This window comes from Protopterus annectens, chromosome 2.part2 (assembly GCF_019279795.1).
Source record: "Protopterus annectens isolate FY-2018-M chromosome 2.part2, PAN1.0, whole genome shotgun sequence".
Lineage (NCBI taxonomy): Eukaryota > Metazoa > Chordata > Ceratodontiformes > Protopteridae > Protopterus > Protopterus annectens.
This window is the reverse complement of record NC_056730.1, coordinates 97087410-97159498: the sequence shown is the minus strand read 5'-3', so window position 1 is coordinate 97159498 and position 72089 is coordinate 97087410.

Below are 72089 nucleotides of genomic sequence, written 5' to 3'. Positions count from 1 at the left end.
TTGTAGATGTCATATCCTTCAGAAAAGGCATACAGGCACAAATTCTGCTATTCTAGTAACTTCCTAAATTTATTAGAGCAATACTTAAAACGTTTCCCTGTTTTTGGGCCTTTGTCCCCCCATTATTTTAAGCTTTATCCAGATTCCTTGCACAAAAAGCTTGAGAGTTATGATGGGGATTCTGAAAATGTAACTACTTTTTTTGTTTCAGTGAGTCCATTGTAGCAAAGTCTTAAAGAATGTGACATTCTGTTTAAATGGAGATTAGAAGAAGCAACTGTGTAAAAGATCAAACTGCCAAGTGTTAGTACATGCATAGAAGCCAAAAGCTGGACTTATGCATTAAAAAAACTGTTATGCATAATACGTACGACTAATAGTTTTCTATCATAATGGCTACCCTGTCCTGTAATGTAAATGGCCTTACAACTATAGACAAAAAGCAAATAGTATTAAATTATATTAAGAAATGTAGGGTTCAACTAGCAATGCTGCAGGAGCCACATTTGGATGGAAATGAGCATGCAGGATGGGCATTCAGTGGAATATTAGGGACAAAAGAAAAGGGGAGTAATAATCATGATTGCTAGAGGAGCTGTAATATTGTTAGAAGAGAGAAAAGGACAATAATGGTAGACTTATTGTAGCCAGAAGCCACTGCCAAGGAGGAGGATTATGCATGAATTTGATTATATTCTGCCAAAAACTGCTATAATGGAGCTTAAACATCTTTGGGAGAAATATTCAACTTTTAACAGCTTAATATAACAAAAGAGGGTAGATTTCTGAAGAAATATATAAGAATGTTTGGTGTGGAAGATGTAGAAAACCAGAATCTTCATATTGCTTCTCAAAGTACAATAGTTGGGCTAGTCTGGATAGAATTTATATTTCATAGAAGCATGTATATTTAATTGAAAGCTTTGACACACCTCCAATAACTGTTTCAGATAATACACCAACAAAACTAAGATAAAGATGGAGAGTAAAGAATAAAAATGCAACATTGGCACTTTTCTACATACTTGAATAAAAAGAGAGAGACTTAAATAAAGGTTAGTAGAACCTATCTGAAAATTATAAGGGAAGACAGAAATTTCTTCAGAAGTGATAGTGAGTGGGATAAAATGAAAATGCAGTTTAAAAATAGGGTATCAGTGAAAAGAAAGAGATATGGGAAAAAAGTAATAGGAATTATTTAGAGCAGCTAGCAAAGGTAAAAAAATGAAGACTATGGAGAATCTGATAGAAAAGAAAAGGAACAAATACAGAGTTCTAAAGGGAAAATAAGATTTTAGAGAAGATGCAAGAATTTTAAAAAGTTGCAGGTATTACAAATATTTAAATAAAGTATGAAAAATACAGAAATCAAGAAAGAGCACATATGATAATATTTACCAAAGACTTTATGTTAAGGTTAGAGGAAGATTAGGCTGAACAATTATTAGCAAAAATAAGAAGAGATGAGATAAATTGGTGATGTATAATCAATAACAGGGAAAGCTCAACAAATAGACACAATTCCAGTGGAAGACTGGAAGTGATGAAGGCCTTGAAGGTTTTGTTTAACAGTATTTTACAAGGGGAAGAAGCACCAGTATCTTGGGGGAAAATGCTGTAATTGTTGTGTTGGCTAAATTACCCAAAGAAGGTCAAGACCCATCAGACCTAGTTTCATATACACAAATTTCAATTTTAAATCATGATTATAAAGTGCTTATTTCTATAATGGCCAATATCAAATGTGCACCAAAATCAATAGATAGGGATGATTGTGGTTCTTCTCTGATAAGTTGTTTCTCAACAGATGAACCAGGCATGGGTGTTTATTTCCTCTTTGTTAATTGCCTTATATTTATAGCCATTGGTAAAGAAAATAAGGGACTCAGAAATTCAAGGGTATAATTGGTATAGTAATCAAGAAAAGGTGGCTTTACTTGTAGATTATATTATTTTGTTCCCAATAAATCCAGAAAGGGGCATTTCAGTATTGTGGAACATTTTGAGACAGTCTCATGTCTTTTCATGATATAAAATTAATGAAGGTAAAACAAATACTATAGCACTATATTGTGTGACTACACATGAATTGGTTCATCAATGGCCATATTTATTGGGGTATGATAAGATGAAGTATTTGTTTATATGTATTAAAATTATTCTGTTATGGCAGCTACAGAAAAGTGGGAAGATACTAAACAAAATATCATTCAACACTAAGAACATGGAAGTTCTTGGTTATAGAGTTGGATAGTAAGATGCATGCAGTGAAAATGTTTTAGTCCCTTTAGTTTTATTCAGAGGTAAGGCACACTTTTTTCAACCAAAGGACAGGTTTTGGGCAATAATTAATAAAGAATTGATGGAATTTGTTTTGGATAAGAAGAAGGAAAGAGTTAAGTGGGATAAGTTGATCATCTACATAAATAAGGGTGGTTCAGCATTATCTGATTTGAAGGGATACTTTAGAGCTATGCAGTTAAGGTTCATATACATAATGTAAGCAGAAGAGTTATAAATCAAAATCAAAAGTGATGATGATGAAACAGGAAGGAAGTTTGAGAAATAAGACAGAGTAGGATTTTGAATGCAGATCCATAAGGAGAAGAGTGACAACCATACAGACTATTATATTCATAAATTTGCAGAAAATATTTAAGAACTAAGACAACATGTAAATAGAGAAAGGAGATTTTGCCAATATATATGACAGCAAATAGGGGTGTAGAATGTAGGCTGGAGTGGGTGGGAATTTACTCGAGAAAACTGACAAGGTGGTCAGAGCAAATAGCTAGAGAGGGACAGGTAAAAGAGTGGCCAAGAATTTTGGACTGCAGGTTAGAGACTATCTTCCCTACCAGGGATTAATATCAGAATATTGGCAAAGAAAAATAGCTTGGGGAGTATGAAGTGAAAGACCAACTCTGGTAGAGTTTTAAGTTGAGTCTAGAACAGAAGCTGTTGTTAAAAAAGAGATAATTAGAAGGGCATATAAAATGTCACATGATAACTATAAGTGTTAATCAGGAAAGATTGGAAAGACAAATAATGAAGGCAATAGGAGATAATCTGCATGGTTTCCAAGTTTGCAAAAAAATCTAGAAGGCTTAAGGCATTTGCTGAGAAGTATTTATCAAAAGCACACTTCAGAAAAGTTTTCCTCAGATAGACAATAAACGCTGGAGGTGTAATGGAAAAGAGAGAGAGAGAGAGAGAGAGATACATAAGTAGGAATGTATTTATTAGGAGTGTAACAAGTTGGTAGATTTTAAAAATCTCCCAAAGAATACTATGCCAGAAATATTTGGAGAGCAAATGACTGTAACTTAGCAAATTATTATTTTTGAGCCAAGGCACAGGATCTAAATTGGCTATACACAGTAATGCCTTACCAAGTTTACTACTATTCACTGCCAAAAGGAACTGCTCCCCCCAAAAATGCTATCCATCACTCCATCTTGCACGTTATGGTTAACCTGCTTTGTTTACTTGTGCTTACTGTTCTGCCCTTCCTTACTTTCCTGTATACATTATTCCCCCCCATTTATTCTAAACAGGGTTACCACTGTGCTGTGCACACCGACATTAGACTTCCTGTTGACCACTGTATGCAGCTATGCCAGGTGTTAGTTGCAGCTATACATCACTGCATTGCATGTGCGAGTGTGCACTAGTGTCATTGCATTGTTCACATGAGTGTGCTCTAGCATCACTGCATTGTGCGCATGAGTATGCAGTGTCATCTCTGCATTGTGCAATTGAGTGCTCATCAACCCAGGCATACCAGTATGCCTCATCTGAATTGTACTGTAACACTGCTTCTGCTTTATAGTAACATGGCAATATTTATTCTACTTCCACTGGACCTCTTTTCTTATATGTTTTTTGTTCAGTATGCAGCACTATCCCTTGCCTATTACTTGTCCAGTTAAATCTGTGGTAATTCACACAATAAATATTTTCACTGCACAGGTGAGCATCCTTTGTCTGGGAATCCTAGCCATTATTTTTTCAGATGTTGCATTCAGTACTTTTAGTGACTTGAACAGTCATTTCAAGAAACTGTTCCCAACTCATTTTCAGGACATAAATTACATTTTCAAGAAATTCCTGTATATTCTTCCAGTTATTTGTCAAAGGTATTTTACGCCTTGTCTGTTATATCATAGAACATTTCTTATTGAATAAATAAATTACTCAAATTAACTAATTAAATTAAAAAAATAAAGAATAAATAATACATAAAAAATAAACAAATAAAGCACAAAGACATAGCTTTCTTAACTTTGAAACACTGTTTAGTCCGAAAATTACCAAATCTCTTTAAGTGAAATGCATACCTATTAACTTTAACTAGTCAGATATGTACCTGTCCTGTACTGGAAAATGGCTGTGACTTTCTCCCTAAAGGACTAGTCCTTGCATTCATAGACCAATGACCACTAGGGCCTTTATAAACCTAGTCAAGCAACCCAGTCTAATTTCATCCCCTTGTAATATGTGTTTAAATGGGGGGGGGTCCTAAAAAGTTATGTTGGAGTGTATATTAATTAAGGAATGTTTACTGTTGGCCTTATCTATAGGAAACATGGGGGCCAACCTGGGAGGTGAATTTACAATTTCCCATCCGGTGTTAGAGAATGTTTACTGTTGACCTCTCTCTCTATAAGACACATGGGGGCCAGCCCCGGGATGAATTTCCCATCCAATTGTCAAGGTTATGTTTGAATAAGATTAGAGATGGACTCTGCTTCACATGAATGGGCAACCTATTCCAGAGCATGGGGATCCTTTGAGGCATATATCTGTCTCTCCAGCATGTTTTATTTATGCCGCAAGCAAAGTTTAAATCCCTGGATCTGGTATATATGTATGACCTTCCCCTGACAAAAATACATTGGGATGGTTACAGTATCTGTAGGGTACCAATAGCTTTGTTTATCATTTCCATGATAATTCATTCAATTTCTTTTTACATTACACTAGTTAGACTAATAGGTCTGTAGTTTCTAAGGTCAACTGATGATCCATCCTTGTGAAGTGATATAACTGCTACAGTCCTCCATTCTCTTAATATATAGCTTGTTTTGAAGCTATAGTTGAAAGTGACTCAACTGGTCCTGATCGGTCAAGTTTCAGGCTATTTACGAGACAGCCCAGAATATTTTCAGGCCCCACTGAAGCTGTGTTTTTGGACATAGCAAGTGCCAACATAGCCTGCTCCCTGCTAATATCTGGGGGCTAGTAAGGATTTCCTGGGAGGAGGAGTGGGGAGTGAAATTTGAGTCAAATTGATTGGCCAGCAGGTTTGCTACATAACTCTATTCAGTCAAGGTGGTACCATTTGCTACCAATTCAACACACTGGTGTGTGTTACCTTTGAGGTTTCAGACATAGCTGTAGAAAGCCTTGTAGTTGTCTTCAGACTCTTTAGCCTGAGAAGTTATCTTGACCTCATAATTGACCTTGTTGGATTTAGTCATCTTAGTTTCTTGTTTAGTTTAATAACTGAGCTCTTGTAATTATGAAAGTTGCTCTTTCTGATTCTGGCCATGGTTTTTTTTTTATATTCCCTGTTAAGTTTGGGAGTCCACCAGTCTAGTTTGTTTTTTGGATTTGTTTTAAGTTGGATTCTGGTAGGTACAGCAGTCTCTATGCAGCCATTTATGTTTGTATAGTGCTTCTATGAATAATACTGCATAGACTGTTGTGAAAGCAGGGTTTGGAGGGGCATTGAGTTTTGACAAACCAACCCTTAATAGGACGTACTCCACTAAGAGTACACTCAGAGGTGAGATATCTAGATACATAGATGGATAGTAGTTTGAACTTTGACTGCTGTGTGTCCACAGTAGTGATGAAGTCCTTCTATGTGGCACAACTTCAAAGTAAAAAAGTATGGCATCCGGGTCAAAGGAAATTATAGCCTGGATGTACTCAGTACTCATTAGACCAATAATCAAGTACAATGTGCTATATGGCATGTACTTGAGTAGGCACTTACATCAACTGGAGTGACCCCAGAGATTGCTTACAAAGAAAATAAAAATCCCTACCACTTTACTCTGTCTCCTATAGACTATTAAGGGGTGACCTATGGCTGATCTGCAAGGCACTCACAAATCCAGCCCTGATGGGGCTGCTACACATCTGCAAGTCAAACAGCATGAGGGTCACCTGATCCAGAGCTCTAAACTTAGTCAGCAGCTCAAACAAAATACACTGGAGAAACAGATGAGTGTCCCAGGGATTGCCCCATCTTTGGAACAAGCTTGCTATTTACATTAAGAAGAGCTCTTCCCTGGTCCTCTTGAAATGCAGTTTGGATCAATGGATGGGAATCACAAATTCACACCTGGGTAGTGCGCATGTCCCTTACCAACAGAGGCAATCTGTAAGATACTCAAGGCATAGACACAAATCCATACCATCCTCTTTCCACCAGGGGCCATATATTGGGTAAAATCAGGTTATACTGGCTAGGTATGTAAGGGATTTTAAGCTGTTAGCCTATTAATCTCTTATGAACCTAGGAACCTGTGTAATTTGCTTTAGAGTAGTTCTTAAATGTAATAGTTTTTGCTGAGTTTTCCAAGTTGATTTTTATTTTGAAGGAGACAGCTTTGTGATCTGACCTCACCAGTGAGGATGTGACATGGGGAGGATGTGCAGCACTCTTCCATATTGGTGAGGACAAAGTCCAGTATATTTGAACCTCTGGTTAGAGTGTGTACTAACTGATTAATGTCATTTGTCTTGATAAAGTCCAGGAAATGTTATGCCTGCAAGTTGGAGGCAGTATATGTTTCCCAGTCTACAGTGGACTAATTAAAGTCTCTCATGAAATGTTTGGTCGAATGGAGAGTGCTTCTAGTAGAAATAGATAAGAGTTGTGGGATTCTTGTGACAGAGATAGTGACCTATAGCTTGCTAACATATGGTAAGGGACTCTATCAAGAGTGATTTCACATGGATGAACTCCAGGGTATCATCCTGTTTAACCAATTTTGAGGCACATTTGTTGCTAATGTAGATCAAGCCACCTCAACCTGAGTGCCTGTCTGTGCAGCTCATGGTCTAAATGTGTCGAAGGCACTGTAGCCTTGCACTGCCAGAGTGCTTTCTGTGGCTCTAAACAATGTCTCAGTAATGGCACACATCTATACTTTTCAGGGTGAGGACAGTTTATGAAGTGTGGAGTTTCTTGTTAAGGCTCCTAACATTAAGAAGTAACACATCTCGGTTCCTTAGGGTTTTATCTGTTGTGTTTTTCACTTTGACATTGTCTAAAAAAGGCTCTAAGGGGTGGATAAAGGTTTTAGCCAAAATCTGGAAGCTCAGGGGGGACAAGTGTAGGCCATCCTTGGCAAAGCAATATGCTCTGTTGTCCATGTCCACTCAGGCTGACAGATACCGAATCCTCCCTGGACTGACACAAGAAACTAAGCCAGTTGTTAAAAGTCAATCAGTTTTTTGTTCGTACTGTGGTATCATTCTTGGTGAAGGTAGAATGTCGTTCAGTGTAAGGCACGTACCAGTCTGAGACATAGTCAGAGAGGTTCATAATGTCTCTCTCATCATATAGTCCAGAGAGGTACATCTCAGATCATTTACACCCACAAGGACTATGATAGGAAGTGTAAGGCATGTACCAGTCTGAGACATAGTCAAAGAGGTTCATAATGTCTCTCTCATCATATAGTCCAGAGAGGTATATCTCAGGTCATTTACACCCACAAGGACTATGATAGGAAGTGTAAGGCACGTACCAGTCCGAGACATAGTCAGAGAGGTTCATAATGTCTCTCTCATCATATACTGCAGAGAGGTACATCTCAGGTCATTTACACCCACAAGGACTATGATAGGAAGTGTAAGGAATGTACCAGTCCGAGACATAGTCAGAGAGGTTCATAATGTCTCTGTCATCATATAGTCCAGAGAGATACATCTCAGGTCATTTACACCCACAAGGACTATGATAGGAATATGCTGGTACCTGTGATTCAAAGACTTCAGGACATGTGTAACTTGGTAGAGCCTGACTCAGGATAAGCAAATGAGTGTAATCATCTCTTTGTCCGGTCTGGTGAGTGGGGCATCTGTGTTTTGTACAATGAAGTCCACTATGACAAAAGACCTGGGTAAATTGTTTGTTTGCCTTATGGACTTTGTTCTCAGGGGTCCATTGGGTGTAGTTTTAGTTGTGGTGTTTGCTACTGCTTTTGGTGTGTTTTTTTACAGATTTCTGAGGATAGGCATTGCTGTTTGCAAGCTTTGGACGTCTTTGAAGTGGACATTATCCATGGTGGATGTAGTGTGTGTGTGTGTGTGTGTGTGTGTGTGTGTGTGTGTGTGTGTGTGTGTGTGTGTGTGTGTGTGTGTGTGTGTGTGTGTGTGTCCTTGTTGACAACTTTGTTTGTAAGCAAAATTTTTGCCAAGAGAAGAAGTTGTGTATGTACATCTCTCACATACTGTGTTGATTTCTTTAAGGATTAAAAACTTGTCGAGTACATGAGACAATTGCTAGATTGTCTCAGGATGCCCATATCTACTAAGCTGACTATGCAGACATTTGGAAATTGCATATCCGTGTTGTCCAAACCTATATTAGAATGGGCTGTAAGGGTTTAAGGACTAGGTTTTACAAAGGGCTCCTAGAGTAGTCTCTAGGCTTAGGGACAAGAGTTGAATAGTGCTAGAATATGGTATTAGATTGTGTTAAAATTTGGAATTACTGCTATCTGATGTGTAAGCTAGCTGCTCAGAGCTTACCACTGTGCAATCTACTAGTTTTATATGTTAACTTACCTGTCCATGTTCTTCCATCTGTGCAAGGCACTGTCAACCACTGCAGTGGTTGTATCATACCTCTCAGCACAAACAATCTGGACAAAGCCAGACTGACAGAACGAGGCCCTCTCATTCCCATCTCTATTGAAATGGGTAAAGGGAATTGGTGAAAACCCATAGTTGTAGCACTGCCTGCCCCCATGGAAGTACTAGCCATTTCAATACACACTGCCTTGGGTCTAGCATTGACCTGTGTAGCTGCATCCCCAGTATATTTTTAAAAACATAATAAAAGGGCAGGGAATGCGAGCATCTCGTTTAAATGTGTCAGATGCAGGTTATGAAAATGAGCTCACTATTTTAAAAGAAAGATTACTGGAATGGGGTTACAATAACATGGAGGTTAGTGAAGGGTTGTATATGATCAACCAGTTGAGACAAGAGAGAGCTAGCCCATATTTTTCTCATCCTAGAGAACATTACGTAGCTAGATCCATTGAGGTCCCCTCCTCAGAGATTAAGATCCCAATGTACTTCACCACAGATAGTAGAATGCTTTTTGATGTTATTAACAAATATTGGGGTATCCTCACCATGGACTCTGACATTTTAGAGATCGTGGTTGAGAGACCCAAATTTAAGTTAAAAAACAAACACAATTTGAAGAGAATTCTGTGCCATTTCAATGACAGGCCTCAATACAGGGGATACACAGGTCTTGGGCATGTTCCCTTGTGGGACAATGTAACTATTGTGAGAATACAGATTCGAATGGGATATTTGTACCTCCGGATACAGGAAAAGAGTTTAGATTTTCCATCATGGCCAACTGCAATACATCACATGTAGTATACTTAGCTGTTTGCAACCTATGCGGATCATTTTATGCTGGCAAAACAGATTGCTTAAAAACAGGATAAGGGAACATTTCTATGCCATTAGAGTGAAATCAAGTACCAATGCACTAGTGAAGCATGTCATGCCTAGTGGAGATGATCATCACTTTAGATTTATGGCTATTGATGTTATATTGCCCATGGCCCATGAGGGAGACATAAGGAATGGCACAAAGAAGAGGGAGACATGTTGGATCTTGTGGCCGAGAGCAGATAGGGGCAGAGGTCTCAATGAGAGCACTTCTTTGAGACTTATTTTGAAGTCCAGGAGATTAGTTGCCAATTAAACCCCAGTGTTGGTTTAGTAGTTTCATTATTCTGTACCTAGGGTGTTTTTTACGTACACATATGTTTTTATGGACTTTTTATTATTCATGTTTATTAGAGCATTATATAATTGATGTATAAATATTCACATACTTGTTTTTTAGAGTATTATATAATTAAAGTATATGCATTTATATGAAAAAGTTTTATATTAATGGTTTCTTTTAGAAGAAATATTAGTTTTAATGCATCTAGAGGATCATAGTACTGTTTTTTATTACTGTGGCTTTAAAAGCATGTGTTTAATTGATTTTGTTGATTGGATATTTTATACCATAAAAATAGGTACTGTGTCTATATGTATTTTAATGGTCTGATCAAGTGGATAGTGAAAGCGCTTACCGTTGTGCACAATAAATGAGTTTCATTCTGTATAAGTTGTGAATACTCGCGTTATTTTGAGTTCGTGGTTGTCTTTGCTGCTTGTTCCTGTTTTATTCATACATTTTTGATTATTTTAGTGGCAAGGCATTTACTCTGTGGACTGCTACATATTTCGTTTTGTTATTTCTGTTCTATTTTGTGACTGCTTGCTAATTACTCAGCAACAGCTAATTAATTTCTGTAATAATTGGCCTGAGGGAGGGAAGCCCATTACGCTCCCCTACCCTAACCCCAATTCCCATACACCCCACATTACTCTACCATTATACTTCCTACCTACACCCTCGACACCCATTACCTAAGTCTACTCAGACACTAATGATATCATAGAAACTCTCCTGTTTTTTCATCTGTTTAGGTTTATAGGTTCATAGGTTCATAGGTTCATACTAGGCTATCTGCCCTAGGGCATTTATAAGCCTAGCCAGAGTGTGTTTGGCTTTCGCCACCCATTTTAAATTAATTTTGCTATGCCCTTTTTTGAGGTTAGTATACTGTGCCTCTGTCTAACAGTGACACAGAAGTGATACCCGGGGTAAACCTACGATCCCCCATCCACTCATCAAGATTCCTCTTGAAGAGAGTCAATGAGGGACTCTGCCTAACCTGGACTGGGATTTTATTCCAGAGTGAAGGGAGCCTCTGGGTTATGAATCTGTCCCTCCAGCATGTCCTATTTATTTCAGTGCTGAGGTTCAAGTCTCTCGAGCGCATAGCTCGATGGAATTTGGATTTTCTGAGGTGCAGCATGTCCATTAATTCCGGGTTGGACATGGCTTTATATGTCAGGCACAGATCGCCTCTGAGCAGGCGGTATGCCACTGAGTAGAGCTGGAGTTTCTTTAACCAGGCAGCATATGGCATCTGTTTGAGCCCTTTGATCCTCTTGGTGAGGTACTTTTGGGGTCTTTCCAGTTCCTGCAGGTGTCTGGTAAGGTACATCCCAAAAGGGGCATTGTACTCAATTATGGGCCTAGTGAGGAATGAGTTAAGAGGCACAATGACCTCCCCTGATCTAGATGTGAATCCCTTCAAGATTAGGTGGGCTATATAAAATGTTTTTCTAACCACTTTGGTCACGTGATTGTCAAATGAGAGATTGCTATCAACTTGGGTCCCCAGGTCCCTAATTACTTCTTCCATACTTAATGGATTACCACTTATGTGGTAATTTGTGGGCACTTTGTTTTTGCCAAAGGGGATGACTATACACTTTTTGGCGTTTAGCTTGAGGCCATGGCTCTGGCACCAGTTGTCTGTTTCTATGAGGCCCTTTTGGAGGATGCTTGTGTCGGCTGGAGAGTCGATTATGGCGCTCAGTTTGCAGTCATCTGCACCTGGAATTAATGGACATGCTGCACCTCAGAAAATCCAAATCCCATCGAGCTACGCGCTCAAGAGACTTGAACCTCAGCACTGAAATAAATAGGACATGCTGGAGGGACAGATTCATAACCCAGAGGCTCCCTTCACTCTGGAATAAAATCCCAGTCCAGGTTAGGCAGAGTCCCTCATTGACTCTCTTCAAGAGGAATCTTGATGAGTGGATGGGAGATCGTAGGTTTACCCCGGGTATCACTTCTGTGTCACTGTTAGACAGAGGCACAGTATACTAACCTCGAAAAAGGGCATAGCAAAATAAATTTAAAATGGGTGGCGAAAGCCAAACACATTCTGGCTAGGCTTCTAAATGCCCTAGGGCAGATAGTCTAGTATGAACCTATGAACCTATATAGAGGAACTGCTTATCCCTGCTTTACACTATCTCTCTCTCTGCCACTAGGTGGCAACATTTTACCATATCAGCTAGTCTTACCACCTATCTCCTGACTTCTCCCATTATACCATACGCTGGCAGAATCCTTTAAGTCATATTCCCCATTCTACAGCTACTTCACACCCACCTCCCTCCCTGTGAAACTACCTACGTGTATAACTACTAAAATAGTTTCCTCTAAGTTAAAGTACTACTTACCTACTTGCTTTGGTTAATATCTCTGCAGTTACTGATACTTTTCCTGTTGTAGTCAGTTTTGCTGCGCCCTCCTCCTCCCAAGTATCCTTCCCACCCACTTTCCACCCCTCTAGCTTTACCACATCCTCCCTGCCTAACCCCTCCCCTTTAACAAGAATTCCCACCTGAAAAGTTTACTACTAGCTGACGGGGTCTGAGGCGCCATTTTTAAATCCTGTCCACACTCTCCCGTGCATCGGTCCTGTGGTTAGGCTGCTCAACTCACTAATGGTAGGTGTTTACCAGAGTCAACAGACAGCTTAAGTGTTTTAAAGCTTATTACCTCATTATTGCTTGCTCAGATACATGGGTTCTAGTTCTGCAATGGTCTAGGACAGCTTAAAGTGGTGTATATGCTTGCTTACACATTAAAACTGCTCGGATACATGGTTGCTGTTTTTTATAATGGTCTAGTGTTAACCATAACACTACGGGTATATGTATGCTGAAACAGATTGAAATATAGCCCATTGCCGCTATCCTATCTGCCTCTTAAAAAGGATAGCTGAGTTAGTTGTACTGTTGTGTTTCTTTTTTCATTGAACTCAGCCTGCTGGCAAGACGACCGGCAAAGGACGCCATCAAGGGCATTTGTAGATAGCTAGTTAGGATCGTTGTGCTGTGTATCAGCTTACTATTGGGACTAGAGGAGTTCATTTGTGCTGTTGTGGGTATTATTTACTGAACTCAGCCTGCTGACAAAACCAGCAAAAGGACGCCAACAAGGGCGCATGTAGTATGCCAGTGGAGTTCATTGTGCCATAGCAGCCTACTAGTGGGGCTAGAGGGGTCCGTTGTACTAGTGTATTTATTTTTTTTATTGAACTCAGTCTGCTGGAAAGATGACCAGCATAAGTATGCCAACAAGGAGGTTTGTAGTCTGCTGGTGGAGTTCGTTGTGCTGTACTGGCTTGATATTGGGGCCAGAGGAGTTCATAGGGCTGTTTTGTATATTTAGGACTGAACTCAGTCTGCTGGCAAGATGACCAGCATACGGGCGCCAACTAAGGCATTTGTACTTTACTAGTGGAGTTTGTTAGTGTATTTCTGGGGTTAGAGGGGTTCGTTGAGCTGTTCTATTATAATTTTAATTGAATTCAGCCTGCTGGTTAGATGACCAGCATAAGGACACCAACAAAGACATCTGTTGTTTGCTAGTGGAGATTGTTGTGCTGTATTTAGCTTATTATTGGGGCTAGAGTCATCTGTTGAACTGCTCTTTTTTTTTATTTGAGTTGAAAAAAGATCCAAAAAACACTCCATTCTCAACTGGGCATTAGTTAATCTCCCCAAAGAAAATGATCATGTAGGCTGCCTACCTGATGTACTGAGTGACCACTGCCCCACATTCCTCCTGCGTAGACAGATAAACATATCCAAGCCTATACTGTATAAGGAGACTAGAGATGAGCACAAGGTAGATCCACAGGTTCTTAACACCATGCTACAACAAAGTAACTGGCACCCACTACAAACTCTAGCATTAGACCAGGCAGTTGAATATTTCAGTAATACCTTTATGAATGCTCTAAATATACTAGCTCCTATCAGGAAACATAGAACTAAAGTTAACTATGCCCATTGGCTAGATAAAACAACAAAAGCCTTACTAAAAGCCAGAGACAATGCCTGGAAGAGCTGGAAAAAGAACAACAACAGCCAAGATAAACAAATATATCAACAACTTCGTAATTAAGTCAAAAGACAAACAAAAATGGATAAACAAAACTACTTCCTAAAAATACAAAACAAACATTCCAAAAAAACCCTAAAAGTTCTGGCAGGCCATCAATTCCCTTCTAAAACCCGGCAAAACTACCATCCAGGGTTGCCAGACTGGCCAGGTAGGGACAAAGTGAAGACTTAAAAAAAAAACAAGGTCTTTCACAGCAAGTGAAGACTAAAAAAAAAAAAAAAAGGTCTTCCACGCTAGGTCTTTAATGTGGAACATCAGAGTTCCGCATTAAACAAAAGTAGCTTTGTGTTTATTTTTGCAATTTATACCGGTATACGGGCCAATCAAAAATCGCTAAACACGGAGCTACTTCTGTTTAATGCGGAACTGCGATGTTCTGCATTAAACAGAAGTAGCTCAGTGTTTAGCAGTTTTTGACTGGCCCATATGCCGGTTTACGGGCCAATCAAAAAAAAAAAAAAAACTAAGCGGAGGCTGCCCGGGATTTAAACCGCCATTCACGCATGTCTCCACACAGAAGATGCTCTAGCTGAGAATCAAACCGGACAGCATCTTACTGTGAGGCGACAACGCTACCGCAGCACCACCACCGCGGGTCCAGATGGTCTACCCACTACTATCCTAAAATTAACTGCAGAGTCCCTAGCCTACCCTGTCTCTATTCTGATAAAACACTCCATACAAAAAGCTTACATCCCCAACTATGGAAAGTGTCACACATCATTCCCCTGCACAAAGGCGGCAACTCCTATGAACTATCAAACTACTGCCCCATTGCTATCCTACCCCCCCTTTCCAAGATCTTGGAGAAATGCATTCACATACAGGTGATACACTTCTTAACCTCACATAATCTTCTCTACCTCACACAGCATGGCTTCCGCCCAAACCATAGCACAACTACAGCTCTTGTCTCCTTTACCAACCAGGTTAAACTTAGAAACAACAACAACTTCGTATCAGCCATATTCTTAGATTTATCAAAGGCATTTGACATGGTGTCACATAACTTACTTATAGACACTCTAACAACCATGTCCTTTTCCCCCTCTGCTACTTCCTGGTTCAGAAACTATCTCTCTGATAGAAAACAATCAGTCAAATGGCAAGGTGTACTATCACCTCTACTGCCAACTACCACTGGCGTTCCACAAGGATCAGTACTGGGTCCTTTACTATTTACCATTTTCACAAACTACATACCTGCACCCTGCATGCATCACTTATACAATACACAGATGACTAAACCCTAATATGCTCAGCCCCATCCATAACCACTCTTCAAAAGCTTACCCAAGAATCCTTCTGCTCTGTGGAAAAATGGATTACTGATATCCAACTTATTCTAAACCCCAACAAGACCAAATTACTTCTTTTCTCCCCTAATAAATCCAAAACCACACCTCCTTCCTTCACCATCTCCTCAAATAAAATGGCACCACAATCTCTCCATCCCCCTATACTAAGCTCCACAGTGTTGAAATAGATAAGGAGCTTCACTTTGATGTCCATATCTCCCAAACCATTAAAAAAATACACAAAAAATTAGGAACCCTATACAAACACAAGCAATTCCTATCTGACCAAGCATGTATCACCCCAGCCCAAATCCACCTCTTGTCTACACTACTATATGCATCACCAATCCTAATTCATATCAGGAAAACACACTTAGCCAGACTCGAATCATGTTACAATAAAGTTGCAAAATTCGCAAATAACACTGTCTTGCCTTATAGGAGCTAAAATGGTTAGAACTACCTCAATTAATTAGGTACCATCAACTAGCATTCACCTTCAACATAATAAAGAATCCCCACAAAACCCCAGCTCTAACCCAACTACTAAGCCAATACTCAGCAAACCGTCCTCTATGCTCGTCCAGCAAGACCCTGCTCTGTATATCAAAAGCCAATAACACTGCAGGGAAAGCTCTTTTCTCTCATACCATTGCTAAGGAATGGAATAACCTCCCCCAAAACATCTCATCAGCAATAACTATCTCACTGTTCAAAAGGTTACTCAAGACACACCTCTTGCAGTCTTGGTTCTGTCCTTGTATTACATGAATGCTTTCCTGGCCTCCCCACTCTACTCTCTCATTATCGTCTTCTCTTTCACTGCTTACTATGTCTAACACACAGCACTCAAACTCCCATACAGGGCCTACTACTTGCTATCATTGTATCTTGCGAGATGTCTCTGACTGCATCAACCAATATGCGTTTTTTTACCAATTACCAACAACCAGGGTCCAATATTGTGTAAAGTCAGCTTACTTGGAACAAGCTATTGTATGATATCTCTTGATTTTATATACCATTGTATAAAATTGTTTGATGTGGAGCTTTTCTCCCAATATTGTGTAAAGTATGCATGCCTACAACAAACTATTATATGTTATATCTTGAGTTTATTTACCACTGTAGAAAATTGATTCATGTGCAGCTTTTCTCCCCGGGCCTCCGCTGTAAATGGACCTAGTTCCAGTCAGACTTTCCTGGTTAACAGAAGTAAAATAAAATAAATAAATAAATTTACAAGCTACTGCTGCATTAAGAACTGCAATCAAAGTAGGGAATGTTACCTAGGCTCAAAAAAAGCTTGAAATGAAGCAGTAATTCAGCATTAAAGGGTGCAAAGCCAAGTTTTTTTTAGAATTGGTTTGTACTGCCATTGTGAGAGATATATTATGTAAATGTCAGATATTTGTTTGCTTTTGTTATTTGAAGATGTGTTCAAATTGTTTGTTAATGGTCAGACTAGAGGTATTACATGCTTATTGCATGTGCAGTTATGCATTTATTCCCGTATGTGTGCTGTATGTTCATTATGAGACAAGATTCTTCATTGGAACAAAAACCTTGATACTGCGGCAGCATCACAGCTGAACATAACTATTAGCTGATAAGTCATTTATTATACGTACTGTAAGTGCTTGTACCTAGCCGCAATAGAAATGATATGGAATACCCACACAAACTGCATGTATAACATACCTGTAGAACAGGATATAAACAATATGTTTATAGGATGGATTCATGAATGCCTACACTAAGTGTACTCTAAGCATATACATTCTGTATTCAAGAACATCCCTACCACTTTGCTTGCACTTTTTAGTCACTCAGAGAGATTACACTGTGTACACATTCTAGAGTTTGTGGTAACCTTTAGGAATCCCCCTCGATATTTAAGGCTGTAAGAAAATCAGTAGGAAAACTAAAGTTAAGAGGAAGAAAGTAGGAGTTATGCTTGCATTGTCTATTTAGTCAGAACAGTGTACAGTAATTCAGACATTCATGAATCTGGCCTTATGTCTATGTGGCAGTAAATGCAGCTGAAATAATCTGTAATCCATCCATGGTTGAGGAATCCATACCTTGCCTGCAGGTGTCTTACCCGTATACATGTTTTTTTTCCTTACCTAAGAGCGGTCTGTATTTGTAAAGATACATAAAGTAGGTGTCCATGTATAGAATCCCATTCACTGAATGGCATGCCAAATGCAATGTCAGAAATAGGCAACTAAAACACAAAAAACAGTAGATGATAGTGCTCATCCCACCCACACTAAAATAAAACAACATTACCAGACATTTCAAACACAACCTAAAACAACAGCTAACTTCTTCGTGGTTATGGTCTTCCTCCCATCCTGACTAAACCCACCTTTCTTTATGTTTCTCTTCCATTGCCAGTCTCTGTCAATCACCCTGTCTCTTTCACCTTTCTTATCCTTGTTTCTTTCTTTTTCCTCCCCACTACTGCTCCTCCAAACAACCTATATCCTTAATCCTCACATACTAATACCTCGTCCTTATGCACCTCATCATCTTACCTATCTACTGTTATCTCAACTTCTCCACTTTCTGAACTTTTTCTTCTTATGTTTTCTTGATTATTTCTACTTATACCCTCTCTTCTACTCCATTTTCTGTTCCTGCTCTACTGACATCTTACCTCATTAATGTCAATATACATATACTGAACCTATGTATACTATCATTGCTCTTGTATGTCCACTTATTACATGTTAACATGTCTTTGACGTATGTTAAATGATATAACTTCTAAAATATATGACACGTCTTTACTACTTTCTTCGATACTATGTACAAAATAATGCTTAAAATGTTTAATTTTATTGGTGTTCATTGTAAATATGCATTTTTATGTGGAGCTTTTCTCCCTGGGCCTACACTGAAAATGGAACTTGTGCCAGTCAGACTTTCCAGGTAAACAAAAGAAAATAAATAAATACATTAATTAATAAGTACAAGTCCCCTGTCAGGTGAAATCAAATGCAGGCTCAGCATACTATGTATAATGACTACATTGTTACCTTAATAGAAGGTAGGGGAAATGCTGCTGTGAAATTTGTAATGGTTGCTTTTTAAGGCAGTGTGTGTACAGCAATAGATATACTTTACAGACAGCTAGTATAACCACATGGGCAGTTGACTGTGTAAGCTACTGTGTAATAAATGTATCCAAATCTATATCCTCACACACTTATTCTTTCATCACACAGCATAATGCCTGGCAAAGACAAGGTTCATAAATGCAAGTTCACTCACACACAGAATGAGATTTTGCTGCAGGCCCTCTGTCTCAATGGTCAATGGATGTTCAGCCTGGATAAATCTGACTGGCCCTACTGTAACCATGCCTGACAGGGTGTAGTTAATAATATCAATGTTGTCAGTGGCCATGGTGGGAACTACCAGAAGTACAGATGCTGAGCCACTGATATAATTTGTGATGTTTAACAGCATGCTTCCCACTTGGTACAGGGACTAAGAGTGGCAAGATGTGGTCAGTTAGCTGAATCACCATTAACTGACATGAAGAAGTTCCCTGCCTGTCTCAACAGGAGATCAGAAACATCCATATCCCACAGCTGGACCTTTGGTGCAGAACTAATGAGTACTACTAGAATCTCCATTGGAGATACCCCAGGTTTGTATCAGTAATGTTGTGAGGAATGCATACTGCTTTACTGTGTACCATACTGCATATCACTAAATGTTTTGCTAGGTAGGAACATCGAAGCTTCAACTTAGAAGAACACCTGCGCAAGGTAAGGTCTCCACTGAGACTGTGAGCCCTAGCTATTTATCTTGGGTCAGTATTTCTCTAGTAAGTTAGCCAGGAAACTTAGCTTTCTGGGGCTTAGATGTTTTATATGTTGTTGTGTCTTTCGGCTTTTCCCGGTTAGGGGTCGCCACAGTGGAACTCCGGTCCGCTAATGATTGGCAGTAGATTTTTACATGCCGACTTGCCAGGCCTGATGCACAACCTTCAATAAAGGAACGCCCATTCACGCATGTTGCCACACAGAAGACGTTCTAACTGAGAATCGAATGGGACAATGTCTTACTGTGAGGCGACAACGCTACCGCAGCACCACCACCGCAGTATTTTATATGTATCCTATCTATTTTTATTACCTTTTATTTGTCTTCCTTGTGTATGTCAGCCTATATATATTTTACTCCATATGTGCACTATTTTCTTTAATATTCCAGTAAAATTCATTTAAATATTTTTAAACTCTTCTGACAGGTATTTACATATTTTTGTATATTTATGCTCTGTTATTTATCTGAAAAAAGCTTATCCAGTATTTAAACAGTTGGTTAACAAGCTGCATTGCACACATCTTCCATTAGGCTATTAAGCCTAATATCAATAAAAGAACTATTAACTGATGTATTTTATATTTGGCTTGATTTAAGTGCAGATTCCAATGGGGAGTCCCTGGTCTCCTCCAAATGGTGTCTGTACTACTGGGCCAGGAAGAAAGCTGTTTGAAATTGGAGAATTTTGCCAGCTTTTCCTGTGAATTGTATGTGTGTGTCTGTGTTTGTGTGTGTGTGTGTGTGTGTGTGTGTGTGTGTGTGTGTGTGTGTGTGTGTGTGTGTGTGTGTGTGTGTGTGTGTGTGTGTGTGTGTGTGTGTGTGTATGTGTGTGTGTGTATGTGTGTGTGTGTGTGTGTGTGTGTGTGTGTGTGTGTGTGTGTGTGTATTTGTAAATAATATTTTGTGTGAAAGGCAGCTGTCATGAATAAAGGGGGCCCAGGAAGATATTGGTTCACAGATAGAGAGGGTGAGACAGGGGCCTGGGACTGCTGGGCCAAAGACTCAGCTCTGTAAGTGGCTAGAGAGCAGTTCAGTTTGCCTGTGGAGGTTGGTTATACCCAGGGCAGCAGCTAATTTTCCCTTTATGTTCTTGGAAACAGGTTATATTTTGTAAACTAGTTATTGAAACAGACTTGTGTGCATTTTGTTGCTGTCATACCTCTCAACCTCTAAGCACAAGAAATTTGGACCAAGCCAAAAAAAATGGGAGGAAAAGACCCAAAATCAGGGACAAAATATAAATATTGCTCTTATAAACTTAGGAAGTTGCTAGAATAACAGGTTTTGCATTATCATGAGTTCTCTAAAATATATGAAGTATGAAACGCATGTGTGTGTGGCAGAAATGAATGAGTTTAATCCATGTCAATGTTTAATTATTTGGCAGAAATCCAATACTTTTATGAGAAACAGACCAAACATATGAGGCAAAAATCTGGGCATTCTGTGAAAATCAGGACAGTTGAGAGGTATACTTGCTATAACTTCACCCTTTGGTGACAATGGTGCCAACTACCTTCACATTTGGTGGCAGTGGTACCATGTCTCCTCCACAGCCTAAGTTGTGTGCAACTAGCTATTCATTGATCAGTCCCCAACCCTAGTAAACAAAATGTAAATCAAATTAATAAAAATACCTTCTACCACTTTATGCTGTGCTTATTTCTTCACTAGGGTTAAATTATTGATGATGGGTTTTTCTTACTGCAGGTATTTTCATTTTGAGTCTTCACAAATGAAGTACTATTTGGCTCCTCCACAATGGCTACACCACTGGCTGATATTGGAGAAGACTCTGACAAGGCTGACAGTGAACATTTCGCATGGTTAATGGACACAGGGAATACGGAATCCACACCCCCTACACAGTCAGTGGACATGGCATCTGTGCCCATGGAGCTCACACCATCTACACAGAGAGACTATATAGGACTATATAGGACATGTTGTCACTGACAGATCTAGTAGGGAAGATATGTGTCCCCCCTACAGCACAGACCCCATTAGTTGCCTAAAGTTCATACTGGGCATGTTGAGGACAGGACTGATCAGCATGCTAGTACCATCCAAACTAAATGTTTCACTGTCTGAAATACAGGGAATGCATGAGCCATCATAGAGGCACAGGCCAGCAATACTCCAGTGTTTCAGATGGTATGTGCCCTATATGGTGTGTGAGAGGAACTGGGGGACTATATATTGATCTCTCTCTCTCTCTATATATATATATATAGATATATAGATATATAGATATATAGATATATAGATATATAGATATAGATATATATCCTGTATGAGTGTCATTCCAGAATTCTAGATATGTTCCATCAAGAGCTTGCATGATTAAGATTCCATCCCCACGCTCATATGATGTAGGTAGGAGTCATATGGCTAATCCAGTTCTGCCTCCATTGATGAGGGTGATCTTGGCATTGGAGGCCTAAGTCAGTCACATGCACCACCACCATATCCTCCCCACCATCTAGTAAGGAAAAGCACAGGTGCAGACATGAACAACTATGCAGATGTAGGGCCTATGCCACTGGCAAGCCCAGAAGAGCCCATCACTCACACTCCCACACCTGCTTGAAGGCAAGGACATATTAGTGACAGTGACCCTCCAAAGAGAAGAATCTCTCATCAACAGAAGCATGCATTGAATACTTGCACTTCTCATCTGTGTTCCCTGGATCTATCCATATGAACCCCCTACAGTGCTGCAACATCTGCTGGGGCTGTGTCCTGGCATCCATACACACATTCATCCACATACACACACACACACACACACACACACACACACACACACACACACACACACACACACACACACACACACACAAACACACAATGACAGTACCCGTCCCAGAACATTTTACCTTAGGCTCCAACATAACCCAGATCTTGCACACACTGGGCACAGTATATTTCAGTTAGAGCAGCATGCACACATTTCCATTTGGAAAAGACTTCACAGTGTGTCTCATCCACTTGCACAAACGATGGTAACTGTGCTCTGCCCTCTATACTTTATTACTTGGGTAGCTTATGCCTGATGTACAGTGTAGCCAGTCTATGTATGAGTAAACACAGTCTGGTTGTAGGTTTGCATTCATCACTTTTACTGTTGTGTATATACTTCGTCTGATTCATTGTTATGTGTCAGATGCTGCTTCTTGTCCATTGTCACTGCGTACTGCATCCACTTTCATATGTAAGATCCTCTCCTGCTGCTTTCCCCTCTGCTATCTCCTGATCTTGCTCACCCATCACTACCTGCTGTGGTGGGACATGTACATCCTGCATGAGTACTCCTTGCTGCAAATGTTCCCTCACATACCTCTCAACTGTACAGACATTTGCAGAATGTTCAGATTTTTGGCTCACATTTTTAGACTTTTTCTCTTAAAATTATGTTTTTCTGGCAAATCATTAAAGATTGAAGTCAGAAAATAATGGCAGACTTTTGAGTTTCAGTCTTCATACCCTTCAGAAAAATAATGCTAATACAAAAAGCTGTTATTTTATCAACTTTCTAAGTTGGTAAGAGCAATAAATGTCCCTATTTTTGGACTTTTGTCCCCATTATTTATGGCTTTACCCAGATTTCTTGCTCTTTGAGAGGTATGTTCCTCACTGTTATGTTATGGAATATTGCACATACTGAGAATATCTATGTGCATGTACCAGGGGCATACTGCAGGGCATCAGAAGATATATCCATGCAGTAAAAGCATGCCTTCAGCAGAACAAACACAAATTTGATGATGACCCATGTTTGCAAGAGGGCATAGCTATAGCCGTTGTCTGCACAGTCTGTTGATTTCTGATTGGTACCATTAGCCACGGCTCCAGGACATATCCAGATGCCCCTGTGGAAAGTCACCCCTGACAAATCATTGGCATAGATCACTCTGAAATTATACATCACTGGCATGTTGACATAGTTATCATGCAAGATCCAGTCACAATGTGTTGCCCTCATCTGCAAGTAAGTGCCTATAAAAGTTGATAGGAAGGTGGCCTGCATAAACACTATAAATTATACTCCATGTAATACAGACTAGCTGGTAGATGTTGGAGTGATAACATTTACTGTTAATATACATTCTTCCCAGATGACCTGGTGTGGCCCTTCATTTCGATGTATGTTCAGTTTATGTTCTCCACTGCCTCCAGGAAACAGGCTATGTCATAAAAATTCCTTCATGGTGTTGTGGTCTGTTCTGTAGTACATGGTAACCACATATATATCCTCACACACTGTAACATGGCGTCAAGGAACTGGATGAGTAGCCCTGAGGCAGATGCCTGGGATACCGCTACTGTGTCCAGCATTGATCACTGAAAGGTTGCTGTAGCTAATATTCTCAAAGCTACACATATCTTCATATCTAGTGGTACAGGTACTTCACTGGCTTGCAGATGAGGGCAAGACATCATGACCAATCCCTGCATGGTGACTTGGTCAACATGTTAGTAGTCTATAATTTTAGCATCATGAAGGGCATGAAATGTGAAGCACTATAACAACACACAATGTTGTCACTACTGGCAATGAGTATAGTCTGTTGCATACATACATTTGATAAAGCTTCGGCTATGCCAAACATTGATCCACTATTCCACTTCTCCAAGTCCAGAAATTTATGGCAGTCAAATATTCTGGAGCTGGCACCGCTAGATGTAGATTATATACATTTCTGAATCACTCCACAATGTTTTTTTACCAGCATCTGCATCCGGCAATTCATTTTTATTAACACTGTTTTACTATCCTTAGCATAAAACACAGTCAACTATGTTGCATGATCTTCCCTGCTCATGAATCTATGAATCGCACACACCCTGCACATGCCCACTCATTGTGGATAATTGCTAGCTACAAGGTAGGAAATGTTTCCGAATACCAGAGACAGTGTTATCCATCTCTGATGTAAACTTTATGGGGACAAAGAATGCAGTGTGGGATCAAGAAGTGGTTGGAGGAATAGCATCACAGTACAATCAAGTCATTTTAGTAAATAAAAATTAAGGAATAAAACTTATAATTTTCAGTAGCATTAAAACTACACAGATACAATCAAATATGGGTATTTTTCCAGATTTTGGGTGATCACTGCCAACTAGTGTGTGTGTGTGTGTGTGTGTGTGTGTGTGTGTGTGTGTGTGTGTGTGTGTGTGTGTGTGTGTGTGTGTGTGTGTGTGTGTGTGTGTGTGTGTATATGTGTGCATTTGTCTTTGTAATTTAATCTTGTTCATATAATGAACTGTTAATGATTTGTGCCAGAAAATAAAAGACTTCAACATCTTCATTAACTAAAGTGGTATTTGATAGTCTAGAGGAAGAAACCTGAGCTTTAGAGGATGCTTATGTTTCATAATTTGCTTGGTAAGGACAGTCAGATGCATCAGCATCTATCTGCGCAATTAATCTTTTTCAATCTAGATGGTGTCTTTTTAAATCCAGTTCTTACATTCCTTTTTGACATAATATCTATGCAGAATTAAAATATAAAACTGCAAATATTTACCAACAAATACACATTATTATTTTGGTAATGTTTAGAGTTGTGAAGTTGTTTAAACAATTATCACTGAAGATGCCATGCTTAAAGGTTATATCAGTAACTACATGTTTAACGACTCTGTAGCTGATGAATAAGGTCATTTGGATAGTTAAATCAACTTAACACTCTACACTAATCACCATTTTCATGAATTAGCTGTGTCCAAACATAACCTTTGCACCTTGAGGAATGGGATGAATTAGACTTTAATTACCCTGTAATGCTACAAATATTATACAAGTAGATACTGCCAAAACTGACTGATGATGAGCCCCATTGCTGAGATGCATGAAAAAGTAATACTTTTATCCTTCTAAAGGATGACACTAGTGGACAGAGACTTCCATATTTCCAACTTAAACTTCACCTTGAGTAAAAACATCAAAACTCTTAGCTGGTGCAAGTGAGATCAAGGTCTGGAAGAACTTTATTAAATAGAGTTCTGTCATTTACTTTATGCAGATGAACAGGTGAGTTTTGATCTGTTGTGAATTTTATAAATATTTTATTTGTAATTATTAATTTACATTTTCAGAATTAAATCAATTACTTCCATCATGTGTTTAAATAAAAAAGGCAAAAGTATGAGTGGTATTCATAGTACTTGTAATGAGGCCATGCGAGAAGTAAGCACAGTTCAGGTGCTAGTCATAGACACCAACTGCGCTTAGTTGCAATGGTTTCAGGTAGAATGAGAAAGTCATATGAAGTCATATGAAAATAAATACATAATAAGATGTACTTGAGAAATGCGTAAAAAATCTGTGTCTACTTTATGCAAATTATGAGATCTTCCCATGTGAGTCATAGCCACTTTTTTATGCACTTCTGTGCTCCGAGCAGAAGGGCTATAAAAAGCTCAGTCACAACATTTCTATCTACTTTGTAATCTGCAGAGATGCTTAGGTTTCGTGCCCGATTAGCTTTTGGCTGTGCTCAGCAGATAAGAAGTAGAAAACATAGGCAAAAGTTGACATAGCTGCACATTTGTTACTTTTCAACAAAGAAAATGTTGCTTTTCATAAGAGTATCATTGGTCATCATGTTCCAGTGTTGAGGGGGAAGTGGCTGTCAGGGACTGAGTGTAGAGAAACAGGTGTTTTTATTTCTATATGTAATGTCTATATCAGGCTATGCTGCCTGTTCCATATCACAATGTAGTTGCATTATGAGGATGCGTTTGTCTTTTCTTCCCCTTTGGCAATCTCTGCTATGTTTTCACCACATTCCTGGAGGAAGTCCTGTAGTAGCCTTCTGTGTAAGTGGACCTTTTTCCCTTATACAGCATTAATGTCAACCCCTACTTGATCCCCCACTTATTAGCTATCTCCATCCTTTTTGGCCCCTTTTTCTAAAGAGGTGTTTACATATGTTCTCAGAGTACTCAAAAGGATGTCATTTTCCTCAGGACTGAAGTTGTCTCTCTTGCACCTTGCAATCAAATATTAATGTTTTTGGTCCCCTTAACATCATACTAATAGCTCAGGTCCCCAGTGCCCCACATGCACAACTGGTATACCCACTAATCTCCTAACCAGCCCCCCCCCCAGACATATCCTGGTATTTCTGGTGCTGGTTGTGGATCTTAATGGCATCCTGGGTGATTGGCTATCTTTGCAACCATCTTTTTTTTTCTTTATATGGCCTACCCCCCACCCCACACACACAAACTCATTGAATACATCCGAGGGCAGTTCTCCATTTAGGAGCACACCTCCCACTGAGGAGCACATCACTATAGGATCACCTTCCCATCCAAGAAGGGTATGCCCATTCCTCCCTAATGCTCTTTAGTCACCTGAGGCACTAATCAAACCCAAGTCACCTGGGATAGAGTCAGGGCTTTATCCCTGTATGCCACTGAAGTAACTATTCTACAATCAGATATTATCATGAAAGTGAAGTGGCACCTGCCATCCTTGCATGATAGTTGTAGTATATGTGGACCAAGAATGTCACTGTATTACACAACTACATATAAATAGTGATATAAATACACCTTGCCAGCACTAGTTCTGATTTGTTCTGGCTACATTGTTGTGCTGGTTTGTGATGGGATGGGTTGGCCTCTGCTGCAGTAGTAACACCACCCTATTAAATAAATTGAATCATTATTTGCTTCCTTGTAGTAGTTTGCATTGGTAGCATATTCTGCTTGTGTACACTACTCTATATTGGTGGGACAGAGGGGTCAGTCAAACAAGGAATTTAAGAAATACTTGTATCATGCATTATGTTCATCAATCAGGAAATATTTTTTTAAGGTAAGGCTAAATGCATTTATATTTGTTTAGTGAATATTACAGTAAAAACAGACCAAGACTGTGAAATGGATACAATGGTAATATGACTACCAGTATGAGAACACGTGTGCTCTGCCAATATGGAATTATTTAATTCCAATACATTTTCTAATTCTACAGTATATGGAACACATTCTGGTCTGGGTAATGTTTTGATTTGTTTGTGTGATACGACTCTTACTAAAACTGGTCAACACATCTGAACAATTTAGTAAACAGAAACTGAAGGATACCAATGAGAACCCCTCACACCACTAAGCACACACTGTGCATGCACAGTGCAGTCGTAAAGTGAAGCTTCCCACTGCCAACTGAAGGCCTGATTTCATAGTACTATGCCCCAAAACCACAGCCTTAATACTAAATTACTCAACTTCATAAACACTATCATTCAAAAATTGCAGCACAAGTAATATTGTATCTACACCATTCTTAAACTTATTAATAACCTTTGGTACAGTCTCCTATCACAAGTTACTGTTTCAGCTAGCACCATTAGGCCTATCCTATCCCACCCTCTTCTGGTTCCAACCAAAGTTACCTGTCAGATCAATGATAAGTTGTTAAATAGCACTCATGTTACTCCACCTTCCTACCAGTATCTGTACTTGGACTGCTCTCTTCAGCATATTTATTTACAATGTGCATACTGCTGTTAAGCATGCCAACATAATTCAATATGCTGATGATTCTACTCTTATATTACATTGTGGAACACTGCCTAACTCTCTAAGTGACCACAATCTCACTTTCATCCTCAAACATAAACTTAAAGCAGTTAACTCCCCCTCCCTACTACAAACCCATGCCAGGGAAAACTTCCCCACAGACCACTTCCTAGAATCCTTAGAATCCTGTAACTGGTCTCCCATCAAAACACTCCCCTTTGACAATGCCGTAGAATACTTCAACTCCATATTTCTAGACATCCTCAACCAGCTAGCCCCAATCAAAATAATTAGAATACGCAGCAACCCTGCTCCATGGCTACAAAGCACCACAAGGGCTTTACTAAAAGAGAGGGATAAGCTGTGGAAAACCTGGTGCCAACGCAAAACACTCACAATTAGGCAAGCATACCTTGAACTTAGAAACAAACTAAGAAACAAGCAAAATCACTACACTTCCCTACAAAGAAAACATAGTAACAACCCTGAAATATTCTGGGTCTCAGTGAACAAAATCCTCCAACCTGGTAAAGCAACACCTCCCCCACCTAATACAGACGGTTCAAACACACATATAGCCTCCAGTTTCAATGACTACTTTACTTCTTCTATACTTAAACTAATAAACAATACAAACCTTAATAACCTCCCCCAACCTTCTAAACACCAGACTAACTCTACCCCCTTCTCACTCAAACCTGTACCAATATATACCATCCAAAACTCTTAGCAAAACTTAAAACAACCACCCTTGATGCCGACAATCTTCCTGCTGAATACCTCCAACTAGCATACAGAGCCATACCCTACCCAGTCACACTGCTAAGAAATAGACCTATCACTGAACAAACCCTCCCAACCTTGTGGAAAACCTCTTTCATTATCCCCCTCCACAAGGGTGGACCATCCACTGATCTCCCCAACTACCAACCCATTGCCATCCTCTCACCACTATCCAAAATCCTAGAAAGATGCATTCACCAACAACGCCTCACCCACCCCACCTCCTCTCTAATAATCTTTTATCCAACTCACAACACAGCTTCTGCCCAGCCCACAGCACCACCACAGCCCTAATTAACTTCACCAACATCATAAATGCATACAGGAACCAAGGTAATCTTGTCTCTGCCACCTTTCTACACTTATCCAAAGCTTTCGATACAGTTTCCCATAATAAACTCCTAATCTGCCTCTCAGATATCAACCTTGACAGCCCCACCCTACACTGGTTTAAAAGCTATCTAGACAACCACCATCAATCAGTCAAATGGCTTAACTCCATATCACCCCCACTCCCAGTCACAGTCGGCGTACCCCAGTGCTCCAACCTTGGCCCCCTCCTGTTTAATCTCTTTACAAATCAACTCCACTCCACTACTACAAATGCCAAAATAGTCCAATACGCCAACGATATAACTCTGATCTGCTCCATATCCAACGTACAACTTCTCCCAGAAAAATCCCAACAATCCTTCACTGAAATAGAATATTGGCTAAATAATTCCCAGTTAATATTAAACCCAAAGAAAACACAGCTTATATTTTCCACCCTACAAAAACCCAAGACACTACCTTCTCCATATCATCAGCTAACAAGACTCTCATCACCCCAGTCGCAGGAGCTAAGTAATTAGGATTCACCATTGACCAACAACTAAAGTGCAACAAATATATATCCATCACTGTCTCCAAAGTCCACAAAAAACTAGGCACCCTCTGTCGCTGTAAGTGATACCTTTCTTCCGAAGCTAGAATTGCCATAGCTAAAACCCATCTGCTAGCAACTATATTATATGCATGTCCAGTATTAACAAACCTAAATAAAACTGACCTTAATATACTCTCCACATGCTGTAACAAAATCGCCAGATTCGCTGCCAACACCAGATCATGCTCCCACCACTGCCAGTCCCTAAATAAACTACACTGGTTAGAATTGCCAAATTTACTATGACACCACCAACTCAACCTGGCACATCATATCTTATACTATCCTGAAAAAAAAACATGCCCTGTCCGGCCTCATAACCTTCTACAATTCAAATAGGCAGTTGCGATCTACTAACAAAGCTCTAATAGAAAATATCCAGTGTAAAAATAGCTCAAGCAAATTTCTCTTCACTAACGAAGCTGCAAAAAACCGGAATACCCTGCCGCCTAACCTCAGACTACAAAAATGTGCAGCCACCTTCAAAACCCAATTAAAATCCTACCAATATACCAACCATTTATGTATCTGCAAAGGACCTCCCTGAACTCCCATCCACCTGAAAGAGGGTACCCCCTTGTTTTAATCAAACACAATACTGTATTACACCCTCTCTCTGTGTACATGCTGTAATATAGTTTGCATGCCTATACTATACTAAAATTATACATGTCTATAAAGACATGCCTTATCTCTGTATTATTAGCATGTTAACCTTTCTATACTTATGTACTTGTACTTATCTTTGTATTATTAGCATGTTAACTTTTCTATACTTATCTACTTGTACTTATCTCTATATTAATAGCATGTTAACCTTTCTACATCTGTACCTTGATTGCCATTTTATATATTGCTCATATTATGTAACAATTTTCTGGAGCTTTTCTCCCAAGGACTCCGCTCAAAACGGACACTAGCTGTCTAACTGGATCATTCTGGTAAACAATGTTAAATAAATAAATAAATATGCTCATCCCAGAATGCTATTCAGCTTCAACTCACTCAGGACTTCTTCCCTTCCATCAGAACTTGACTGGCCAATTCCAACCTCATCCTGAATCCAAAGAAGACAAATAAATTATAAAATCACCTCTTCCAACAACACAATAATTGAAGTATTCTCCAGCACTAAACTAGTAGGTGTCACTTTTGGTGATAACTTGAAATTTGAAATACATATTCAACAACCTATCAAAAAGCAACACCAAAAGCTGAGTATCTTTTACAGAGTTATACACTATCTAAGTGAAAGTAGCAGGAAAATCTTTGCCTCCTCCTATCTTCTCACACTCTTATATATCTCACCAATTTCCACCAACCTCCAGGTCACACAGAAGAACAAACTTGAGCAGAGCTGCAATAAAATAACAAAATTCACACCTAGCAAAGCTTACTCTTTGAATCACTGCATTGCCTTTCAGCATGTCATCTAACTAGTGTTGCCTCATTACTGCACTATTTTCCATATAAACATTTCACACAGTGTAGTGTGTAACCCTGCCCTAGGCTCTTAGCTATAAAGGCACACCCCAAATGGCAACTGCTCTCTAGTAATAAACGTCTCATGGTTCAAAAGTCCAACAACATAGATGATGCTGCTGTATTCCAGCCATGTCTGCAAGGCATGACACTCGATCCCACTCACTTTCTGACTCGCTGAAAACCTACACATCTTCAAAACGAAACTAAAACAACTTCTCTTTAACTCTTGGTTGTGCCACTGTTATACTCCAGAATAAAATTTACCAAGTAGCAGTATCACAATAAACAGTGCTGAACCTAAAATTTTGTTGAACCACCTCAGTACTGAAACTGTAGCATTATTTAAACACTCCTACAAAGCACTACATCTAATATGTATTACTTGTATTTGGGAGCCTTTTTTGTATTACTATCTATTATTATTATGCATGTATAATGTCTTAGTATTTGCATAGAATGTGAAAATGTGGAGTAGAATGTATTGTTCTTTAATTTTATGGGTATGGAGCTTTACTCCTGAGGCCTCTTTAAACAGAACAAAGTAAATAAATACATTTGCGCATTCATGTTCCATAATTGTTGCAATCTTCTGTCTTACAGTTAAGCAAAAATGGAACGTCTTCTTATTCCAAGCTACCATAAATTGTAGTTATGCAATCAGGCAAACTAAGCTTGCTAAACAATCACAGCTCCTTAATGCTCTCTCTCTAAGGCCAAGAACACTGCATCAATGGGCCCAGACAATATCTCAGGATGCCTTCTAAATAGTATGAAACATGACCTATCAGGTTGTCTGGAATTGATATTTAACTATAGCCTCCAAACAGGGTTCAGGCCTCACGAATGGAGAACATCAACAGTCATTCCTCTGCACAAAGGTGGGCCATCTACAGATCCTGGAAAATACAGACCCATAAGTCTCACTAGTCTCATATACAAAGCCATGGAAAGAATTATCATAGAAATGATCAATAATGATCAAACCTCCAGACACTGGACCCAACCAAATTTGTTTTTGTCAAGGGCAGTTCATGCCTACTCAACCTGGTGGACTTCTTTGAGAAGGTCACCAAAGCAATGGATGAGGGCAAAATGGTTCACACTGTCTACTTTGACCTGGCAAGGCATTTAACACAATACCCCACTCAGGCACTGTTGACAAACTCAAGAGGTTAGATACAAACCCTTATGTCACCCAGTGGATAGCCAACTGGTTCACAGACAGGATGCAGGAAGTTAGAACTGGGAAGTCCACCTCTACAAAGCGGCCAGTCACAAGCAGAGTCCCTCAGGGATCGGTCCTTGCAGCTCCTTTTTGGCATTTACTTCTCTGAAGTCAAGCCCAATGTGAATGCCTCTTGCTGACTAAATTTGCAGATGATTGCAAAATAGGAGGAGTCATTGAATACAACACCAACACAAATGTTCTCCAGGAAGGGCTGACACAGACATACAGCTGGTGTCAGAACCATGGACTAAAACTAAATGCCAAGAAATGCATAATACTATCCTTTGGGAAGTCGTTCACCCCTGGTAACTATCATATTGACAACACACCCCTTAGAGATGACCCAGTAGTCAGGAACTTAGGGACACACATAGACGGTAATCTAGCCTTTGACCATCATGTGTCTACAGCAGTGAGGAAATCATTCTCTATTGCACAACTTATAAACAAAGGCATGGCATCTAGGTCCAAGAAAGTCATTGTTCCACATTACCCCACTCAGGCACTGTTGACAAACTCAAGAGGCTAGGTACAAACCCTTATGTCACCCAGTGGATAGCCAACTGGCTCACAGATAGGATGCAGGAAGTTAGAACTGGGGAGTCCACCTCTACAAAGCGGCCAGTCACAAGTGGAGTCCCTCAGGGATCAGTCCTGGGACCACTCTTTTTTTGGCATTTACTTCACTGAAGTCAAGACCAATGTCAATGGCCTCTAGCTGACTAAATTTGCAGACGATTGCAAAATAGGAGGAGTCATTGAATCCCACACCAACACAAGTGTTCTCCAGGAAGGGCTGACACAGACATGCAGCTGGTGTCAGAACCATGGACTAAAACTAAATGCCAAGAAATGCATAATACTATCCTTTGGGAAGTCGTCCGCTCCTGGTAATTATCATATTGACAACACACCCCTTAGAGATGACCCAGTAGTCAGGAAATAAGGGCCACACATAGACGGTAATCTAGCCTTTGACCATCATGTGTCTACAGTAGTGAGGAAATCATTCTCTATTGCACAACATATAAACAAAGGCATGGCATCTAGGTCCAAGAAAGTCCTTGTTCCACTGTATTTGTCATTCATAAGCTGTCTCATTGAGAACAATGCCCCTTTGGTATGTTCCTAACCAGGCATAACCAGCAATTGGAATGTCCACATAGGTTCTTCACTAAAATAATGAAAGGTGTAAATGACATGTCCTATGCAGACCACTTCAAGGCCCTATCCCTGTATTCTGTCTTCTACCAGCTGTTAAGGAGAGATCTATGCCTGGCACATGGAGCATTGTCAGACCCCCACTCTGATGGACCTCCTGCATATCTACAAAACAAACAGCACCAGAGCTACCTGTTCTAAAGCATTAAACTTTGCCTGTGATATAAATAGGACCTGCTGGAGAGACAGCTATGTATACCAGAGACTATCCCATCTCTGAAACAGCCTTTCCATTAATGTGAAGCAGAGTTCCTCCCTAACGCAATTCAAGTGTTAAAGTGTAACATGGACAATTGGGTGGGGAACAGGAAATTCATCCCTGGTTTGACACCTATGTCTCTAATGGACACAGGCAGCCTGTAAATGGTGCATCTCCCAGGCCCCTGCTTGTAAAAGATTCATTTCCCAAGCCCCTGTTTACACTTATCAAGGGGACCAGAACTTGTCTGAGATTTGCAATGCATGGCTATACTTAAAAAGGCCCTTGTGGTCATTAGCCTAGTAAACACTTATGAACCTATGAACTTTTGAAGGGTCATTGTCTCAGCTTAAAATGGCGCTTCAGGGCAGTTAGCCTAGTATTCACATATGAAACTATAATAATCCATTGCTAAACTGTGTCAGAGACCTTTTTCTGAACTGTAGCAAAGAGCTTAAAATAGCTCCTTGCTACAGTTTCAAACACACAGACATTGATTGTCACCTAAGTAGCAATGATCACAATCACTGACAATGATTGCTTGTATGGACTGAGTGTCAAATGTGCTTGCAAATACCTTGCACCAAGGGCAGCTGCCCTCTTAAATACACCCTTTTTATGGCTTTGGCAGTAGTAGTAATAGTAAGCAATAACCCACCCTTGTTATGGCTTTGACAGTAGTAGTAACAGTAGTAGTAGTAGGGAGAAATAGCACACCCTTGCTATTACTTTAACAATAGCAATAGTAACAGTAGTATAGAGTAATAACCAACCACTGCTATGACTTTGATAGGAGTAGTAACAACAGTAGTAGTAGCAAATAATATCCCAACCTTGCTATTGCTTTGACAGTAGTAGTAGTAGTAGTAGTAGTAGTAGTAGTAGTAGTAGTAGTAGAGAACATACCATTGCTATTGTTTTGACAATAACAGTAGTAGTAATAGTAGTAGTAGGGAATAATACTCAACTCTTGCTATTGCTTTGATAGTAGTAGTAGTAGAGAGAAATAACATACCATTGCTATTGTTTTGACAATAACAGTAGTAGTAATAGTAGTAGTAGTAGTAGGGAATAATACCCAACTCTTGCTATTGCTTTGATAATAGTAGTAATACTCAGGGTATTAGAGAGTAATAATCCCACCCTTGCTATGAGCTTAGCAGCAGTAGTACTAACAGTAGGAGTAACAGAGGGTAATAATCCATCCAAGGGTTGGGAGGGTGGCCTAATGGTTAAGGTGTTTGCCTTATAAACACAAGGTGCAGGGTTTGAGTCTCACAAGGGATAATTGGCTAGGCTTGAAATGGCTCACAAGTGCAGTTAGCCTAGTACTAATCTATGAACCTATCCTTGTTATGGCTTTCAGAGCAGTAGTAGAGATTAAATCCATTTCTTCTAGTTTAAAAGTGTATAACAGTAGATATTATTTAATATGCTATACACTCTACAATTTTAGATTTTGCACATATTTACTTAGAATAAAATATTTTATTTGTAATAGTTATTTAATTTTTTGGTATAATGATTTTAGATGCTATGGTGTGCTGTAAGGAAAATTCAACAACAGCAGCTGCAGTACTGGTAACTTGTTTGTGCGTGATCTATTCTGTTTTTTGACCATTCTGATTTAATCTGATTTTTAATGCCTGCACTATAGAGCTTCATCTAACTCTGATTATCTGAGTCTAAACCTTGGCGTTAACTTAAAATGCAAGAAATCTATAAGTTCCAGCATCCTATAGTTTAGCGGAGAACATGTGTCAATATAAATGTTGTGCTGTTCTAGCATTTACCACATATACGACTAAGTAATAACTTTCATAAGGACATCTGGAACCTGTATTCATTCTCTGTTTGGCCTATATATCATGTTATCCATGTAAGCAGTGACTCCTATACTATGAAATTGTCTACATGCAGTGTTAATATTTGTAATGTACAAATATTCTATTTATATTTTGCCTTGTGCCAAGGTTCATGGCTGAAAAGGTGTCCCTGGACTTAACTCATTAACATATTGGCAGATTACCCTAAGTGAAATGAGTGTAAAATGTAAAAAATCATGTATATTACCTGATTGACAATTGATTTAATTAAAAAACAGAAACATCTGTTAATACTTTTTAATGTGTACAGTCTGGTTCATATTATTTTTGTAAGACTGCAACATGACCTAAAAGTCAGCTGAGGCCATGTAGAAATATTCTGGATCAGTCCATGCAAACACACTGATTTTTTTTTTTTTTTTTTACAATATTTTGTGCATTTATTTTCAACCAACTGAAGATTATCATTTAAACAGCAACTGCAGACTCTTGCCATAACTAGGAGGAATAATAACATTATTCTCAAAATCAAGTAGTTGGACTATTAGATATACATATAGCGTAAAAGCATTTATGAATACATTTTCCTTCATTCAGTGCCATTTATTAAGTTGATTTGTCATTTATAAATGTAAGCCAGAAGAACACTGAAATGAAAAAGTGCTCTACAAATTCTGGTGCAATATAATATTTGAAAATGCAAGGGATACAATACAACCTACATGTAATGCATGTTTATTTTATATGGATAACATGTTCTACGTGTATGTCTTATATTTCTAGGTCATTCTTGCGAAAGCATCAGCTTTGGGTGTTCAACCAGTTATTTATGTGGCAGCATACAAAAAGGTGATGCATATGAAGAAATAATTTGTTTCCATGGATCCTTAAATACTAAGGTATTGCTAAGGTGTTTAATGGTCCATAAGAACAATTTGTTGTAAGTATACTTTGAATCACTGCATGCTCTCTCTCTCTCTTTCAGCTTTTCCTGGTCAGGGGTCGCCACAGCGGATCACCTTGTCCGCTCATGATTGGCAGTGGAGTTTTACGGTGTCGGGTTGCCAGCCCGGTACCCAACCTTCCACAGAAGGCACACACATGCACGCACTCACACCTAGGGCCAATTTTAGCATGTCCAATCCATTTGCAGCATGTCTTTGGGGATGTGAGAGGAAACTGGAGCACCCGTAGGAAACCCACACAACCGCAGGGAGGACATACAGACTCCACACAGAAGACACCCCAGTCGAAGATCACTGCATGCTGTGGTTATTAAACAAATAGAAAGCCAAATATAGAAGAAATTAAGCAGCAATGCTACCTAAGTGGTAACTATGGAAGGTATAAGCACTGCAGAAAGCTGCAGAATAAGGTGCAGAATTTGGGGGTTTTGACTTTATTAAATAATGAGTAACATGGTAACCCATTAAAGAAAAAAATACATGAACTTCAGAATTATGACTTCATGTAGTAGTGATAGTGATGATGGTAAAGAATGTTTAATGGTGAATTCACAATGACTTGTGAAATTCTGAAACATCTAGCTTTCTCTGACTCACTAAACATATGAACTGGAACCCTGTAAAACCCTCCCTCCTGACGATGCTGTTACATACTTCAATACTGCATTCAATAACCTACTAGATAGTGTCTCTGACTCACTAAAACATATGAACTGGAACCCTGTAAAACCCTCCCTCTTGACGATGCTATTACATAATTTAATACTGTATTCAATAACCTACTAGATAGCGTCCCTGACTCACTAAAACATATGACCTGGAACCGTGTAAAACCCTCCCTCTTGACGATGCTGTTACATACTTCAATACTGCATTCAATAACCTACTAGATAGCTTCTCTGACTCACTAAAACATATGAATTGGAACCCTGTAAAATCCCTCCCTCTTGATGCTGTTACATACTTCAATACTGCATTCAATAACCTACAAGATAGCTTCTCTGACTCACTAAAACATATGAACTGGAACCCTGTAAAAACCCTCCCTCTTGATGATGCTGTTACATACTTCAATACTGCATTCAATAACCTACTGGATAGCTTTGCTCCCCCCAGAACTAAAACAATCAAAACCAAATCCACCCCTTGGCTAACTAAAGCAAATATTACACTCATGCATCTCTGAGATAAATCTTGGAGGCGTTACCATAAATCTAAAACACCTAACACCCTTACTGAGTATAAGCAACTCCGTAATAAAGTGAAAACAACAAATGTTTTAAACCAAAGCTCCTACTACTCCAAGCTTCAAAACAATCATATATCCAACCCCAAAAAATGTTGGAACAATATATCTGCTTTCCTCTCTCCTGGCAAAAAAGACAATCCCTGCCCTGACCCTAACTCTCCAGATCATATCTTATCTACCCAATTCAACTCTTTCTTTATTGATACAATAGCCAAAGTCACCACATCATTCTCCAATAACACTTCTACTCCACCCTCATCCCACACCCTCAGCTCTAGTCCCACTGACATCAACACTACTCATCTCCCTCCTTTTACCATACAACCTGTCTTTGCACACCGAAAAAAAACTTCTACTAAAACTAAAACCATGCTCTCATGCTCCAGACAACTTCCATCTAACTTTCTCAAGCTAGCTGCCAATGGCATACCCCTTCCCATCACCGTACTTATCAATCGTTCAATTCAAGAATCCTATGTACCCCTCCTCTGGAAGAAAGCATTCATCATTCCCCTCCACAAAGGAGGCAACAATACTAAAATTTCCAGCTTCTGTCCTGTAGCCATCCTGTCCCCTATCTCAAAAGTCCTTGAAAAATGCATACACTTGCAACTCCGACCCTACCTCCTAGACAATCAACTTCTTTCTCCAACTCAACATGGATTTAGACCTGGACATAGCCCTAACACTGCCCTTCTTTCCTTCCTTGACATCATCAATCATGCCGGAGACTCTGACAACATTGTATCTAGCCTTCTCCTAGACTTATCAAAGGCCTTTGATACTGTTTTCCACAACCTCCTCTTGTCCAAACTCTCTCTTCTCAATCTCTCGCCCTCCTCTATTAACTGGTTTTCCAGTTACCTTTCTAATAGATAGCAAGCCCTCAAGTGGAACAATAATACCTCTTCCTTCATTCACACTCCAACAGGAGTTCCACAAGGCTCAATACTGGGTCCCATAGTTTTTAACATCTTCATTAATAATTTTCATCAGTGCATCCGTAATGCCAAACTTGTCCAATATGCTGATGATTCCACCATAATTTGCTATGCTCCATCTCTCCCCAAACTCATGCAACTAACACAAGATGCCTTCTCTCGTACCAAGTCTTGGATGTTGAAAAATCACCTTGTTATCAATGCATCCAAACCCAAAATCATGATCTTTACCCCATCTAAAAACACCTCTGTCGATAAAAATTCCTTCTCCATAGTCAGTCAGAATAAGATTCCCATTGAAACAGTCTCCCATACAAAACTTCTAGGTGTTATTATTGATGAACATTTAAAGTTTGACATTCATATACAAACTAGTATAAACTATACAAACTGATAAAAAAAAACAAAAAACAAATAACCTGAATGGCTTCAGTGGTAAGAAAGACAGATCCAATAGAAATATAATGTAATTTAATGTATTAGCCAATTAGCCGACCTGATAAAAGAAGCAACTGAATTGGATAGAAGGATTGTGCAGGATGTGGCACACTCTAACAATATTTTTGATTACAACAGAATGTTCAGAAGCATTGAACAAGAAATTGTTTCCATTAAAAACAAAAAATTAAAGAAGATTGAAAGAGATAGAGCACAGTATGGTAGTAACACTGCTTACCCCCACCCACCCCAGTCACAGGTCTGGAAAAATGATACCCAGACCAATATGGGGGGTGAAAACAACCAAGAGACTTTTTTGGATGAAGAGAACTTTCCTCCATTGAGGAGGTCAGAGAGGCTGTGGGACAGGTACAACCAAAACCAGCAACGGCAGGCCAACTTCACAGTGAGCAGGGGTCAGGGGGGGTCAAACATCATCTTTTTGTCAGAGGGGGGAGGGGGGACGTCGGGGATGGAATTGAGTGCACATGATAATATTGTACTAAATTGTTCAATTTTAAGAAATACAAAAGGTGATTTTAACATATATAATTTTTCTTCACTTCAAATAAATGTGGATGATTGTGATTTATTGTCCAAAGGTTTAACATTTGTTCCTAAGAAGAACCTTGATACTGCATGCACATTAGTGGATCTTAAGACATTTTGTAAGGAAATTGAACTTAAATGTGTGGTTTAAAGCTGTAGAGCATGTAAGTAACCCACTGCATATTTTGAGTACCTACAATCCACCACTACATCCCTCTATAACAATGTTTGATAAGATTTGTGAAGTTGATGTCAGGAATCTAGATAAAAATGTTCATTTTTCTAATTTGAGTAAAGCCGAAAATGACAGTTTGAACAAATTAGGATATAATAAGAACATAAGAATTATAAAACCAGACAAAGGTGGTGGTATTGTGATTATGGACACAAGTGATTATAATGAGAAGATGAAAAACATTTTAATGGGTAATGTTTATAGGAAAATTACTTTAAATGAATTGAATGGTACATACAATAAGATTAAGAATTAATTGAATGATTTATTTATTGAAGGTTCTTTGATGATTGATGAGTTTAATTTTCTATCTGTTCACCACCCTGTTACCCCATGTATTTTTGGGTTGCCTAAAAGGCACAAAAACATGTCTGATCCACCAATGTGTCTTATTGTTAATGGACAAGGTTCCTTTACTTACCCTACAGCTAGATATCTAGACATTATCTTAAAAATTTATGTGGCTGAAGAGACAAACATATGTAGGGATTTGTGGGATTTTTGAAGAGAATTAATAATTTAGAATTTAATGAGAGTGGCATTTTGTAATAATTGATGTAAAAGACCTCTACACTTCAATACCTCATGACACAGGGGTTGAATGGGTTTGTGACTATTTACTTGAAACAGGGATGCCCCAACCCAGAATCAATGTATATGAACAACTATTTGATATTGTTTTAAAAAATAATTGTATATTTTTTTAACAAAGAATTTTTTATTCAAGTGGTGGGTGTTGCAATGGGATCCCCCTGTGGTGGTCTTTATGCCAATATGGTTATTCTACAGTGGGAGAAAAGAGTCGTCTTTAAATCACATTTTGTTTAGTTATTGTAGAATGTATGTTAGATTTTTGGATGATATTTTTATCTTTTGGCTTGGACCAAGGGACCTTATTGATGATTTTTTGATTTCTATTAACAATTCAACACATTTTCTTAAATTCACTCATAACATTGGTGAAGATGAAATCTCATACTTGCATGTTAGACTGTTAAAGGATAGACATTTAAGAAAATTTGTATCAGAAATACACCAAAAGGAATTTTACTCCAACAGTTTTTTACACTTCGATAGTACACACCCTTACAAGCAAAAAAGAGCGGTAGTAAAGGGCCAATTTGTGAGAGCAGCCCGTATGGTATCTTGCTTTGATGCTTTTTTGAACAAGTGTGATGTACTGAAGGATATGTTTTTAAAAAGAGAGTAGCCAAGTGATTTAGTAAACAATGTAATGTTAGAAGTTGTTAACAAAAGAGAAAGGGGCTTTTTTCATGCTATCTTAATGGTTGATGTCACACAACACAATAGTGTACAGAAAAGGTCAGTCCCTTAAGAATATACTTGAAAATAATACCCAGGTTTATAGTGTTGGAGGTATGGGAAAATGCAGACCTTGTAGGTATTGCCAATATATAATGGAAGGTGTTAAATTTAATATTAATGGCATTAGAGTATCCTTAAAGAAAAAAATGTTGTTGTTATACTGAAAAAGTGGTTTATTGTGCCTTTTGTTGCAAATGTACCTGCTTCTATATTGGTAGAATGGAAAGGAGGTTAAAGAGCTGTATTTATGAGCACTTGAGGGACATTAAACTAAAAAAGGATACAAATGCTTTGGCAAGGCATTGTAATGAATGGCCAGATCACATTTTTAAATTTACTGTTGTAGAACCTATGGAAGTGAACCCAAGGGTGGACCATGGCAACTATATTTGTAAATGAATGAAGAATTATGGCAATTGAGAATGAATGCTACTCAATGGTCAGGTCTGAATGATTCCATTTCAATCACTTGTTTGTTGAAACTGAAGGCCTTAGGTGATTTTGATAATTTTATTTTTAAATGTAGAATGCTTAGAATATAAAAGGATGAGGCAGTAGGGAATCAATGGTGTTATTAATAATAATATTTTTAATATGTTTAATATTTTTTAATTTTTTTAGAAACACATGGATATTATAATTTGTATACAATTCATATAATGTATTTTAGTATAGGTAGTTGTTTAATAGTCCTTTAAGTATTTAGTATGAATATGTTTATGTACTTATTTATTATTAATTATTATGAATATACTTAGGTTATTTATTGTGTTTTAAAATATTATGACATTAACATAAATGTTTACATTTAGTAATCAATTATATTTATGTGCGTTTTGACCCTCCAAAATAGAATATATATGTGTGTATATACATATATACACTCATTCATATGTTTATTTATACATATACTCATTCATTCATTCATGTGGTTATTCATTCACTCAGTCATGTGAATAGGTTACATAGGCATATGTGTGTGTATACACTTGTATATACAAGCACAAATATACAATGTACATGCTTGTTTAACTTTAAATTGATATCAGCTTGTTGTATTATATAAATAGTATACACATACACATGTATTATTTGTATTAGTTGACCTGTCAATCGAACTGCATGTTCGATTGAGTTATACCTTTAAATATTACATCTTACACTACATGAATTATTTAGTAGTAAAAGAAAATGATTGGTGCATTGTTTTAAATTTTAATCTAAGATGTTATAAATGATTTCAGTTAATAGGTATGCTCTGTTCTTGAAAACATCTCCTACACAGGAGACAAAAGCGCTTGGATTTTGGTCATTACTAATCATTTTAATTATTAAATTATTTTAATTATTTTATTTTTTTTCCTCTGTGTTGTGTTGTTTTAATAAATTAAATTACATTATATTTCTATTGGATCGGCCTTTATTACCACTGAAACCATTCAGGTTATTTGTTTTTCACTTTTTTTATCAGTTTGTATAGTTTTTTTTGTGTATGGCTTCTGAGGTACAAGGGATAAAATCCTCACAGCTGTTATATTCTCCACCACTTAATGAATCTATAAATGCCATATTACAACAACTAGAGCGGATTACACAGAGGCTTGATGTGATTGAGCATGCCTGGATGACATCAGCTCCAAATGGAGGACTCACCCAGGAAGTCACTGCTGCTGGTAGCAGCCATGGCATTGAAGGAACTTTGTTTTTGTCTTTTTTGGATTCCAGCAATACTGGAATGACACCAGGAGGTGATAAAATCATCATTGGTTTGACTTGTTCTCAGGTTGGGAAGAGAAGGAATTTATTCCTATTTTCCGTTTTAAAACTCTAAAACTCTAAAAACATAACATGTTTCTGCAGGGGGAAAACAGAAAGTGCAACACATGAAAATTGTACTTTATTTCTTCAATTTTTTTTTTTTTGCCAGTTGCTTGAGAGCGCTGGTTGCTTGAGTTAAGATTAACTGAGAGTTTACTGTATTTCTTTAGCTCAACTACTATGTTTCATCTTTGCCATAAATGCTTTTTTTGACTTATTTTAGATTAGCATATTTGCTACACACAAAGGCTTACTTCTTCTTTTTTTTACATATCCGTAGTATTTTTCCTTGTAAGAAATGCTGGCTTTAGCAGATGACTGATTCTCAGACTGGAAATTTATGGTATAACAGTTAAAGTAGCTGCCTCGAAGCACTTGGTTCTTTTGTTTTTTTTTTTCCTAACTGGATGTTTTCTGCATGAAATTTTATGTTCTTGTGTCCACATACAGTCTATGCTTATTACTGTGCATGTACTTCAAAAAGTCTATTGCATGCAAAGTGCAACTCTTTCGTACAATCCAGTCAAAGTATAGCTATTTTGAAAAGTTCTTGTGCAGGGTGCGTCTGTTTGCAAAGTGCCACCATTACTGAGTTGTTTCTTGTACTGTAGAGAGTTTACTGATAAGTTAGAACCATTCTGGGGACATTTCAGTGTGCTGTATGCAGTTAATTTAGCATTTCTAGCTTTACCAATTCCTAGAGTGCATTATCTTGGAATTTCTGCCTTTATCAAGATTCCAAAGTACAGCAAGTGATGGTATATTACTTTAGCATTTCTGCCTATACCAATTCCAAAAATATGGAAAAGCCCAAAGAGTTTATTTCGCAAAGTTCAGCAAAGTATAGAAAAGTTATTTTGCAAACTTCCAAAAATATTGAAAAGCCAGAAAAGTTTATTTTGCAAAGTTCAGCGTAGTATCAAAAGCCAGAGAAGTTTATTTTGCAAAGTCCAGCCATTTAAAAGTACTACGAGTTTGTTCATTCACATAATTCCAATAAGCCCAACGAAAGAAAAAGTTCAGAGCACAAAAGCATTGGACAAGTACTGTGGATGCCAGAAATGTATGCATATATTCATGCTTATTTGCAAATCCCTTTACTAGAATGTGTTAATATGGCAGACAGAGTTTGAAAACCCCTAGCAATTGTGTTTGATCAGAATATTGCAGAGAACTGGAGAATATTTGAACAGGAGTACAATATATTCATACAAGCAGCTTATGCAGATAGAGATGCACGCACCAAGGCACTCATTTTGCTAAACCTAGCAGGGTCGGAAGTCATAGAAAGGCAGCATTCATTTGTGTATGCACCAGCAGTATATGAGGGAGAATGTTTAGACCACCATATTGTTGTACAAGCTGAATCATGGGAGGACCCAGAGTGTTTGAAGCACAAATTTAGAGCAATGTGCAACGCCCAGGTGAATGTTACAATAGAGAGGCATTTGATTTACACAACAAATAAGAAATGCAGGGAAACATTTACAGCTTATATAAGTTCATAGGTTCATATGCATGTACTAGGCTAATGGCCTTGGAGCATTTACAAGCCTAGCCCATAGGATTACCCTGGCACCATGCCACCTGACCTTAGTTCCCAGTGCCTCTGTTGACTAGAGCCACTAGAGTGATTCCCGGGGTGAATTTCCTATTCCCCATCCACTCATCAAGATTTCTCTTGAAGAGGGCCAGTGAGGTGCTCTGTTTGACGTGTATGGGAAGCCTATTCCATAGCATGGGCAGTCTCTGGCTTGTAAACCTGTCCCTCCAGCATGTTCTGTTGATTGTGGTAATGAGGTTGAGGTCTCTGGAGCGTGTGGTGTGGAGGGATTGGGATTTCTTTAGATGTAGCATTTCTAACAGAGCTGGGTCAGACATGGCTTTGTAAATCAAGCAGAGATCGCCTCTAAGTAGGCGATATGAGACAGAGCATAGTTAGAGTTTTTTGAGTCTGTCCATATATTTACATATGTTTGAGGCAATGTTGGGCATGTTTACAGTAAAACAAGCACAAGAGAAGTATGTTGGGTATAAAAGGGGCTTAAAACTGGCAAAACAAATATAATAAAAAGAATAGAAAAGGGAACATTAGGCAGAAATAAAGCAAGGTGACTGCATATGTTTTGGCAAAGTGCTGTCTTTGGGCATAACTACAACTTTGTATTGTATCAAGGGCATAACTAAAGTTATATGAAGTATCTCAGAGTATGTAAAAGTGCTTACCATGTGTGCTTATTACTGTGCATGTACTTCAAAGAGTCTGTTGAATTCAAAGTGCAACTGTTTCATGCAATCCAGACAAAATACAGCTATTTCGAAAAGTTCTTGTGCTGGGTGTGTCTGTTTGCAAAGTGCCACCATTACAGAGTGTTTCTTGTACTGTAGAGAGTTGCCTGATAAGGTACCACCATTCTGGGAACATTTCAGTGTGCTGTATGCAGTTATTCGCAAAGTGCAATTACTTTGAAAGTTATTGAGTTTTGGGCAACAGAGCTGGGTCAGACATGGCTTTGTAAGTCAAACAGAGATCCCCTCTAAGTAGGCGATATGAGACAGAAAATAGTTGGAGTTTTTTGAGTGTGTCCATATATGACAGGTGTTTAAGGCCTAGGATCCTCTTTGTGAGGAACTTTTGCAGGCTATACAGTTATTGCAGGTGTCTAGTGAGGTACATGCCAAATGGGGCATTGTACTCGATGACTGGTCTAATGAAGGAAGAATAGAGGAAGACCATGACCTCTTTCTTCCTGGACGCAAAACCCTTAGTAATGAGATGTGCCACATAGAAGGACTTTCTGACCACAGTAGCACTGTGATGGTCAAAAGAGAAGTTGCTGTCAGCCTGTGTTCCCAGATGTCTTATAATGCCTTTTGTGTTCAGTGGACTACCATCAATGTGGTAATTCATGGGAAATGTTTTTTCCCAAAGTGGATGATGACACATGTTTTGGCATTAAGTTGAAGGCCATGGTTCTGACACAAGTCATTGGTCTCATTGAGGCCTTTCTGTAGGATGTCAACATCACTTGGGTAGTTAATAATAGCTCCCAACTTGCAATCGTCAATGAACTTTGTCAGCCAGAGTCCCTTCGTGTTGGCCTGGACTTCAGAGAAGTAGATACCAAACAGGAGAGGACCCAGGACCAAACCCTGTGAAACTCTACTCATGACTGGTTGGCAGTCTGACTTGGAGTCAACTACTTTCACACTGTGGGTTGTATCTGTGAGCCAGTTTGCAACCCACCTAGTGATATAAGGGTTGATGCCTAGCTTAGTGAGTTTTTCTATGATTCCTGAGTGGGGAATGGTATCAAAGGCCTTGGCCAGATCAAGGTAGGCTGTATGAACCACCTTGCCTTCATCCTCAGCTCTGGTGACTGACTCAAAGAAGTTGACCAGGTTGAGTAGGCATGATCTACCCTTCACAAAACCAAACTGTGTGGGATCCAGTGTTTGGAGATTCCCTATATCCTTGTTTATTAGGTCCATGATGATGTGTTCCATAGCTTTGCATATCAGCTTGTCAGGCTAATGGGGCAATAGTTCCCAGGGTCTGTAGTTGCCCCTCCTTTGTGGAGAGGGATGACTGTAGCAGTGCACCATTTGGTAGGGACAAAGCCTGAGGTGAGGCTGTGATTGAACAGGGCAAACAGGTGAGGTGCCAGTTCACTCTGTAGTTCATGTACAACACAGCCAGGGATATTGTCAGGTCCCATAGAAGCTGCATTTTTGGCCTTGGGCAGTGCTGTTTTAATCTTTGCAGCAGTAATACTGGGTGCCTGGCAATCTACTGGTATTGTGATTGGTCCTTTGGTGGGTGAGAGAGGGGTAAAGTTGCCATTGAATCTGTCAGCCAGTATATTGGCAATATCTGTTGGCTTGTTATAGGAGGTGCCATTGTGCAGTAGCTCAGAGCAGATCTGGGTATTGCCATGAAGATTCTTTACATAACTATAGAAGGCCTTGTGGTTGTCTTTACTATCTGCTGCAATTCTGTTTTCATTGCCAGCTTTAGAGGATTTGATGAGGTATCTCAACCTTTTGTTGAGGCTGATAAGGAAGTTTTTTCCAGTCTTGGGACTTCACCTTATTCCGCATCAGTTTCCTCCTTCTGTTGTAGAGTTTTTTTATGACAGGGGACCAACAGGTTGGCTTCCTTTTTTTGGAGGAAAGCACCTTGGTTCTAGTGGGTATGGTGAGATCCATGCATTTGTGTATGTGTTCGTACAGTGCATTGGTGCATGATTCAGTGGTCATGCAGCTATTCTCCAATTGCATGGATGCCGTGAAGTTAGCCACCTCTGTTTTTAGGATCCCAGAGTTAGCTTTGGAGAAGCTTTTCATGGTGGTTACCTTTGTGGGGGGGATGCGGTTTTCCAAGGTGATTAGCTTGTGGTCAGATCTAACCAGGGAGGAGTTGACTACTAGTGTAACGCAACGGTTGCCCATGTTAGTAATGACCAGGTCAAGGATGTTGCTACCTTTAGTGGCGGTAAGAATGAGATGGTCCAGGGCATTGGAATTAATAAATTCCAGAAAACGTTAAGCAAGTGTATTAGCACTTGAGTAGTTTTCCCAGTTAATGGAGGGGTAGTTGAAGTCACCCAGTATGAGAGTGTTAGGTTGGCCCCAAATATTCTCCAAGGTGCTTAGGAACGTGGATTGTGAGTCTTGGGACATAGTTAGTGACCCATGGCATAGATGAATTGCTGTCTTACCCAATGTTGGCTGCACCTGAAGTATCTCTAATGCGTTATGTTGGGCTACCAGTCTGGAGGTGTGCACATCCTTTATGAATATGGAAACACAACCACCTTTGGAGCTTCAGTCCAAGTTCTGGGGCCAAAAGGTATAGAATGAGTTATAGCCTGGTAGTGGAGGGGTGCTTTCTGCTGCCTTGAACCAGGTCTCTGTTACAGCAGAAATATCGATGTTCTCCATTTTAAGGAATGCTTCGAGTGAGTGCATTTTGAGATTTAGACTTCTAGCATTGAGCAGCATGACCCTCAGATTGCATTTGTTTGTAGCTGTTACGGTGGTAATTTGGTCTTTGGAACACCGCCTAAAATAGACACTATAGGGGTGGCAAGAACCTTGGCCAGTATCTGGAAGCCCAGGGGTGACAGATGCAGGCCATCTCTGGCAAAGCATCAAGGTCTGTCAAGCATGTCATCCCAGGCAGATAGATACTGGATCCCCTTAGAATGACACCAGAAACTTAGCCAATTGTTTTAATCAATTATTTTCTGCCTGTACAGTGGTATAATTCTGGGTAATGGTAGGAGGCTTCTCACAGCTAGGGCCATACCCACCTGGGCTACATACTCCAAGAGCTCCCCCATGTCTCCTTTCATGTAGTCCAGGGAGGTATGCCTCAGGTCATTCACACCCACATGTACAATGACAGAGTCATATTTGTTCCTGTTGTTGAGGGACCTGAGTGTGTGCATTATGTGGTGGATCCTGGCACCTGACAGGCAGCTCAGTGTTACTTTCTCCTTATTCATCCTAGTGAGTGGAACATCAGTGTGCCTCACTATCGAGTCACCTATGACTAGGGTGTTGGGCATGCTGTTTTGCCTTAGGGGCTTTGGTTGAGTGGCACACTGTTTAGGAAAGTTATGTGTCTTGTGATCAGTGTTGTGTTGTGGTGGTTGAGTGCATTTCTGCCTTGGAGTTCTCTGCTGTTTGGGTAGATTTTTATTGAGAACCTTCTCACAGGTGGGTGTATGGTTTGTGTTTTTATGTGAAGGCAGTGCTGGTGTGTGTTCTGGAGGGCTATGTATTCCATGTAGTGTGGTGCAAGTGTTGACCTTCTCTTCTTGGCCAGCTATTCCAGTCTTGGCTGGAGAGTGTGTGGCTTCCAATTTGCATACATAAGAGCATCTCTCGCAAGTCTGAGTGTTGGGAGATAAGAGAGGGTTGTCAGTGAACATGAGGCAGTCACTACATTGCCTCAGGATGCCCAAGTTTACCAGGGAACTGACCTTTAGACATGTCTGGAGGGGTGGGAATTAATAATAACTACTGGAGCTGTTTCCTTGTAGAACATTTAGTGCTGGTAGCACTTTTGTGTGTTACAATAATTGCTAGAAGAAGTCTGTTAAAGTGCTAGACTAATCAGCTAGTAAAAGTACAGGAGAGGAGAGAACTAGCAGATCTAATGGAAAAATTGAAGAGCAGACTTTTTGGCACCACTCAGAAGCTTACAGACAGTCCTGGATACAGCAAATCTGTATCTGGACTAGACTAGTTACAGGAAAAGCAGGAAACAAGCGCAAATGTGGGCATTTAAACCAGAAAGTTGAAGGAGATGGAAAAACTCAAGTCTAGTGGGTGGAAACTCCCATATATGCTCAGAGTTAGTCCAAAATGACACAAAATACACTGAACCCACTGACATTGCCAACATTCTGGCAGACAGGTTCAGTGCAAATTTCTCCTCCCCCTCCCCCCCAAAAGGAGAAATAACTATCCCAGCAGAGTGTAGCCTCCCTAACATCTCAGATGCCCAGGTGAGAGCCGCCCTCTCTAAAGCTAAAAACACAGCATCAATGGGACCAGATGGTGTCCCGGGCTGTGTGCTACATGAACTCCAAGAGGAACTAAACCCACACATAAGGCTGCTGTTTAATCTTAGCCTTACTACAGGATACGTGCCCAAAGAGTGGCGACGGCAACAGTGGTCCCACTTCACAAAGGCGGTGCTTCTACGGACCCTTGAAATTACCGCCCCATAAGCTTGACGAGCCTGGTCTGCAAAGCTATGGAGAGGATCATTATGGAACTCATAAACAAAGACATTGGGGACCTACAGACATTGGATCCTACCCAATTTGGCTTTGTCAAGGGCAGATCCTGCCTTTTGAACTTGGTCGACTTTTTGAAACAGTCACTAAGGCCATTGATGAGGGTAAGGCAGTTCACACAGCCTACCTTGACCTTGCAAAAGCCTTTGACACAATACCCCACTCGGGCATCATAGACAAACTCACCAGCTTAAATGTAAACCCATATGTCACAAGATGGGTTGCAAACTGGCTCAAGGACAGAACCCACAGGGTCAGAGTTGCTGGAGCTATGTCAGACTCTAAGCCAGTCACAAGCGGTGTCCCACAGGGCTCAGTCCTGGGACCCCTCTTGTTCGGCATTTATTTTTCCGAGGTACAGGCAAACATAGGAGGATTTTGGCTGACAAAGTTCGCAGATGACTGCAAACTGGGCGCCATAATTGATACTCCAGTGGACGCAAACATCCTTCAGAGAGGCCTCATAGAAATGGATAATTGGTGCCAGAGCCATGGCCTTAAGCTGAATGCCAAAAAATGTATAGTCATACCCTTTGGGAAAAACAAGGTACCGACAAATTACCACATAGGCGGTAATCCATTAAGTACGGAAGAGGTAATCAGGGACCTAGGGACCCAGGTTGACAGTAACCTCTCATTTGACACTCACATTGCCAAAGTGGTTAGGAAGACCTTCTATATTGCCCACCTTATCATGAAGGGTTTCACATCTAGATCAAGAGAGGTCATTGTGCCCCTGTACTCTTCTCTTATCAGGCCAATGATTGAGTACAATGCCCCATTTGGGTTGTATCTCACCCGACACCTGCAGCAGTTGGAAAGACCCCAAAAGTTCCTCACCAAGAGGATAAAGGGTCTTAAACATATGTCATATGCTGCCCGACTGAAAAAACTCCAGCTCTATTCAGTCGCATACCGCCTACTCAGAGGTGATCTGTGCCTGACGTACAAGGCCATGTCCAATCCTGAATTAATGGAAATGCTCCACCTCAGAAAATCCAAATCCATCAGAGCCACGAGAACAAGTGACTTAAACCTCAACACAGAAATAAATAGAACGTGCTGGAGGGACCGATTCATAACCCAGAGGCTCCCTACACTCTGGAACAGAATCCCAGTCCATGTTAGGCAGAGCCCCTCACTGACTCTATTCAAGAGAAATCTCGACGAGTGGATGGGAGATCGTAGGTTTACCCCGGGGGTCATCTCTGTGTCACTACTAGACAGAGGCATAGTAAACTAAACCCTAAAAGGGCATAGTATTCTCATCCTAAGGGGTGGTGTAAGCCACATACACTCTGGCTAGGCTTATAAATGCCCTAGGGCAGATAGCCTAGTACGAACCTATGAACCTATGAACCTAAGAGATCACACTCAGACTGATCCAGTTTCACAGAAGCTTAATCATTCCATCAATGCTGGATGGCCATCAAAGCAATCTAGTGTATCACCTGAGGTGCAAGCGTATTTTCCTTACAAAGATGAATTGTGGATGGATGATGGCATTATTTTCAAAGGTCCTAAAATTGTTGCTCCTGCTTCCTTACAACAAGAATATATTCAGATTTTGTATCGTGGTCACCCAGGATCCTCATCCACTAAGAGAAGAGTAAGAGAATTAGTCTTTTGGCCTTCATTATCGAAAGACACTGAGAAAGTTCTTTCTTCTTGTTCAGTATGCAATAGTACTAGGACCGCTTTTCAAAGAGAACCACTTCAGCTACTTGCAGATACTGAACTACCTTGGTCCACTCTAGCAACTAATATCTTTGAGTGGAACAATCAACACTACTTGGTTTTGGTAGACTCTTATTCAAATTGGTTTGAGACTGATCTACTACCAAACTTTCTACTGTTATTACTAAGGTGCAACATCATTCCTCAGTCCATGGTAGTCCTCACAATTTTTTTTCTGACAATGGTATTCAATTCAGTAGCCAGTTGTTTCAGAAATTTGCAAAAGAATGGGACTTTGTACATATTATTAGTAGTCCTGAATATTCTCAGTCCGGTGGTCTAGCTAAACATGCAGTACAGAGTGCAAAGCAATTACTTGAAAAGTCAAAGCATGACAATACTGATGTATTCTTAAATTACTTAATATCAGAAACATACAAAGATGATATTCTTGGCTCAGCTGCTCAAAGACTTCTTTCCAGGCAAACTAGAACTACACTACCTATTTCTTCAAGTTTGTTGCAGCCTAAACCTAACAACAATAAAACAATCAAGGCTCGATTGTTTAAGAAGCATAATATCCAGAAATCTAGTTATGACAGATCAAGCAGACTACTTCATTCATTGAGGGAAGAAGAGACGGCATGAATTCAAACAACAAAAGGTTTTGAATGAATAGGACAGATTACAGGCATTTGTGCCAAGCCAAGATCCTATTTGGTAGACTCTGAGGGTGTGGAGTATAGGAGGAATCGCAGACATCTTCTTCCTGTACCAGAATCAATATCATTGCAGTCACAACATTGTATCTGTGATGCAAACTCTAAATCAAAGAATGAGTCTGACACTGTTTTTAAACTAGAATGTGTTCAGAAGTCTGATTCTGTTCCAGAAAGTGATTTGAATATTCCACAAGTCAACCATTTTGCAGACACTGTCCCAGTTGCTAAATCTAATTTCCAATTTTGTCACATGATATGGACAAGTTTCTAAGCCTAGTGTAAAACATACAGCAACGTGGACTTGATTTTATATATATATATATATATATATATATATATATATATATATATATATGTGTGTGTGTGTGTGTGTGTGTGTGTGTGTTTAGTATTGTAGAGTGCATGTTTATAGATTACCTGTAATTTCTGCATGCCAAATAATCTCATGATAAATTGCATGATCTATTTCTCAGAGAGGATGTAGCTCAGTGTGTAAAGTGTGTGCTTTATATTTAAGTGTACGAGGCTGTACATGCACATATAAATTCCAAACACGTGCAATCCCTTGTGCCATTTTGTAGAAGCAGTCAGAGAGTAGGCATGCATGACTGCAGTTGTTAGATTGTATACAAGTTTTGCTTGAGTTTTTGTAGGTCCTGTTGGCAGCAGGATCTATGCTGCTCTTACTTTTTATATATGAGAGTAAATATCATCAGCAGACGGCATAATGTTGCAAACCATGTTGCTGCTACATTAAGACAACAACCTCAATTTCTTTGCTCAAGAATTCTGGGGAAAGCAAAGATAAGAGGGAAGACAAAAGCCAAAAGTCAAGGACATTTTTAAATGTTATCCTAATTCAGTGAAGAAGTTAGTAGAACAGCTGTTGCAGCAACATGCAGAAAATTTTGAAGTAGAAAACTCTCATGTTTAGCATTATTGACTGACTGCAATCTTCAATGAATTACCAGAAAACCAAAAATAAATAAATTAAAAATATTATGATGGACATGACAAAAATATGAGGGGAAACTTGGGAGCATTCTGCAAAATTAGGGACAACTGAGAGGTATGCTTACAGACTGGGGCGACCATGAGCTAATTACTCTGCATACACTTAAGTGAAAAAAAGAACAGTGTGCAAGTAAATATTATTTTCCGCTGGCTGAAAATGTGATCAGTACACATCATTTCTCTTGTAGTACTTTAAAAAAAAGTCCTTATACACTGCATGTCCTTTCTGAGGCCATATCTGTCTGCCTGCCAGTAATAATTACAAAATGCAACTTACCTCACGATACCCGCACTATTGCTGCTTCTATTTTGCAGTGTGACCTCCCTTTATTTTTTGTGTGGTCTTTGCACTTCACTGATACTATCCAATGATTCATGGGATGATGCAGGAACAGAAAGTCAGCAAAAGGATTTCTCAAGTGACTGTCTTCCCCTCCTAGATAGCCATGAGTTGTTACTGGTTATTTATTATTATTTTTTCCATTTAAGTCCAACTGGGCAAACAAGCTCCTTTTCAGCAGAAGCACAGGGAGAAATGTTCCTCAAGAGATAATATCAGCAGTACATTTACAACATACAATATACTCAGCTAACATTTAGCAGAATTACATACAAAGCTCCACGAGAACTATTTAAGTAGTACTTCTACAACATACAGAATTCTCAGGTAACAGTACCAGCATGACGCACAAACTGATGATGAATAAAGCAGATAATTATGAAATAAACAAGTACATTTTGAAGCAACTAGGTAGCATTGGGTGCAGTTAAGTAGTAGTGCATTAGGTCAGATATAATTTAATGCAATAAAGTCAAAGTCAACTTTATTGTCATTCAGAACTACACACGTGTAGCCTGAACAAAATTTCATGCATCAGCTAAATTCTTGAGATTACAAAGGAAAGTGAAACAACACATACAATTAGAAGAATAAACATAACTAACAAATACAATTCTACTCCCAATACATGCAAGAAAGAGCAGAGATGTTTACCAACACTCATATACAAAAAGAATTCCGACCCCTGAGTTAAATTAACTACCTTATTTGAAGTAATACAAAACACACTACAGATTGAAATGCCTAAGTTATTTGCCTAATATTGTACTTGAGTGGGTTAAATAACACTGACTATGGATAAATATTGCACTTACTTGGAATATATGTAAGTATATATTGCACAAATAAGTAACAATTGACATTATGTGTCCAGAACCCTGGAACAAGTGCCCGAGTTCAGAAGTCTAATCATGGCAGGGTAGAAACTGTTACTGAATCTTGTAGTCCTGCAACGGATGCTGTGATATCTCCTGCCCAATGCCAGATGCTTAAATAGTCCATGTGCAGGATATTTGGTGTCTTGTATTATTTTAGTGGCCTTTCCGATGCTTCTTGCAGAATAAAGTTGTTGTATTGATGGAAAACTGGAACCTGTTACCTTCTCTGCAACCCTCACCACTCTTTGCAGCACCTTCCTTTCTGTAACTGTGCAGCTTCCAAACCACACTGTGAAGTTGCAGGTGAAGATGCTCTCTATTGCACCTCTATAGAAGGTGGAGAGAATATGAGGATGAAGCTTAGCTTTATTCAGCCTTCTTAAAAAGTGGAGGTGTTGGTGCACTTTACTAACCAAATGGCTGGTGTTTCCTGACCAAGAGAGATCCTCTGATATGTGTACAACCAGGAATTTTGTACTTTTAACCCTCTGCACAATCTCACCATTAGCCCACAGAGATGGGTGGTTTGGCCTTCTTTCCCTGAAGTCGATGATAATCTTTTTGGTCTTGCTTATATTCAGGTCAGTGTTGTTCCTCTTGCAGCAACTGATCAGAGATGCCACCTCCTCTCTGTACATTCTTCCATCCTTCTTTGTGATGAGCCTCACGACTGTGGTGTCATCATCAGACTTGATGATATGGTTGGAATTGTGCTTAACATATCCGTTGTGGGTCAGGATGGTGAATAACAGTGGTCTGAGAACACATCCCTCTGGAACCCTGGTGTTAATCTTGATTAACTTTGATGTGTTCTTACCTGAACACACCTTTTGTGGTCTCTCAATCAGGAAGTCCAGGATCCAGTTACAGATATGTTTACTGATTCCTAGATGTACCAGTTTTGTATCAGCTGCATTGGTACCCCCATATTAAATGCAGAGCTGAAGTCTATGAACAGCATCCTAACATAGCTGGCTTTGCCCTCTAAATGCTCAAGCGAGATGTGTAGTGCTACTGATATGGCATCAGCCGTGGATTGGTTAGCTCTGTACGCATGCTGCATAGGGTCAAACCTAGGTCATAAGAAGAGTAAAAGATAGAAAAATAAGAGATAAGAAATGGTCACTGTCATGTATTTGTACATAAGAGAGGTAGTTTAGGAATGATGTAGCCTAGGGAATAGAATGGTGATATCCAGGAGTCAATCAGGAACAGTTTTAATTTATTGTTGAAGATGTGTGCATTGTTGAGGAGTCTGGCTGGAGTGGAAATTGAGTTCCATGACTTTGATATACAGCTGGAGTAAACAACATTTCCTGCTTTGCTGTGGGCTTTGTGAACTGTAAGAAGATGTTTATTGGTAGAGTGGTGAGCTCTACTGATGGAGTGCAGGTGTAGTACACCACTTAGGGCAGGGCATTTTTCAGGGTGAAAGACTAATCTGTGTGCAAATTGAAGTTGAGAGCAGATGAGAAGGTGAGGTAGGTCAAGCCAATTCAGATGCCTGAGGGCAGTATATTGATATATGGAGTACAGCTTGTTGGAACCAAATTTGACTATTTTATTATAGCATTACACTAGTTTAGGTTTCAGGGTAGATTGGAGGTTGGAGAAAACAGAGAGGCATGAAAAAGTGTAGGCAGCAGGTAGGTGGATGCTAATGTTATCTGGCTGGTTTCAGTCAGATATTGTTTAGCTGTATATTGCAGACCTAACGTCCGAGGTGATTTTTGATTACTGATGGGAAGTGGAAGTTGAATGTCATGGTGTCATCTACTATAACCCTAGTAATTAAGTATTGTTGACTTCCTCAATAAGTGTGTTATTTGCAGAGGTGATGTGAAAGTTAGTGGTGTATTTGTTATAAGACTTAGGAATGAATAGTTGAAGTTTTTTTTTTTTTGGGGGGGGGGGGGGTAGTATTAGGTCTGACTTTGCCAGCCAATGTTCTGTGTAGGAGAATGAATCTTGTGTGAGATATTAGAGAAAAATGGAATTTTCGACAGAGCAGATAACAGTTGCATCACTGGCATACTTGACTGGTTTCACATGTTTTAACTCAGTGGGCTAGCTACTGATAAATATATTAAAACAGAATAAAATAAATGAATATAATAAATGCATTAAACAAGCACTTGTTTAATGTATTAAATAAATGAATATAATAAATCCATTAAACAAGCACTTGTTTTATTTGTTTATTTGTTTATTCATATAGTTCATATGTTGGTACTAGGCTATCGGCCCTAGGGCCTATACAAGCCTAGCCATAACATTTCCCTGGCTATTTCTTCCCACACTATTTACTTCCCTGGACCCCTGTCTAGCAGGGTGACTGACATGATCCCCGGGGTGTGTTTCCTTTCTCCCATCCAATCATCAAGGTTCCTTGTGAAGAGGCCAAAGAGGCACCCTGCTTGACACTCACCCGGCTGAACAAGGAGAAAATTACAATCAGCTGCCTGTCGGGTGCCAGGATCTGCCACATAACTCATGCACTCGAGTCACTCCACAACAAGTACAAATATGACTCTGTCATTGTCCATGTTGGAGTGAATGACTTGAGAAGTACCTACCTGGACTACATAAAAAGAGACATGAAAGAGCTCTCGGATCATGTGGCCCAGCCAGGTATGACCCTAGCCCTGAGTAGCATCCTGCTTTCGCCCAGAATGATACCACAATATGAGGACAAAATGACTGACTTCAACAATTGGTTGAGCTTCTGGTGTAATTCAAAGGGGAGCCAGTATCTGTCTGCCTGGGACGACATGATCATCAGACCACGATGCTTTGCCAGAGATGGTCTGCACCTGTCACCCCTGGGATTCAGGTTACTGGCTAACGGTCTTGCCACCCCTATAGTGCAATGTAAAAAGCAGAAACCTGATCTCACCACGATGTAAATGACAAGTTGAAATGCAGATAATTGTTCCAAAACACAATCAACAGCTGTAGTAAAAGTATAGAACTCTTCTTTAATATAGATACAAAAGGTGAAGGTAAGCGCTTTCGCGTGGTCACAGCCACGCTTCTTCAGACAATGTTTTTTTTTGTAACACCCCTATAGTGCCTTTTTTTAGGCAAAGTTCAAAGGACAAAACCACCACTGTAACAGGTACAAGCATGCAAAATCTGAAGGTAATGCTACTCAATGCCAGAAGTCTAAACCTCAAAATGCACTCTCTCGAGACACTCATAAAAATGGAGAACATCGATATCTGTGCAGTAACTGAGACCTGGTTCAAGGCTGCAGAGAGCACTCCTGCAATACCAGGCTACAACTCTTACCACACTTTTTGGCCACCAAACTGGGATCGAAACACTAAACGTGGAGGAGTGTCCATATTCACCAAGGATATTTACACCACCAGGCTAGTTGTACAACACAATGCATCTGAAATTCTCCAGGGGCAACTAACACTAGGTAAGACTGCAATCCAAATTGTAGCTTGCTACAGATCCCCCACCATGCCCCAAGGTTCTCACTACACCTTTCTAAATATACTGGAAAATATTAAGATACAACCAAACGCCCTAATACTTGGTGACTTCAACTACCCTGCTATTAACTGGGAAAACTACTCGTGCACCTTTGCCCAATGGTTCTTGGAATTCATAAATTCCAATGCCCTGGATCAACTTATCCATTGTCCCACCCGGGGCTCCAATATCCCAGACCTGGTCTTACCAACATGGGAAATTGATGCTCCACACCTATGGTCACCCCCTTGATGGTCAGGTCAGACCATAAGCTAATCACCCTTAACATCCAAATCCCACTCCCACCCCCCAGTAGGGAAACCTCCATAAAAAACTTCTCCAAAGCCAACTTCATGCTACTCAAGTCAGAAGTGACAAACTTCATGACACCCATGTAGACGGGAACCGAAAGTTCAACTGCTAAGTCCTACACTAAGGCACTGTACGAACACATCCAGTCATGCATGAATCGTGCCATCCCAAATAGAGCCAAGATGCTATCCTCCAAAAAGATGAAGCCAATCTGGTGGTCCCTTTCCATAAACAAACTTTACAACAAAAGGAAGAAACTGTTGCAGAAAACAGGAAAATCCTAGGATGCAAAAAACTCCCTTACCAGATTCACTAAGAAGCTGAGATTCCTCATAAAATCCTCCAAAGCTAGTTACTAAAATAAAATTGCCAAAGATTCCAAAGACAGCCACAAGGCATTCTATAATTATGTCAAGAATCTAAATGGCAATGCTCAGATCTGCTCTGAGCTACAAAAGAATGGCATTAAATATACTGATCCCAAGGATATTGCCAATATCCTGGCAGATTGATTCAGTGCCAACTTCACCCCCCTCTCACCCCCTAAATGGCCCATCTCAGTACCGGAAGATTGCCAAATTCCGGTAATAACATCCACACAGGTAAAAAATGCACTCTCTAAAGCTAAGAATACAGCATCCATAGGATCAGATGACATCCCGGGCTGTGTACAACATGAACTACAAAATGAACTGGCACCTCATCTAAGTGTCATGTTTAATCATAGCTTCACCACAGGCTTCATGCACACTGAGTGGCGCACAGCTACCGTTATCCCACTCCAGTAGGGGGGATCCACCTTGAATCCCGGGAACAACTGCCCCATCAGTCTGACGAGCCTGATCTGCAAGGCAATGGAATGTATTATCATGGAACTTATAAACAAAGACATTAGCAACCTTCAAACACTGGACCCCACCCAGTTTGGGTTCATGAAGGGCTGATCATTTCTCCTGAACCTGACTGATTTCTTTGAATCAGTCTCCAGAGCCGTGGACGAGGGTAAGGTGGTCCACACAGCCTATCTGGACATCGCCAAGGCCTTTGACACCACCCCTCCCACTCTGGAATCATAGATAAGCTTACTAAGATTGGCATTAATTCCTAAGTCACTCGATGGGTTGCCAACTGGCTTACTAACAGAACCCACACTGTAAAAGTAGCTGACTCCAAATCCAGCTCCACACAAGTGACAAGTGGAGTACCTCAGGATTCAGTCCTGGGACCACTCTTGTTTGGCATCTACTTCTCTGAAGTACAGGCCAATACTAAGGAACTCTGGCTAACAAAGTTCGCAGATGACTGCAAACTGGGAGCCATTATTGAATCTCCAAATGATGTGGATACGCTATAAAAGGGCCTTACAGAAACAGATGCTTGGTGCCAGAGCCATGGGCTCAAGCTCAATGCCAAGAAATGTATAGTTATCCCCTTTGGGAAAAAACATGTACCCATGAATTACCACATAGGTGGCAGTACACTAAACACTGAAAGTGTGATAAGAGCCTTAGGGACACAGGTGGCAGTGGTCTCACCTTCGATAACCACATCGCCACAACAGTCAGGAAATCCTTCTATGTGGCACACCTCATCACTAAGCGCTTTTCATCTAGGAAAAAGGAGGTCATTGTCCCACTGTACTCATCCCTCATTAGACCCATTATAGAATACAATGCCCTATTTGGTATGCACCTCTCAAGACACCTGCAACAACTGGAAAGGCCGCAGAAATACCTCACTAAAAGAATCGCAGGCCTAAAGCAGATGCCCTATGCTGACTGCCTTAAAAAACTCCGAGCTAGTAAAGATGTGCAGCAGGTAAGGGTGATAAAGGATAATGAAGGAAACATACTCACAAGCAAGGGGAGTGTGTTGAACAGATGGAAAGAGTACTTTGAGGGGCTGATGAATGAAGAGAATGAGAGAGCGAGAAGGTTGAATGATGTGGGGATAGTGAATCAGGAAGTGCAATGGATTAGCAAGGAAGAAGTAAGGATAACAATGAAGAGGATGAAGAATAGAAAGGCTGCTGGTCCAAATGACATACCTGTGGAAGCTTGAAGGTGTTTAGGAGAAATGGCAGTGACATTTTTAACCAGATTTTTAATGAAATCCTGGAAAGTGATAGGATGCCTGAGGAGTGGAGAAAAAGTGTTTTGGTACCGATTGTAAAGAATAAGGGTGATGTGCAGAGCTGTAGTAACTACAGAGGGATAAAATTGATCAGTCACAGCAGGAAATTATGGGAAAGAGTAGTAGAAGCTAGGTTAAGAAGAGAGGTGATGATTAGTGATAAGCAGTATGGTTTAATGCCAGAAAAGAGCACTACAGATGTAATGTTTGCTCTGAGAGTGTTGATGGAGAAGTACAGAGAAGGTCAGAAGGAGTTGCATTGTGTCTTTGTGGACTTACAGAAAGCATATGACAGGGTGCCTAGAGAGGAGTTGTGGTATTGTATGAGGAAGTCGGGAGTGGCAGAGAATTATGCAAGAGTGGTACAGGATATATACAAGGGTAGTGTGACAGCAGTGAGATCTGCAGTGGGAGTGACAGATGCGTTTAAGGTGGAGGTGGGATTACATCAAGGATCAGCTCTGAGCCCTTTCTTATTTGCAGTGGTGATGAACAGGTTGACAGACGAGATCAGACAGGAGTTCCCATGGACTATGATGTTTGCAGATGACATTGTGATATGTAGTGAGAGTAGAGAACAGGTTGAGGAGACCCTGGAGAGGTGGAGATATGCTCTAGAGAGGAGAGGAATGAAGGTCAGCAGGACTAAGACCTAGTATATGTGTGTGAATGAGAGGGAGGATAGAGGAATGGTGAGGATGCAGGGAGTACAGTTGGAGAAGGTGGATGAGTTTAAATACTTGGGATCAACAGTTCAGAGTAATGGTGATTGTGGAAGAGAGGTGAAGAAGACAGTACAGGCAGGGTGGAGTGGATGGAGAAGAGTGTCAGGAGTGATTTGTGACAGACGAGTACCAATAAGAGTGAAAGGCAAGGTCTCCAAGTGGGTAGTGAGATGAGCTATGTTATATGGGTTGGAGACAGTGGCATTGACAGAAAGGCAGTAGTCAGAGCTGGATGTGGCAGAGTAAATTTTTGCACTGGGTGTGACAAGGGTAGACAGGATTAGGAATAAGTATATTAGAGGGTCAGCCCAGGTTGGACGGTTTGGAGACAAAGCCAGAGACGCGAGATTGTATTGGTTTTGACATGTGCTGAGGAGGGATGCTGGGTATATTGGGAAAAGGATGCTAAGGATGAAGCTGCCAGGTAAGAGGAAAAAAGGAAGGCCTAAGGTAAGGTTTATGGATGTGGTGAGAGAGGACATGCAGATGGTTGGTGTGACAGAACAAGATGCAGAGGACAGGAAGAAATGGAAACAGATGATCCACTGTGGCAACCCCTAATGGTAACAGCTGAAAGAAAAAGAAGATCTGAGCTCCTTTTCTTCTCCCCACTTGAGAGCACCAATTTTTTGTGGCCTGCCACTTGTAGGGTGGTCAAGAAAGTTGTTAGTGTTCTGGTCTGCATTGGATTTACCAATGATTCCAAAAGAATGCATCGTTTTTCTCTACCATTCTTTTTTTGTTATTATTAATTAGGGTTTTATACACAACCACTGTATAAACTGCCCTGTGATTTCCAGTCTCTGCCTTGAGCTGAATTGCTTCTTCTTCTTCTCCTTCCCTATATATATATATATATATATATATATATATATATATATATATATATATATATATATATATATATTTGTTGCACTGTTGCCTTGATCTCTTCCTTTACTGTCCCTACAAATGTGCACCAGTTAGGTTTATGTCTCACTCATGTTTTCATTGCCACCGCGGTATCAAGACACTGTTAATACATTATTAATGCTAGTAGTTCTAATACATTCTGCATGTTATTTGGACATTAGTATTAATTTCCTTCAGATTTTCTAGTGCAGTGCAACATTTTCCATAACTATCTATAATCTATATGTGCCTGTTCGACTTCCCTTCCCATTAATAGCATGTCTTCTGTATGTTTCACATTATAGGAGATGTTATAGTGAACAGGACCCCCAGAAAATCTGTGGCAGTGGTTAGATTAGTAATGCTTATGGTTATTCACTTAGGACATCCTAAATAACTACCTAACAAATGTATGATACTGATATTTGGCCTTACCAGTTAATAGACTGATACTTTGTTCATTTTACTGAAATACATTTTATGGCATAATACCTGCAGGGGCTTAACTGAATGAAAGGCCTTGCTATGAAGAAGAAAGTTATGACAATTTAAATCAAACAAAGCAGTTAACCATCTATGAGGACATTATTTGATAACTGATTAAAAACCAATACATGCAGAAATTGAAATGACATGTTTTATGAGTTGGTAATAAAAAAGTATTTATTAAGACAAAATAGTACTAAAACATTCTAGATGAACTAATGGTTTGACTAGCTACTCAGTTAGCCCATATGCCTCTAATACAAGAAGTCTGAGTGGTCATTCAGTGGAAGTTCTAGCTTGGCTGGAATTTTCACTTAGTTTTTACTGATGGGTTTTTCATGTGACCTTCTCACTCATTGTTTTGGTTTGTTGGGATATTTTGCAGTCACCCTAATGGTAATAGACATCAGCTGGGTATAACTGCCCTGTGTTTCTAATGCTTAGTCAGTCGGTCCACTTGTGCAGTGCCAATGAGATCATAACAAGGACAAAACATGCATGTCTACAGCTAGTGGGATTGGCTTTATTGGCCTGAAATTGTCCATTAAACGACTTAAAAAGAAAAAAAGTCTGGGCATTCAGAAATCACCATATAGCTGAAAAACCTGATGTTCATAAAAGTCATTTGCATATATCAAATATGCCTCTAATACAACAGGTTTGAGAGGTCACTCAGTGGAAGTTCTAGCTTGGGTGGAATTTTCATTTAGTTTTTACTGATTGGATTTTCTGTGTGACCTTTTCACTCATTGTTTTAGCTACTCAGTTATCGAATTTACTGACTAGTATAATAGATCAGATAATCATGCAGCAAAAATGCAAAGACAGTGTAGCTTCAGAGCAACTTGAATGGCATCATAAGGTCAAAGCAGTTCTGCAAAAAAAAAAATGTAAGATATGCTCCCTTCTTACTTTGAGGACAAATGTATGGTGAAACACCCCCAAGTTATACTTTTGGTATGGAAGATACTAATCCCTTTACTTCATCAGATGTTTCAGGATCCATTGACAAATGGACAAGTTATTTGTGGTGTTACCTGTATACACAGTCATCTATGACATTTGTCTTGCTTGAGTAGTTACGCCCTGCTGATGTAATGTCTGGCAATAAGGAATAACATAGCCCAAATATGTATTTCAGGTTCCTGTCAAAGTAGTGTCTCATTGACAAAACAGTATTAATCAAATTTTGGGTCCCACTCTTTGTCTGTAAAACATGATATTCTATGTATATGCTAAAATTTGTGCTCTCCAAAAGTGTCAGTTTTATCCATATTACTGAAATGTACTGATACAGTATTCGTTCCACTTGGCTTGGGGTACAAGTTTTTAAAAAGATGGTGAGTTAAGATGTGTGATGGTTTGAAGAACCAATGCCCTTTACCATGCAGAGAATGCACATTAAATACACCACATACTTGTTATCACTGGTGTTTTAAAAGCTTATATATAATGAGTATAGTGAACTGTAGTTCTAAGGCTAAACTGTCCATTTGAGAGGCCAACATACATATGTTACTTCTTCATTACTACATGATGCTCAGAATCAATATGGAAGAGGAAAGCATGTTACACAGTATTTGAAGTAACTATCCTACTAGTAAAGCTTTCTAATTTCAGACAGTAAGACTGTCACTTTGAGTTTTGCACCAGCAGTATTTCAAATATAGCAAAACAATCATATATTCTCTGTGTAGCAATACCACAAATTAGCCTGATTAAGATTGTATACTCATGGTTATAGTTATGTACAAGACAGTGATTGTCCTCAGGTGTTCAACATCTGACATTTATTGTTGCAATACAATATTTAACTCAAATATCGGTGTTATTATTAACTTAGCAGCATTAACTTTGATGTGTCTCAAAACTAGAGTCTTAAACTATTGTTGACATTTTTAACATAGGTATTGACCGAATCTGACAACTAAAACTTACCTTTCTGGATTATAATGTATGGTGATATCACATCTGATTTCTTGTGACTAACTACATATATCTTATTTTACCAAAAACATGTTGCTGTTGTCGTTGTCCAAGTCTGACAAGATGTTGTAAGTTAGACAATGCAGGCTAAATGATATTTGTTATATTGGATAACATTGAAGTAAACAGCTTTTGCCTATGGCCTACATTACTGTGAACCTCATGTAAAATCTGTAAAAATATCAGTTAATATCTCTCTGTCTGAAATCTGCAGTGTTAGGGCTTTTTGACTGTCAACACATTTTATAATCAGTTGGTTTTAGGTGAGTTTTTGATCATCTGGTCTTTAAAAGTAGCCATAGGTAAAGCCTAAAACAAAAAAGGTTTATAATCCTCCACCTCAGGAATGATGACAGACAAGCAAAAGAAAACCAAAAACACCAAAAATAATGTACTAGCAAAAAGGTGCTGCGAAAATAAAAACACTAAAAATGTGCTGAGACTTAAACAATTGCAGGGACAAATTTTATTCTGCAATTTCCTCTGCAATCACACATTCATACACAAAATACCTGCCAGCAGTAACAAAACTATAACAGGAAGTTACTTCACTATTTACCTTGATATTTTCATGGGAAAGCCAAGACTTTCTGAAAGCTTAACTGTGCCTCTGCTTTGACCATCGTAAACGCTTGCTAGTAAAACTAATAACCATGTCAGGTCAGATAAAAGTACTGGGAGGGATCCATGTAAATTAAAAGCTTAATGCTGTTCTTAGTGCTTGGGTGGAAATTACATCTCTATGATTACATCCCTAACCTAAGATGGAAGTGGAGAAGGAAGGTGACATAAAAAGTGAATGTAAATGTTTAAGCAGGAGACAGAATGTAATAAAGAGATGTGGAACATAGAAGAACAAATAAGGGAGATAGCCACAAGGTGTGACTGGTTATTTATTATTATTTTTTTCCATTTGTTTACTGAGAAAGTACGACTGGGCAAACAAGCTCCTTTTCAGCAGAAGCACAGGAAGAAATGTTCCTCAAGAGATAATATCAGCAGTACATTTACACATGCAATATACTCAGCTAACATTTAGCAGAATTACATACAAAGCTCCACAAGAACTATTTATAGTAGTACTTCTACAACATGCAGAATTCTCAGCTAACAGCATGACGCACAAACTGATGATGAATAAAGCAGATAATTATGAAATAAACAAGTACATTTCTCAGCAACTAGGCAGCACTGGATGCAGTTAAGTAGTAGTGCATTAGGTCTGATATAATTCTATGCATTAAAGTCAAAGTCAACTTTATTGTCATTTAGAACTACACACGTAGTCTAAATTAAATTTCATGCATCAGCTAAATTCTTGAGATCACGAAGGAAAGTGAAACAACACATGCAAGCAGAGGAATAAACATAACTAACAAATACAGTACTACCCCCAATACACACAAGAAAGAGTAGAGACATTTACCAACACTCATAAACAAAAAGAACACCCACCCCTGGATTAAATTAATTACCCTGTTTAAAGTAATACAAAACACACTACAGACTGAAACACCTATGTTATTTGTCTAATATTGCACTTGAGTGAGTTAAATAATACTGACTATGGGGGGGGGGTCTATATTGATTTGTCAAAGTTTCAAAACTTCAAAACTGATATGGTTGGCACCATATCAATGATATGGTCGGCACCATATCATTGAAATTTTGAAACATTGAACGTTTTAATGAAAATCTCTGTAAGGCAAGATTTCCCTTTACTGCACTGTACTCCAATCAAAGAGTTAAAATATTTAAGTAGCGGGGGTGGGGGTGCAGTGGAGACTTGCCCCCCTGCTTGAAATGTTTAGGTAAGTCGTTTTTTTATTTTTTGTTTTGTTTTACATATTCGAAGTTTTAAAACTTCTATGATATGGTCTCTACCATATCAGATTCGATGTTTTACAACTTTGATTATGTGATAGAGATGCAACGATGGATATAATAAATAAATATTGCACTTACTTGGATTATATGTAAGTATATATTCCACAAATAAATAAAAATTGACTTATTATGTGTTCAGACCCCAGGGACAAGTGCCCGAGTTCAGAAGTCTAATCACTGTGGGGTAGAAACTATTACTGAATCTTGTAGTCCTGCAGAGAATGCTGTGATATCTCCTGCCCAATGCCAGATGCTTATATAGTCCATGTGCAGAATGCGTGTTGTCCTGTATTATTTTAGTGGCCTTTCAGATGCTTCTTGCAGAATAAAGTTGTTGTACCAATGAAAGACTGGAACCTGTTACCTTCTCTGCAACCCTCACAACTTTTGCAGTGCCTTCCTTTCTCTAATTGTGCAGCTTCCAAACCACACTGTGAAGCTGTAGGTGTAGCTGTAGGTGAGGATGCTCTCTATTGCACCTCTATAGAAGGTGGAGAGATTATGAGGAGGAAGCTTAGCTTTATTTCACCCTTCTTAAAAAGTGGAGGTGTTGGTATGCTTTCTTGATCATTTGGCTGGTGTTTCCCAACCCCGAAAGAAACTCTGATATGTATACACCCATGAATTTCATACTTTTAACTCTCTCCATGCTCTCACCATTGATCCTCAGAGTTGAATGGTTTGGTCTCCTCTTCCTGAAGTTGATGATAATCTTTTTGGCTTGCTTACATTCAGGTCAAGGTTGTTCCCCTTGCACCAACTGATCAGAGATGCCACCTCCTCTCTGTACATCCTTCAATCCTCCTTTGTGATGATCCCCATGACTGTGGTGGCATCATAAAACATGATGATATGGTTAGAATTGTGCTTAACATATCCATTGTGGGTCAGGATGGTGAATAACAGTGGTCTGAGAATACATCCCTCTGGAACCCTGGTGTTAATCTTGATGCACTTTGATGTGTTCTTACCCGAACACACCTTCTGTGGTCTCTCAATCAGGAAGTCCAGGATCCAGTTACAGAGATGTTTACTGATTTCTAAATGTGCCAGTTTTTCTATCAGCTGTATTGGTACCGCCATATTAAATGCAGAGCTGAAGTCTATGAACAACATCCTCACATAGCTGGCTTTGCCCTCTAAATGCTCAAGGGAGATGTGTAGTGCTACTGATATGGTATCAGCCGTGGATCGGTTAGCTCTGAACGCAAACTGCATAGTGTCAAAATTAGGTCATAAGAAAAGTAAAAGACAGACAGGAGATATGAAATGGTCACTGTCATTTATTTGTACATAAGAGATGTAGTTTAGGAATACTTTAGGCTGGGGAATAATAGATAATATCCAAGAGTCAAGCAGGAGCAGTTTTAATTTATCCTTGAAATGTGTACATTGTTGAGGTGTCTGGCTGGAGGGTTAATTGAGCTCCAGGACTTTGAGATACAATTGGAGTAAACAACATTTCCTGCTTTGCTGTGGGCTTTATGAACTGAAATAAGATGTTTTTTGGTAGAATGGGGAGTCTGTTGATGGAGTGGAGTAGTAGTGCAGGGCATGTTTCAGGATGAAAGAGTAATCTGTTTGCAAATTGAAGGTGAGAGCAGATGAGGAGGTGAGGTAGCTCAAGCCAGTTCAGGTGCTTGAAGGCAATGGATGTATGGAGTATGGCTTGCTGGAACCAAATTTGACTATTTTATTATAGCATTGCTCTAGTTTAGGTTTCAGGGTGGATTGGAGGTTGGAGAAAATAGAGAGGATTGAAAAAGTGTAAGCAGCAGGTAGGTGGATGCTAATGTTATCTGGCTGGTTTCAGTCAGATATTGTTTGGCTGCATATTGCAGACCTAACGTCTGAGGTTATTTTTGATTACTGGTTGGATGTGGAAGTTGAATGTCATGGCGTCATCTACTATAACCCCTAGTAATTAAGTATTGTTGACTTCCTCAATATTTGTGTTATTTGCAGAGGTTGTTTGAAAGTTAGTGGTGTATTTGTTATAAGACTTAGGAATGAAAAGTTGAAGGTTTTTTGGGGGGGTAGTGTTAGGTCTGACTTTGCCAGCTAATGTTGTGTGTAGGAGAATGAATCTCGTGTGAGATATTAGAGAAAAATGGAATTTTCGACAGAGCAGATAAGAGTTGCATCATTGGCATACTGAACTAGTTTCACATGTTTTAAGTCAGTGTGCTAACTATTGATAAATATATTAAATCAGAATAAAATAATAAATATAATAAATACATTAAACAAGCACTTGTTTTATTTGTTTATTTGCTTTTTTATTTATTTTACTTCCATATATGAGCTCCTTTTCTTCTCCCCACTTCAGAGCATCAATTCTTTGTGGCCTGCCACTTGTAGGGTGGTCAAGAAAGTTTTGTTGCTGTTAAAGTGTTCTGGTCTGCATCGGATTTACCAAAGACTCCAAAAGAATACATCATTTTTCTATACCATTCTTTTTTTGTTATTATTAATTAGGGTTTTATACACAACCACTGTATAGACTGCCCTGTGATTTCCAGTCTCTGTTTTGAGCTGAATTGCTTCTTCTTCTTCTTCTTCTTCTTCTTCTCCTTCCCTATATATATATATATATATATATATATATATATATATATATATATATATATATATATATATATTTGTTGCACTGTTGCCTTGATCTCTTCCTTTACTGTCCCAACAAATGTGCACCAGTTAGGTTTATGTCTCACTCATGTTTTCATTGCCACCGCAGTATCAAGACACTGTTAATACATTATTAATGCTAGTAGTTCTAATACATTTTTGCATGTTATCTGGACATTAGTATTAATTTCCGTCAGCTTTTCTAGTGCAGTGCAACATTTTCCATAACTATCTATAATCTACATTTGTCTGTTTGACTTCCCTTTCCATTAATAGCATGTCTTCTGTACTTTTCACATTATAGGAGATGTTATAGTGAACAGGACCCCCAGAAAATCTGTGGCAGTGGTTAGATTAGTAATACTTATGGTTATTCACTTAGGACATCCTAAATAACTACCTAACAAATGTATGATACTGATACTTACCAGTTAATAGACTGATACTCTGTTCATAAAGGTTCATAGGTTCATAGGTAAGTACTAGACTATTGGCCCTAGGGCCTATATAAGCCTAGCCAAATGGTACCCTGGCTTTTGCCACCCAAGAAAATTATTTTCCTGTGCCCCTGTCAAGCAGTGCCACAGAAGTGATCCCTGGGGTGAATTTCCTATCTCCCATGCAATCATCAAGATTTTTCTTGAAGAGTGCTAATGAGGAGCTTTGTTTGATATAGATAGGTAGTTTGTTCCAGAGTATGGGAAGTCTCTGAGACAGGAATCTATTCCTCCAGCATGTTCGGTTTATTTTGGTGACAAGGTTTAGGTCCCTAGAGCGTGTAGCTCGGAGGGATTGGGATTTCTTTACGTGGAGCATGTCCAACAGCTCTGGGTTTGGCATAGCTTTGTATGTTAGGCAGAGATCGCCTCTGAGTAGGCGATATGCGACAGAGTAAAGCTGGAGTTTTTTTTTAGACAGTCTGCATAGGGCATCTGTTTTAGGCCAGTAATCCTCTTTGTGAGGTATTTCTGTTGCCTTTCCATATTACTGGAATACATTTTATGGCATAATACCTACAGGGGCTTAACTGAATGAAAGGCCTGGCTGTGAAGGAGAAAGTTCTGGCAATTTAAATCAAACCAGTTAACCATCTGCAAGGACATTATCTGATAACTGATTAAAAACCAATACATGCAGAAATTGAAATTACATGTTTTATGAGTTGTTGGTAATAAAAAAGTATGTATTAAGTGAGACAAAGTAGTAGTAAGACATTGTAAACAAACTGTAAATGATTTGATTAGCTACTCAGTTATGCAATTTATCGACTTTTATAATTGATCAGATAATCATGCAACAAAAATCCAAAGACAGTGTCGTTTCACAGCAGCTTGAATGGCATCATAAGGTCAAAGCAGTTTTGCCAAAAAAAAAAAAAAAATGTAAGATATGCTCCCTTCTTACTTTGAGGACAAATGTATGGTGAAACACCCCCAATTTATACTTTTGGTATGGAAGATACTAATCCCTTCACTTCATCAGATGTTTCAGGATCTGTTGACAAATGGATAAGTAATTTGTGATGTTACCTGTATACACAGTCATCTATGACATTTGTCTTTTCCTTGAGTAGTTACGCTCTGCTGATGTAATGTCTGGCAATAAGAAATAACATAGTCCAAATATGTATTTCAGGTTCCTGTCAAAGTAGTGTCTCCTTGACAAAACAGTTGTAATCAAATCCCACTCTTTGTCTGTAAAACATGATATTCTAGGTATATGCTAACATTCGGACTTCCTCGGTAATCAAACTGAAAATAAATAATAAATAAATAAATACATTTTACTCTCCAAAAGTGTCAGTTTTATCCATATTATTCAAATGTACTGATACAGTGTATGTTCCACTTGGCTTGTGGTACAAGTTTTTAAAAAGCCGGTGAGTTAAGATGTGTGATGGTTTGAAGAACAAATGCCCTTTACCATACAGGGAATGAACATTAAATACACCACATACTTGTTATCACTGGTGTTTTAAAAGCTTATATATAATGAGTATAGTGAACTGTAGTGCCATGGCTGAACTGTCCATTTGAAGGCCAACATACATATGTTACTTCTTCATTACTAAATGATGGTCAGACTCAGTATGGAAGAGGAAAGCATGTTACACAGTATTTGAAGTAACTATCCTACTAGTAAAGCTTTTTAGATTTCAGAGAGTAAAACTGTCATGTTGATGTCTTTGCACTAGCAATATTTCAAGTATAGCAAAACAGGCATATATTATCTGTGTAGCAATACCACAAATTAGCTTGAACAAGATTGTATACTCATGGTTACAGTTATGTACAAAACAGTGTTTGTCCTAGCAGATATTCCAATATAGCTCAGGTGTTCAACATCTGATATTTATTGCTGCAGTACAATATTTAATTCAAATATCTGTGCTATTGTTAACTAAGCAGCATTAAGTTTGATATGTCTCAAAGCTACAGTCTTAAACTATTGTTGACATTTTTAACATAGGAATAACCAACACATGCCCCTGGAAGTCACCTTTCTGGATTATAACATATGTTAATATGATATCTGATTTCTTGTGACTAGCTGCATATATATTATTTTACCAAAAACATGTTGTTGTTGTCCAGGTCTAACAAGATGTAAGTTGGACAATGCAGGCTAAATGATATTTGTTAGATTGGATAACACGTAAGTCAACAACTTTTACCTATAGCCTACATTACTGTGAACCTCATGTAAAATCTGTAAAAGTATCAGTTAATATGTCTGTGTCTAAAATCTCCAATGTTAGGGCTTTTTGACTGTCAACACATTTTATAATCAGCTGGTCTTAGGTGTGTTTTTGATCATCTGGATTTTAAAAGTAGCCAAAGGTAAAGCCTAAGACAAAAAGATTTATAATCATCCATCTCAGAAATGATCACAGACAAGCAAAAGAAAATAAAAACACTAAAAATGTGCTGAGACTTAAACAATTGCAGGGACAAATTTTATTCTGCAATTTCCTCTGCAATCACACATTCATACACAAAATACCCGCCAGCAGTAACAAAACTATAACAGGAAGTTACTTCACTATTTACCTTGATGTTTTCATGGGAAAGCCAAGACTTTCTGAAAGCTTAACTGTGCTTCTGCTTTGACCATCGTAAACGCTTGCTA